The sequence below is a fragment of the Protopterus annectens genome, chromosome 2.part1, assembly GCF_019279795.1.
Source record: "Protopterus annectens isolate FY-2018-M chromosome 2.part1, PAN1.0, whole genome shotgun sequence".
Lineage (NCBI taxonomy): Eukaryota > Metazoa > Chordata > Ceratodontiformes > Protopteridae > Protopterus > Protopterus annectens.
The window spans coordinates 1,032,692,651-1,032,764,739 of record NC_056729.1 but is presented as its reverse complement, the minus strand read 5'-3'; positions in this window follow the sequence as shown (position 1 = coordinate 1,032,764,739).

The window sequence follows — 72,089 nt, the reverse complement described above, 5'->3', positions numbered from 1 at the left end:
ACCCTACAATATATTTAAACCTAAGACTGGTCCAACTATCCCTGCTGTTTGCTATCTCCTTTTACCATTAGGTGGCAGCATCTACCAATATAAATCCTAGATATTCTTTATAATCCCAACAAGTTTTATTTTTTCACAAACAGTTGGTTATGAGTTAATATCCTTAGACTGTAAATATCTTCTCCCCCTGCTAAACCACCCTCTGTAAAGGCAGCCTTCTTTTTCTGGGTGGAAATATTTAGCTCATACCTTCCAACTACAGCCTTTAAACTGCTCTTTGCTGATACTTTTTCTGCCATACTCACCTCTAGTGTTCTTTCCCGCTCAGTTCGCCCTATGGGCTCACTCCGCTTCCCTACCCTGCCCCCATTTCCCACACACCCCCAGTACTCCTAGCTTTATTCCTATCTTACCCGACCCTCTCAGCCTAATTACCCAATACTAGCTCCCCCTCATTACTCCTCCCACCTATAGCCATCCTTCTTAAACTCTGTAATCTGTACTCCACCCAGTAATTATAGTCCCCTCCTCTTTCCTTAAATCTCTAGAATACCTCCATCACTTTCTAAACCCTTTCTTCTTCATAGCCTTATCTATTTTCCTAACCACTCATACCACTCTCTCTCTGCTCCAACATGCTCTCCTCAAGTTATCACACCCTCCAGTCCCCCAGCCTCCTCTTTCTGTTCCTACTTCCCTTATACTATGCTACCTCATATTTCACCTATGCTTGTCCAATACCACCTACAAAGACAACTACCATACAGACCCACATTACCCCTCACTCTTACTCCCATTTCCACTCTAACTCCTCTTCTCTCATTCAGCCCAACATATTCCACCCTAAACTCTTCTCCTCTAAAGTCAAGACACTGTCACCTGCTGCAATCTACACTCTACCAAAATTAATGCCTGGCAGACCAATATGGCTAAAGGATATCTCCTACAGCAACCTAGTCCAAGCTGGTGATATCCATCCTAACCCTGGTCCTACATCCTTTATTAACAACACTTAGCCCTTACCCTCTTCCTCCTATCTCAACACCCTAAAGATTTTTACGATTAATGCACAAAGTCTAAACAACAAAGTACAGTAATTTCAAGCTTGGTTAAGCCATAACCAACCAGATATCTTAGCCATCTCTGAAACCTGGCTCAAGCCCTTTATTTCCGACTCTGAGATTCTGCCCCCATGGATTTCATTGTCTCAGAAGTGACTGACTAAATAAAAAAGGTGGAGGCACTGCCCTAGTCTACTCCAACCTTCTTACCTTAATTCTCCTCCAAATTCCAGTTCCTCAATTCCAGAATACTGAACTAACTGCTGGAATTCTAAAACTAAATAAACATAAAAATATCTGCATCATTGCCCTATATATCTCACCTGGTAACAATATCACTATACTCGAAAATATTCTCCTATGGACATCTACTGAAATTAACTATGACACTTATATCCTTGGTGATGTGAATATTGACTGGAATAAAATCAATTGCCCCTCTCCCTCCCTATCCATTAACCTCTATAACTTCACTCAAATAATCCTTTCCATCACTCGACCTAACAAAATAAACCCTCCCAGATCCACTATAGATTGGATCCTAGTCTCAGATCCAAATAAAATAACCAATTCTGGCACAATTCCTGATACCTTTAGCAACCACCTCCCAGCCTTCATGCATCTCTCAACTAGTTCCTCCCCACACCAGCATCAGTACATTCAAACTCGTAACCTCAGTAGCTTCAACCCAACTACTTTCTCAAATACTTTCAAACAAATGAACTGGCAAATTCTAAACATCCTTCCTCTTGACAAGGCTATAGAATACTTCAGCTCTGTCTTCCTTGATACTTTAAACTCACTAGCCCCACTAAGAAACAAAAGGATAAAAGCTATAACTGCTCCTTGGCTATCCAAAGAGACAAAACAGATTATGCACCACAGAGACAAACTATGGAAGCTTTACCAAAACAATAAACTGGACAATACCTTGCTCCAATATAAATAGCTCTGCAACCATTCAAAACGACTAATCACCAAAGACATAAAATCCTACTGTATCAAACTTCAGTCCAATAACAATAAAAAAAACCCAAAAATTCTAGAACTCAGTAAACTCACTCCTCAATCCAGGCTCCAAGAATAATCCCTGTCCTGACCCAAGTAAATATGATCTCGAACTAGGCTCTGAATTTAACTCATTTTTCATAGACACTATTACTACCCTCACCAAGACATTTCCCAATAATAACCCAACTGCTCTACACTCTCCCCCTTCTAACTCACCTCATCTGTTTGAACTAAAACCCATCTCCACTAACGTTATAAAAAAACTTTTGTCCAAACTTAAACCTTGCTCTAACACTCCAGACAATATTCCCTCTTCCTTCCTAAAATATGCTGCTGATGGCATTGCACTCCCAATCAGCATCATTATCAACCAATCCATAAAAGAATCATACGTCCCCAAACTCTGGTGCTCAGCTTATATTCTTCCTCTTTATAAAGGAGCCAAAAATACCAGCATCTCAATCTTTCACCCCATTGCTTTGCTCTCACCAATCTCCAAAATCCTAGAAAAATACATCCACCTTCAACTTATGCCTTTCCTGACTCAAAACAATCTTCTCACTCCTACCCAGCATTGCTTCCATCCAGGCCATAGCACAATAACTGCACTACTCTCTTTCCTAGAAACTGTCAATCAAGCCCGAGATTCATGCCACTTAGTTTCTACTGTTTTACTCGATCTGTCTAAAGCCTTTGATACTGTTTCCCACAAGCACCTTCTCTGTCATCTCTCAAACCTTAATCGCTCACATAATGCTTTGTCCTTGTTCTCCAGCTGTCTATCAGACAGATCACAGGCAGTCAAATGGAAGAACTCCATCTCTTCCTTCCTACGTACCCCAACTGGTGTACCACAGGGATCCATCCTTGGGCCAATGCTTTTTAACATCTTCATCAATAACTTTCACATTGCTATTCCTGATGCTAAAATCATTAACTACGCAGATGATTCAACCTTAGTCTGCTCTGCCTCAAACCTCTCTGAATTGCTGACTAAAACCCAAACTGCCTTCTCAACAACTGAAAAGTGGATGCACCAAAACCACCTCTCTCTCAGTGCAAATAAATCAAAGATTCTACTATTCCCTCCCACAAAGACCCTCTCCTATGATAAAAACAACTTCAAAGTCTATAGTCAAACCAACTCACCTATAGAAGTAGTCCCCACTGCCAAACTACTTGGCATTACTGTAGATGAACACCTCAAGTTTGATATTCATATTCAACAAAATATTAAGAAAACCCACCAAAAGCTAGGTATGCTGTATAGGAATAATCGCTTTCTCTCCAACTCTACCAGGCAAACTCTGGCCTCGACTTATCTTCTTCCTTCTTTATTATATGGAGCCCCTCTCCTAACCAACCTGTCCTCTTCTATCACCTCTAAACTAGAAAACTGCTACAACAAAATCTCTAAATTTGCATACCACCCATCTCTGCCTAACCCTACAATCCCTGAATTGGCTAGAACTCCCAAACTACCTAGACAATCTCCAACTCACTACTGCACATAGACTCATATTTCACCCAACAAAATGTCACGCTCTAACTAACATCCTTCCCCCTTATGTACCCAAAAGAGCTCTCAGATCTGAAAATCAGAACTTAATTACTATCCATTAACCTAAACGTCCTGCTGGCCAACTTCTTCTATCTTTCTCACTAGGCAAAAAAATGGAATTCCCTTCCCTCCACACTAAGAACCATACCAAACTCAGAAAACTTCAAAGCTCAACTATTCAAACACTTGTCCACTAAATGGAAATGTACCTGCCTTCACCCACCTAATCCAAGGGGATTCTTGCTCTGGTTCCCAAGCTCTACAACTCTCATAGTTATCTTCCTATGAGCCTATCTAAGCTCTCAACAATTAATAGCTTCTCTCTAAGCTCTCACCTCCTACAGCTACCCTCACACAGCCCAACCTTGTAAATATTGTAAATAGCATTCTACTGTTGATGTGTGTATGTAAAGCGTATTTACATTTTCTTAAAAGGTTTGTATGTAAACTGTTTCCACACCTAACCCATATTTGTTTTCCTCCAATGAAACTGTGTGATCCCTACCTTCAAGCTTAATGAATTTGTTAACTATGCATGATATTGAATGCATTTATGAGTAACTATTCTACATAAGATCTTTAATATTAACTATCATTTGTATCTAAATTGTATAATGCATCATGGATCTTTTCTCCCCGGGCCTCCACTGAAAATGGGTCAATTCGGCCCAGTGGACTTCCCCAATAATTAAATTGCAAATAAATAAATAAATGACCTGAGGTCACCATACCTCTCAACTGTCCAGATTTTCGCAGAATGTCCAGATGTTTGCTTCATATTTTTGGTCTGTTCCTCATACAATTTGTGGTTTTCTGGCAAATCACTGGAATAATCTAGGACTGAAGACACCAATTAATGACATACATTTGAGTTTCAGACTTCATATTCTTCAAAAAATGTGTGTTAACACAAACCTTGTTACTTTAGCAACTTTCTAAGTTTATAAATGCAATATTTAAAATCTGTCCATATTTTGGCCCTTTGTCCGCCCATTTTGTCAAGCTTTGTCCAAATTTCTTGCACAAAGCAGTTGAGAGATATGGTCATCACTACTTAAACAGATGAAGAATTCCATTCTGTAGCTAATTTAAATATTTGAAAAAGCTTCTATTACCCTTATACTAAGGGAAGTAATACCATCAACACTCTGGAATGACTACTTAGTTCCCAAAGCCCAGATTTTCACCTGTTGGCTAAGGCAACTTTGTACAGTATACAGTATCAATGCTATCCACTATTGGGAAGACTGCAGATATGAAGATCTCATGCTTTTCGAAGACAAACTTCATCTTAGCCAATATGGGACATCTTTTGTAATAGAAAAGTTCATAAATATCTAAATACTTTTTTTAGATAATCTAATACATCAACCTCTAGCAGCCCAACGTACAGAAGATCTGGTACAACTTTGAAATTTGTTTTATTGCAATGCACACATTTTAGGCAACAAGTTTGAAGAATTGGTCAGTATAGTTATTAAATATAAATAATTGCAATTGTAGAATCTTGGAACACATCAGCACTGCAGATTCCAAATTACATACAATATGAATGCCTTGAAGAGAACACCAGGAGTGGGGGAGTAACATCATGGATTCATAACAAAATTCCATATTCAGAAGGGAATTCAGTTAATGAGATAGAATATAACAATAACCCACAGCTGGGTGTGGGTAATGCTGGATTTACCCACAGTTGGTGTGGCAAAGCCAACCGTGGGTAAATCCAGCATTACCCACACCCAGCCGTGGGTTATTGCTATTATATAATGGTGTTAGTTTTGTGTTGTGTTATGTTCATGTTGTTGTTATTAAGTTTTTGTTTGCTTTGCTTTGTATTATTCCACTTTTTGTGAGATAAAATAGTGTAAACTTTCACTTTGTGTTTATTGTTTATTTGTCTTTTAATTTAAATACGTTATTAATTTTTCAAGAGATGTTAGGAAATAATTATATAAGTGAAATATAGTTTTAAGGCTTTTGATATGTCTTTGTGTTGTAGTTTCTTTTATAGTTAATGGCTGTTTACTATATGCATGCTGACTGGTATTTGTTTTATTTTTAAAAGACAGTAAGACAGTAAAATATAGTTTTCAGTTGTAGAATGCTTTTGTATGTTTTTTACTTGCTACTAAGGTGTTTTGTTTATGGTTTAGTTCATTTGAAGTTGGTGCATGATATGTTAGGGGCTGTGCTTAGGTTACTTTGCATGCTGATATTGAGGAAGACATCAGTATCATTCCAAGTGTGATTTAAGCTAAGAGGTTACAACCTGTTCAATAATTTTGAAAGACGAGGCAAACTTGTTATGATGCTTGTAGAATTAGTTGATCTTATGTCTGATACATTTTTGGGGAGAGAAATTACTATCCTAATTTAGCACAGGTCAGGAAGTAAACATATATAATGACAGCACTGAATATGTGAGCATTGGCAATGCTAATAAAGGTACGATGTGTTCTTAAAACGTTGGGTACAGGCTATTTGCTGCAGATTGTCCATATTTAGGAATGGCCCTAAGCCATTGATTTATTTACTTCAAAGTATTGTATGAAAGCAAAAACTGAGATCATAGGAACTTTCCTCAGGTGACATCCACAGTATATCCTGACTGGACTTTACAACTTTAGGGACCATGAAGCTTCAGACACAGATTTTCCGTTATAGGGCCAACACTTAAAATGTGGTAGCTGGCGTTTGGAATCATCACACAGCTGTTAGCCCAGAAGCATGTTTTTAAGTGCTATAATCCACAAATTCAGTAGGTGTGCGATGATTTGAGCACCAGCTACCTCATTTAAAGTTTTGTCCCGAGAATGGAAAAATACAGTATAGTTTATTTGAAGTTGCAGCTACACGATTCTTTAGCGGCCAGACTTCTTACTTAGGTTTACTTTGGATTTACAAGGTGCACATTGGTTGGATTGGCCAATCAGTGTGCATGTTTCTCATCTTTTTGGAGACGGCATTGTATAATATATAATTGTTCAGGTTTTTGATCCTTTATCATATACATTCTTTAGAATCAGTCTTTGCTACAGCATTCCAACGTGGATGCACTTAAATACTGGATTTACCTCACCTGTTTAAATCACAACTTTCCAATGAAAGACATTCTTCTAATGGGCAACTTTAATTACTTAATTATATTTAAGTAATTGTATGTATTTCATCTTTATCTCTGTCCTGACAAGCTTTATCACATTTGTATTCTGCACATGTAATTGTAACCTTTCATTTGCCCTTCTTACACTTGTTGATTGTATGTGTAGCTTTTCACCCCAGGCCTCCGCTGAAAATGAGTTTTACCCATTTGGACTTTCCCAGTAAACAAATGTAAAATAAAATAAATAAATACATTAATTAAAAATTGCCCTGGTGTTTTTTGGGCTAAACTTTCTACAAAACCTACGTATAAAAGAGAATTTGTTGACATCATATTGTAATGAGGAATGACCTAACTTGTCATTGGAGGTACCAGAAAGGCTAACATTCTTGATCTGGTTCTGACCGATAATCCTAGTATTATTGACAACTTAATAATTCAGCACCCCATGGGCTTTCAGATCACAATTCAATGAAATTTAATTTAAAAATACAGACGACTGAACTGGGAGTTCATAAAAAATATAATTATGAAAAAATCAATTATAAGCCTTTAACAGAAATGATACACTTAACAGATTAACACTTATGTTAATTGAATCAGGATGTACATTTTATATACATCAATTTACATGATTTACTTCTTATTGGCCTTGAATCCACAGTTACTTATAAGCACAATTCACATAAAAATATATTTCCTGCATGATGGAGTTTAGATGTTCATCAAATATATAAGAATAAATTTAAAGAAATGCAAGGCTGACAAGAAAATCCCAATAATAGCAAACAATAGTTTTTAATAACATCAGTAGATCACTTAAAAGGAAAATTAGAAAGCAGAAAATTAGTTTTGAAAACAAACATGCCACAGATACTAATAATAAGAAAATGTTATAAGTATATTAATAGTATCAACAATTCTAATCAGCCAGTAAACTTTATAAATCTGAAGGCAGGATAATAAATGATTCTTTGAAGATAGCACATCTATTCAACCAACACTACAAAACAATGTTCATTGTTAGATCTAGTTTTGACAGATTACCAACTAAAAGTGTAATTCCTGACAGTTCAACTTGTCCTATTATATCTCAGGGGATGATAAAAAGCTCTTTCAGTAAAATACAGAATTCATCTTCTATGGGCCTGATTCAGTCCTCTCCATACAGTTGCTAATGATTAAAATCACTAACTACCAATATTGTACCTAATATTTAATAAGCTATTACAAACATGTACTGCTTCCTGTTTGTTTAAAACATCTGCTGTAATGACAATATATAAACAAGGTCACAATTGCAATGTTAACAGCTACACACCAGACCTATTACTTAAAAAAATTGCATTGTTTATGCTCACATTTGTTTTCTTTTTTAAAAATGTGCATGTCTGGCTTGTTGATATAGTTACTAAGAGTGATAAAGTACATCTATATCTATGGAGTAAGGTTTTAAAAATAGCATTGTATTTGTCTTAACTGCTGAAATATAAGCATGACTGCTTCAATGCACAATATTGTTAATACTATACCTTACTAACACCTTCCCTCCATTCCTTCCCTTCTGCTAGCTCTCCTGACTAAGCCCCCACCCCCCCATACCTTTTTCCTTTCCATTCCAGTCTTCTGGCTTAATAAGAAATCTACAGAATACTTCCTTTCCCAATAAACATACACATATCTCAACCCTAGCTCTTATCCCTCCTCTGCATGCACAGACATGCACATTTTTAAAAAAGAAAATAAATGTGAGCATAAACAAACAAACAAACAATAGTTTACAAGAAAAATCTAGCCAAGCTAGAATTTCTGCTGTGTGATTCCTTAAACCTCTTGTGTTAGAAGCACATGGGATATATGCAAATGACCTTTAAGAACATCAGGTGTTTCGTTTATATGGCAATTCTGAATGCCCATGACTTTTTTTTATTTTTAAGTCATTTAATGGGCAAAATCTAGCTATCTGGTCCATCCTGCTCCGTTTGCCCTCCCTATGCTTGGGCTCACTCTGGTCCCCTACCTTTCTCCTAATTTCCACCCACCCCCAGTGCACCTACACTTATTCCAAACAATTTCCCTCTCATCAATTAACCATAACCAATTAAATACCTCCTCATCTACCCCTACTATATACACCCTACCTAACTAAATCAGCTAACCTCACTTCACCCTCCCATTTTTCCCTCCTCTTCTGATCTACCATCACTACTATTCTCAGTAAATACTACAAAATAATCTACCTCAAAAGATCTCAAACAGCTTCTCTCTCTAAACCTATTCTTCAAACTTACCTTACACTTCATATTAAACTTATCCTGTTCAAGCCTCTTCATTATTCCATTCTACCAACTTGCCATTATACCTATTCTGCTTGTAGTTCCATCTTCCTATTACATTGCTATTATACCTATTAGCCTGCAACTAAACCTTTCTTCACTCTACCAACACCTATTCCATCTATCATGTTTTCTTTTCTACCTCTACTATTACTCCCGCTCCACCATGTACTCATGTGGCATCCTCACATCTCCGTTCTCATTCCTCTTTACACTCATCCTCTAATTACAATACCTAGGAACTCTCAGTCACATCGCACTACCCTCCAAGCCCTCAAAAATCACATCCCCATCAACTAACCTAACTAATCTGTCTCAAGTTACTCAGAGATATCTCCTAGCCTCTAGCAAATAAAACACTCACTACTGCACAAAATAAAAATGCTCCCACTACACCATAGCCAAATCTTTATTCCACATGTCTCTACCACAAAATTTCAAACCTACTTTACAGAACCATTTAGAAAACGTCACTTTCAGCAGTACAACGTCAGACTAACAGCATTACCTTTATTTGGATATGTCCACCCCAATCCTGGGCCCCCTCGGTCTTCACCCCTACTCATCCTAGCACAAGTCCTTATATATATATATATATATATATATATATATATATATATATATATATATATATATTTGGTCACACTAAAGTTACAAAGCATCCGTAATAAAATCCCACACCGTCATGGATGCTTTACCAGTACTCAACCTGACATCATTGCAGCTACTGAAACCTTGCTAAAACCATATATTAAAGACTCTGAGTTTCTCCAACCCAGTTTTGCTAACATAAGATTTGACAGACCCCACTATAAAGGGAAGGGGTGTTGCACTACTATTTCCCTCCTTCTATATTGTAGTTCCATACACTAAGCCCATACCACAATTTGACACTGCTGAAATTCTTATTGCCTTCCTCAACATGAAAAACTGTAAAAAAATATGTATCATAGTCCAGATGGAAGGGGAGCAAGGTTAGGTGTATCGGAGGTGGTTTCAAATTGTTTTATCATGGTGTGGATGGGAGGAGAAATGGCGTAGGCATTATCCTGAAGGAACAGTATGCTAAGAGTGTTTTTGGAGGTGAAAAGAGTGTCAGACAGAGTGATGTTTATGAAGCTGGAAATTGATGGTGTAATTATGAATGTTGTTAGTGCATATGCTCCACAAGTTGGGTGTGTGATGGATGAGAAAGAAAAATTTTGGAGTGAGTTGGATGAAGTGGAGATGAGCAGATTTCAATGGGCATGTTGGTGAAGGGAACAGAGGGGATGAGGAAGTAATGGGTAGGTATGGTGTTAAGCAAAGGAGTGCAGAAGGTCAGATGGTTATGGATTTTGCAAAAAGGATGGACATGGCTGTGATGAATACGTATTTTAACAAGAGGGAGGAGCATAGGGTGACATACAAGAGTGGTGGAAGATGCACACAGGTGGATTATATCTTATATAGTCTGAAGGAGATTTGAGACTTAAAGTGGTGGTAGGGGAAAATGTAGTTAGGCAGAATAGGATGGTGGTTTGTAGGATGACATTGGGGATCAAGAAGAGGAGGATGAGTGTGATGGCAGCACCAAGGATCAAATGGTGGAAATTGAAAAAGGGTAATTGTGAGGTGATGTTCAGGGAAGAGTTAAGACAGGCACTGGGTGGCAGTGAAGAGTTACCGAATAGCTGGGTAACTACAGCAGAGCTAGTAAGAGAGATGGCTAGAAAGGTGCTTGGTATGACATCTGGAAAGAGGAAGGAGGACAAGGAGACCTGGTGGTGGAATGAAGAAGTACAGGAGAGTATACAGAGAAAAAGGTTGACGAAGAAAAAGTGGGATTATCAAATAGATGAAGAAAGTAGACAAGAGTATAAGGAGATGAGGTACATGGCAAAGAGAGAGATGGCGAAGCCTAAGGATAAGGTGTATGAAGAGTTGTATAAAAGGTTGGACACTAAGGAGGGAGAAAAGGACCTATACCGATTGGCTAGACAGAGGGACCGAGCTAGGAAAGATGTGCAGCAGGTAAGGGTGATAAAGGATAATTAGGGAAACATACTCACAAGCAAGGAGAGTGTGTTGAGCAGATGGAAAGAGTACTTTGATGAATGAAGAGAATGAGAGGGAGAGAAGGTTGGATGATGTGCGGATAGTGAATCATGAAGTGCAGTGGATTAGCAAGGAGGAAATAAGGATAGCTATGAAGAGGATGAAAAACGGAAAGGCTGTTGGTCCAGATGACATACCTGTGGAAGCATGGAGGTGTTTAGGTGAAATGGCAGTGGAGTTTTTAACTAGATTGTTTAATGAAATCTTGGAAAGTGAGAGGATGCCTGAGGAATGGTGAAAAAAGTGTTCTGGTACCGATTTTTAAGAATAAAAGTGATGTGCAGAGCTGTAATAACTACAGAGGGATTAAACTGATCAGTCACAGCATGAAGTTATGGGAAAGAGTAGTGGAAGCTAGATTAAGAAGGGACATGATTATTAGTGATCAGCAGTATGGTTTCATGCCAGGAAAGAGCACTACAGATGCGATGTTTGCTCTGAGAGTGTTGACGGAGAAGTATAGAGAAGGTCAGAAGGAAGTGCATTGTGTTTTTGTGGATTTAGAGAAAGCATAAGACAGGGTGCCTAGAGAGGAGTTGTGGTATTGTGTGAGGAAGTCGGGAGTGTCAGAGAAGTATGTAAGAGTGGTACAGGATATGTACGAGGGTAGTGTGACAGCGGTGAGGTCTCTGGTGGGAGTGATGGATACATTTAAGGTGGAGGTGGGATTACATCAAGGATCAGCTCTGAGACCTTTCTTATTTGCAATGGTGATGGACAGGTAGACAGACGAGATCAGACAGGAGTCCCTGTAGACTATGATGTTTGCAGATGACATTGTGATCTGTAGTGAGAGTAGGGAACAGGTGGAGGAGACCCTGGAGAGGTGGAGATATGCTTGAGAGAGATGAGGAATGAAGTTCAGCAGGACTAAGATAGAATATATATGTGTGTGAATGAGAGGGAGGATAGAGGAATGGTGAGGATGCAGGGAGTAGAGGTGGCGAAGATGGATGAGTTTAAGTACTTGGGATCAACAGTTCAGAGTAATGGTGAGTGTGGAAGAGAGGTGAAGAAGAGAGTACAGGCAGGATGGAGTGGGTGGAGAAGAGTGTCAGATGTGATTTGTGACAGACGTGTACTAGTAAGAGTGAAATAGAAGGTCTACAAGAGGGTAGTGAGACCAGCTATGTTATTTGGGTTGGAGACAGTGGCATTGACAAAAAGGCAGGAATCAGAGCTTGCTGTGGCAGAGGTGAAGATGTTAAGATTTGCACTGGGTGTGACGAGGATGGACAGGATTAGGAAAAAGTATATTAGAGGGTCAGTCCAGGTTGGAAGGTTTGGAGACAAAGCCAGAGAGGCAAGATTACGTTGGTTTGGACATGTGCTGAGGAGAGATACAGAGTATATTGGGAAAAATTATTTATTTTATTTATTTAACATTTGTTAACTGGGCTAGTCCAGCTGGATATATTTCCATTTTCAGCAGAGGCCCGAGGAGAAAAGCTCCAATTGTAAAACATACCACCACCAACCAAAAGGTTTAAAATAGATAAAAAGGAATTAGCTATAAATTCTAATAAGACAAAAAGACATAATATACTAGATACATCCTACATTTACAGAACATTTTACAGCATGTACGTCTAGGGCAATCCCAAGACATTATTAGGAAATACCTTTAAATCTTTGGTAAATCTAGTTTATGCAGACAGTTACTTTTCCTAAGGATTATTTGCTAGACATATTATTAGAAAAAAAAGAAGGGAGAGAAAAAAAAGGAGGGTATATTAATCAAGAGGCAGGGAATACTACCAACAGGGTACATTGATAGCTCAGCAGACAAGATATCTAATTGTTGTCAAGTAGTAGAGATTACTTAAATACCTTCTAATTTAGGGGAGAATATAGAAAAGAGAATAGGGGAGTGGTAGGCCAAGAGATGACAATGAGAAGTCCAGAGGATCAGTCTGGGTAACAGCAAGGGCATAGCCAGTGATTTTTAAGGTATGTCTTAAGAATTTGCTTGAAGAGAGAGAGGGATGGAAGTGTGGTAAGGTCGGGGGCAAGAGGTTCCATTGTTTTCCTACGGTATTTGAGAATATTGAGTCACCAGCTAAGTTGTTTGACTTGGTGGTCCTAGTAAGTAGTTTATTGGAGGAGCGTAATGACTCAAGATTCCTATAGGGTGATATAAGGTTGTTTAGTACTGGTGTATTATTAGGTTGATAAAACAAATTATGAGTGATGGTAAGTTGGGAAAGTATTAGAAGGTTTTTTAGTTCCAGCCAGTCTAGTTGATGAAGGTTATGACAATGGTGAGGTCTATATGGGTTTCCAGTGGCAAATCTAGCAATACTATTATAGGAGTTGGATAGTTTGGTAAGATTACTTTTTTTAGATTAGTATATATGGGAGCTGCATACAGTAGAGTTGAAATTAGGTGGGAGTGGGCAATAGTCTTTCTGGCAGTTGGAGTCAAGAAAGGTTTTATCCTATATAGGGAGCCCAGTTTTTTATTAACAGATTTAATAGTGTTATTAATGTGAATGTCAAAGGTGAGATTATTATCAATTGTAATTCCTAATAGTTGATGCTAAGGATGAAGCTGCCAGGTAACAGGAAAAGAGGAAGGCCTAAGATGAGGTTTATGGATGTGGTGGGAGAGGACATGCAGGTGGTTGGTGTGACAGAGGAAGATGCAGAGGACAGGAAAAAATGGAAACAGTTGATCTGTTGTGGTGACCCAAAATGGGAGCAGCCGAAAGAAGAAGAAGATCATGGTCTTGTATATACTCTCAGGTAACAACATTGTCTTATTGGAGGAAATTCTCGCATGGATTTCCAACAATACTCATAATGAAGCCATTATCCTTGGTGATGTAAATATTAACTGGCTTTATCTTTGCCCTAACATCCCCTCTTTAAATATCAATCTATTCAACTTCACTCAGCTCATCACTTCCTCACCCAGACACAATAAGAACAATAGCTTAGACTGGATTTTGTCAGTGGCCCCAATAAAATCTCTGCTGAAGGTACTATCCCAAACATCCTTGGTAACCACCTCCCTGCCTTTGCTCACCACACTGTCCCCTCATTACAAAAGCCGCATCAGTACAAATTAATAAAGAACCTATCTAAATTCAACCCAGTGAACTTCATAGATAGTCTAAAAAAGATTAACTGGTGCAGGCTAAAAACACTCCCTCTAGATGAGGCAGTCTAGTACATCAACTCTACATTTCTTAATATACTAAACAGACTAAAATGAATCAAAGTGAATCATGCCCCATGGCTGACTAAAGCTACTAAAGGATAAACTCCAGAGTCAAGAGCTGGAAACAGTGGTTAGGTAACAAAAACCATCCCAACCTGCAGAAATTCAAACAACTTTGAAACCATGTGAAAAAAAATATTCCGCAAAGATAAAAAAAAATCACTATCTGAAATTTCAGAGAGAAAATAAGCCAAACCCAAAGAAATTCTGGAATTCTGTAAGATCATTATTAGATCCAGGTACAATGAGTAACCCATGTCTTCATCCTGACAAAACTCCACTAGAAGTAGCCACCATCTTTAATACTCACTTTATTAATGATACAGCACACATCACTACATCATTTTTCCAATCTCATAACCCCACTAACCACACTAACCCCACTACTCCTCCTATAGTACCCAATCATACTACTTCCACTGTACCCTCCAACTCAGCCAAATCAACACCTACATTCACTTTTAAACCCATCTCAACTGCCACAGTAAAAAGACTATTGCTTAAACTCAAACCATGTACTAATGCTCCAGACAACCTGGCTACACAATAAGTTCGCTGCAGAATCCATTGCCAACCCTATAATCATCCTTCTAAAGAGATCTGTCCAGGAATATGTCCTTTAAATCTGGAAAAGGCCTACATTTTTCCTCTTCATTAAGGAGGCAATAATTCTGATACCTCAAACTTCTGACCTATTGCCATGCTGTCCGATCTCTAAGATCTTAGAAAAATGCATTCACATTCAATTCCTACACTTTCTTCTTCACAACCAAATTCTATCTCCCACTCAGCATGGCTTTAGACCAGGAAAAATTACCACAATTGCCATCATATCCTTCAAGGAGACAATCAACAAAGCCCGTGTCTCAGGAAAAATTGTCTCCTCTCTATTGCTAGATCTTTCAAAAGCTTTCAACACTGTCTCTCACCCCGTGCTTCTAAACCAACTCTCTAAAACTGGCCTTTCTCTCTTCTCTCTTAACTGCTTCTCTAGTTATTTAACTGACAGACAACAGACTGTCAAATGGCAAGATTCCTTCTCCTCATATCTCAATATTCCTACTAAAGTTCCCCAAGTGTTTATACTAGGACTCCTGCTATTCAGAATTTTTATTAATAGTTTCCACTCCTCTCTAGGTCAGGGTACACTTATTCAATATGCTGATGACTCAACAATTATATGTACCTCTAATTCCTTAACTGAGCTACAATAGCTAACTCAGTCAGCATTCACCACTACTGAGACATGGATGTATAACAATCACCTTTCCCTCAACCCTGCCAAAACCAAATGTGCTATTCACACCCAAGAACCCTGTGACCCTTAACAAAGCCCAGTACTCTATACTCTCACAAAGTAACCCAGTCATTGAGGTCATTTCTCAGACAAAACTGCTAGGAGTATTTATAGATGAACACCTGAAATCTGACATACACATACACCATAGTATCAGCAAGACCCACCAACAGCTTGGGATCCTCTATAGGCACAAACACTTCCTTAGCCCTTCCATATAACAAATTTTGCTACCACGTACCTAATACCTTCCCTACTGTATGGTGCAACCCTACTTACTTATCTTTCATCCTCCCTAAAAGCTAAACTAGAAACTTATTACAAAGTTGCAAAATTTGCCTCTAACTCCAAATGTATTACCCACCACTGTACTGCACTTCACTCCCTCAGCTGGCTTGAACTGCCTCAGTACCTGTCCTACCTAGAATTGACTACAGCCCACAAACCAGTCTTTAAACCTATAGACTGCCCTGCCTTTAGCCAGCTTTTCAGTGTCTACCAACCAAACAGGGCTCTCAGATCTGAGAATCAGTATCTTTTGCTGGTTCAAAAAACAATCCTGCCTGATGGACAGCTTCTATACTTTTGCTTTGTACCCAAGGCCTGGAATGCCTTACCCTTTCCTATTAGAACTACAAAACATCCTGCCACTTTCAAAACCTCCCTAAAATACTTTTTAACTTCCAACTGGTAAGGTACCTGCACTTGGTCCCCCTCCCTCAAATCACAATCAGCCTCTACGTAATGTGGACTTTCGTACTGGACATGTAAAATATTTAATTCAAGGTATATAATGCCTTGCTACTTTATGCTGTCTATGTTATCTATACTAATGCCAGGTGCAAGCCTTACTATTAAAATTTCTTTTTTATGCATTGTGGAATCATGTGTCACTTTGTAATTTCAATTCAACTGTTAGAAATTTTATGCAATGTGCTGAATCTTGTCATTTTGTTATCAACTCAATTTAAAATGCTTCACTTGACTGTATATAACCCTGTAAAGAACTTACTCCAATTCTACTTAATTCACAACATACTATTTTTGTACATACTCCAGTAATATACTCATGCCAAATGTATTTGCTGTATGTTATGCACTTCTTATGTTTCTACTGTATGTCTTTTTTTGTTTCTTGTTACCTGTGGAGCTTTTCTCCCCGGGCCTCCACTGAAAATGGGCCCTTTGGCCCAGTGAAATATCATTGTAAACAAATGCAAATACATAAATGAATAAATAAATAAAATTAGCCTCACTTCCATTCTGGGCAAATGCTTCAAAAGATGTATTACTGAAATACTGGAGAATAATAACACATAACAATATCATCATTTTTGACTTTGATCAATATAGTTTTGTAAAGGGTAGATCTACATTGACAAGTTTAAGTTTTTATAATCAAATTACTAAGGCTGTGGATCTAAGTCTCCCAGATGGAGTAATTTTCTTAGACTCAGTCAAGCCTTTTGAATCCCTTTCTTACTATGTAATCTAGCAAAGCCTTAACAAAGCTTAGGTCAATATATTCCTGGTAAAGTGGATCATGTCATGGTTAACTGATAGATCCCAATGTTTAACCATACAAACATAGGTTTAAGTATGAGTGATTCTAGTTCTGTAGATACACATTGTGGCTTTCTTATGTCATAGAGGGAGTTCTATAGCTAGTAAATATATGGTACGGGATCTTTCTGATGGTTACTTGGAAATGAAGAAGCTCTAGTGCATCATGCTGATTTACCAGCCTTGATGTGAGTATCTTCTGTATGGAGATTGAGACACCTTCACTTTTTTCCCCTCTGCACAGTAGCTGGTTTAAACATGTAGAAGTCATTATAGCTCTGCAATGAGCTGGTCAGCTGCACTTCCTGAAATTAATAGCCCAGCACAACCTTAACTCCACTCCCCCACAGCCATATCCTTGGGCTGTCCACGTTCTCTGCTCAGCATCATAACCAGCCATGTGTTTGGGTGCCTACAGTCCCATGTCAAAAACTTGTCTATTGCCTTCAGTTTGCGAAATTGATGTTTATACCAAAGCCATCCATCCTCCCCCCATATGAGTGCTGGGCCTGTAGAATAGTCAAGAATTAGTCAAAAACAGCAATACCTGCTGAATCTCCTTTTCCAAAATGACAGTCATTAAATAAAAATAAAAAAAAAAACAAGACCCAGTCATCTCAGGTCTTGGCTCTAAATTCATGGACAACCCTCTTTGCCAGGACCACAATCAGATCCTTGACCTCAGCACATTAGCTTCCACAATCCTTTGTACCTCATCTGCATTAGTGAGGTCAAATGCCTCCATTAACTCAACCCACCAAATGTTTGTCTTTAAGAACCATGGGAATATGAGGTGTACTGGATACTCCTATGTCCAGGACAAAAACACTGAACCCCTTGGGGGTTTGTGCCTGCTATTGTCTAATCCCATCCCTCAGTACCCCTGGGTCCAAAGTCTTCTGAAAAGAGCAGAAAATCCCTGTCCCCCAAGAATCTGGATACATTCTTCACGTGTCTGAGACTACAATGACCTGCCTCATCTTGGTGTGCCTTGAACACCTGAACTGCCCAGCATCTTTCAAAAATTGACTGTACTCCTGTAGTACTGTCCTGAATAATAAGATCCCAAACACAAAACTAAGTTAAACTTCATCTGACAACTGAGTATGCTCTACTTCCTCCTCGAACTGGGAAATAAAATCATTTGATACTGGTAATACTCCAGTACCCCGCTCAGCTTCAGCCCAAAACACCCCTGAGTACATTGCCAATCCCTTTAACTCCTTCTTCACTGAAACCATCCAGGCCCTTGCTAGCAAACTTAGTCTCACATGCCCTATAGCAGTAATCCCTGCATCCAGGGATACAGTATCCTTTGCCTTCCAAAAAGTTCCTACCTCCCTCATTAGAACCTTACTTAAAAAACTCAAACCTACCACTCTTTCAGCTGATCTTCTCCCCTCAGAATATCTACAAAAATCCACTGATATCATAGCATACCCTGTTTCAATTCTGATCAATCAAACCATATATGAGGCCACTATCCCCAGTCTCTGGAAAATATCACACATTATCCCACTCCACAAAGGTGGTAGCTCAACAGAACTCTCTAACTACAGGCCAATAGCCATACTTTCCCCCTAGCAAACATAATGGAAAAGTGTATACACAAACAACTGTTACACTACCTCTTGCAAAATAAACTACTAGCAAGTTCCCAACATGGCTTTAGACCACGCCACAGTACCTCCTCAGCCTTCCTTTCCATCACCAACACTATCTATTCTAACCGTAACAACAACAGTCAATCCTCACCCATGTTCCTAGACTTTTCCAAGGCCTTTGCCATGGTTAATCACCAAATACTCTTACAAACTCTTAATAAACTGTCCCTAACAGTCACTCCATACAGTGGTTCCTTTCTTATCTAAGTGGAAGACAACAGGCAGTCATATGGCAAGATAAACTCTCCTCCCTTCTTCCTGTCACTCTAGGAGTCCCTCAAGGCTCCATATTAGGGCATCTTCTTTTTACACTCTTAATCAATGACCTATAGACTGCTATCACAGATGCTACCTGTATACAATATGCTGACGACTCCACTCTGATTTGCACAAACTCTACCCCTGCAGATCTGCTATCCTTAACCCAGAAAACCTTTAACATAGTGGAAAATTGGCTCTCATATCTTCAACTATTCCTAAATCCTAATAAAACAAAGCTATTGATATTTTCCCCTACTCAGAAATCCCACCAACTCTCATTTTCTATAACATCCAACAATGGGACTATAATCTCTCCAGATAAATACACCAAACTTCTGGGTGTCATAATTGACAACAACCTCAAGTTTGACATGAACATCAACCAAACTATCAAAACCGTTAATAAAAAGCTAGGCTCCCTATATAGGAATAAAGCTTTCCTTACCCGTCAGCTAAGTCTGCAATTGCCCGTACCCATCTCCTTTCCACTTTATTCTATGCCTCAACAATATTCACAAACCTGAACAAAACGGAACTCAACAAACTATCTAGCTGCTATAACCAAATTGCCAGGTTTGCCACAAGTAACCCTTACAGGACACACCACTGTCACAACCTAAACCTCTTAGGTTGACAAGAACTTCCCAGTTTAATAAAATACAAACAACTTATTGTAGCTTTCAAAGTCATCAACCACCCAGAAAAAAAACTCCCTCCCTCAGTAACATTATCTATCCCAACAAAAATGCCAGGCTATTTAGATCCTCTACTAAACTTCTGATTCAGACAGCCAAAGCCAACAACCAGTCTGGAGAATCCTTGCTTGCTAATTCAGTTGGTAGAATCTGAAACATTCTTCCTTCTGACCTAACCCTGAACCCCTCACTTAAGTCAATTAAAAAAACATCTAACCAATTATTTTAAATCTCACTGGCTATGGCCCTGTACCAAACCTGACTAATATCTACCCACTTTCTGCCTTCCCTAACTGTTATTTACAAGTCCCATCCTGCTACAAGTAATAGGAATTATAATAATATCTGAGAGATATGAACTTTTGTCCTGACTGTCAGATGTATATATTGTGTGTTATGCAAAACTGTATAAGTTTAAGTATAGATCTCTGAATTGTGTATCAGTTTTTTTCTCTGCTAAACTTTTTATACTTTACTTTCTTGTGTATAACTTTTTATGTTTTACTTGACTGTAAATTACTATTTCATAAATTTTTGGAGCTTTTCTCCCTGGGCCTCCACTGAAAATGGACATGAATTCAGTCGGACTATCCCAGTCAACAAATGTAAAATAAATAAATAAATAAATGGTAGTGTCGACACTGGTGAAACAGCAGCTACATTCCTGATGGTCATCCTGGTCCTCTTCTCCTTTCCTCAAGAGGCCTCCATGGGAAGGAACTCCTGTAAGCCCTTCCTATTATACATTCTTCTCCGTGGTGCATCAATGATGACCTTTTTGGTTAGCTGAGAATATACACACCATCTGAAACAACTCTTCTTTCTGTGCCATTATCTTTTGCCATCAGTGGGTGAATTCCAATATCTGTACCATCCTGGAAGTCAAGAAGAAAGCAGAAAAAACAATCAAAATTCTGAAGTACCCAAACCCAAACCCTCACCCCTAAACCCACTCTCCTTTTTTTTTCTTAATTCCAGCCCAAGCCCTATGTATTGAGCTAATGTGGTGCCAAGCATATCCTTTTGAGGTACCCAGAGTGACCTGTCAGACAACCTATCTCGCTCCAAACCCCTATGTAACCTCCAACTCCATCCATGAACCACACAATTTTGCAAAACATACACAGACAATACCTCTGTTTTAGACCATTTTGAAACTGCAAACGAGTCATGTATATCACTCCCCCAACCATTTCTCCATTTCTCTTTCTTTTTTTTCTCTATCTCCTCAAACAACTTTATGTAAAGCACTGAACCTTATCCTCAGTGGTCCAAACAAATTCAGCAGTATTCAAGGATACCCCCACCATACTCCAGTGTTGGAGATGCCAGCATATGGAACATTCCCCATTGTGACAAAACAAGACCTCTAGCGTAGAAGAAGCCTCATTCTGAAACCATGCCACATTATTGAAGTACAATCCTCCAGCTCATTGACATCCAACATCATAACCCTAACAGTGAGATTTGGAGAGAAGAGCAATTAAACTGCCATCAGGGATGACCCTGAGTTGTAAGAAGAGCAGGTATGCTTCGTGCATAACCAATGCACAAACACTGGCTTGATGCCCCACCCATTGTGCTTCCTGAGCAACCCTCCAAATGGCACACTAAGTCTCATTGCTATGCTTCTATGCATCCATTATTTCTTTTAAATAAACATGGGCTTCTTTAAAACTGGGAGTTAGTCTTCCAGCACTGCCTCTTCCTCCCTACCCATGCAGCAACATCGCACAAGCACACCATGCCTGTTAATTCCTCCCCACAACTTTCACAAGGTCACTGAGGAAACCCTAGATAATCATCATTATCATTATCATCAAACCCACTTCTCCCATTTTCTATAAGGGGTTGGGGTGTCATGTCAACTGTAGCCATCTTTCTCGATTCCATGCCACACAAGTGTCTTGTTTGGCACTCATGCCCAAATATTGCAGATTTCCTCTCACGCAGTCAATCCACATCTTTGCTGGACACCCTTGTTTCCTCTTACCTGTTGCCTGTCTGTCCTAAATCTTCTTCACCAGATTACTTTCTGCTTTTTCTGCACATGTGCCCGAGCCACCATAATCTGCTGTCTTTGATCTTTTCTGCAATTGATGCTACTTTGGCTTCTGCTCTTATTTCCTCATTTCTTCATCTGTCCCAGAGTGTGCATCCTACGACCCATCTCAGGCACTTCCTTTCCATCACCTCCAGCTTTCTCATCTGCTCTGCCTTTACTGCTAAGTGTCTTACCATACAGCATTACTGGTTGCACCACTGTTTTGTGCACCTTACTTTTCAGCTTCTTTGGCATTCTTCTGTCATAACCTACACCTGATACTCTATGCTAGTTAGCTGCAGCCCCTTTGATTCTAGCTTTGAACTCTTCATTCAAGAACCACACCTCCCAGATACTTGAAGCTATTATCTTGTGCCACTATCTTCCCTTCTATCTCAGTTGTCAGCTTCTGATTTCTTCCATTTGCTGGTATTACAGCTGTCGTATTTGTACTTAGCTTCATCTCATGTGCCTTCAGATTTGCATTTCATTCTCCGATCCTTTGCTGAAGTTCTTGCACACTGCCTGTAATGCATAAAAATCTACATAAAGCAACTTTGTTGATCTGTCCTCTCTGACCTGTTTTCTAATGTAGCCCATCACCAGTATGAAAAGAAGTGGGCTTAGAGCTGAATCTTGGAGCACACCCACTCCCACTGGGAACTTCTCTTTTGAGATGTAACACTGTTTGCACTTGAGTCATTTGGTCCTTGTAAACAGCCTTCATAATTCAATGTTTCTGGGACTTCGAACTACCACAGTACTGCCCAAATCAGCTTTCCTGAGACCTTGCCATATGCTTTGTCCAAGTCTAGGAATGCTTATTTGGAGTCAACTCTAGCTTCTTCTCAACTGTCTGTCTCACTGCAAACATCTGGTAAATTGTGATACATCTTGATCTGAATCTGAACTGCTCATCTTCCATCTTACTTTCTACTACTCTGCATATCTGTTTATTTATCACCCTCTCCAGAATGTTCATACAGTGTGACAGGAGTTTGATAAAACTGTACTGCACAGAGTTGTGAATGTCCTCTTTGCAGTTGTACACTAGCATGATTATGCTTATTCTCAAGAAATCTGGGATACACCTTTCTCTCCACTGCTATGTGTACCCTCAGGAGCCATTTCTCCCCTTATTCACCCCTTATCTTTATCATATCTGCTGTGACCTCATCTGATCCTGCTGCTTTTCCTGACCATTTTCCGTAGTGCTATTCTTACTTCTTCTAGGGTGAGTTCCTCTTCTTCTCTCATTGTAGGCTATTTCTGGGGCAGTACAGCTTCTGTGGGGTTTTCTTCATTCAAAAGCTGCTGGACATACTCCTTCCATCTGCCTTTGATGTCATTTGGATTGATGAGCACTTTGTTGCTGACATCCCTTATGAAGGGTGTCTGACTGCCTTCTTTAACTTTCTGTTTTTGCCATGCAACCTGATATAGTTTCTTTGTGCCAACTACTGAGTTACTTTCCAGAAGCTGGTAGAGTGCCTCTGATGCCCTGTTCTTTGCTATTGCATTTCCTTTCTTAGCTTCTTTGTTAGCCAACAAGTTTTCCTTCTTAGCCTGGTCTGTCTTTTCTATCTCCCATTTTGGCCTGCACTCCTTCTTTCTTTTAATGACTTCCTGGACATCTGCATTTCACTGCTAGCTTTCCTTATGTACCTTACTTCCATACCTAGCTTGGCCACATGTCTGTTCAGTAATCCTCATACATGTTATTTTGAGGAGCTGCCATTCTTCTTCACTTCCACCTATTGTCTCATCATCTTGGGGTGCTAGAACCCTGAGTAATTCTATGAACTGTTGTACTTTCTCACCAGTCAACGTCCAGGTCTTCAACCTGGTCTCTGTTGACCTTAGAGCCTTGTCTGTTGCTTGCAGCTAATTGTGGCAACCATTGATTTATGCTATGTGCTGACTGTTTCACTGGGGATGATTTTGCAATCACTGATTCTCTCCCACTGCCCTTCCTTACTGGGAGAATGTCTACCTGAGTTGCATGTTTGCCACTCTTGTATGTGATATTGTGACTGTCTCTCTTTCTGAACCATGTGTTGGTTACCATCAAGCAATTTGCCAAGCAGAATCCTCTCTTTCTTTACTCCTGTTGACTCACACAGTCATTATATCCTGTTCTGTCTGCCCCGATATGTGCATTCAAGTCACCCATTATCAACACCTATTCATGTTGTCCTGCTTTCCCTAGCATGTCCTGCAACTGCTGTATGAATACAATCTTTTCCTCATTATCACAACCCTGCTGTGGAGCACAGGCTGAGATTATGAATACTGCCCTATCATTACACTGGACTCTGATTGCCATGAGTCTGTCACTAATTCTGATGACATCCTGCATAGCCTTCTGAAGCTTCTCAACACAATTCCCACACCATTTCTAGCCTGTCCTCCTCCTAAGTAGTAGACTCTGGATCCCAAACCAAGTGTCTTTGTTGCATTGCCCTTCCATCTTATCTCTCGGATACATAGGATGTCCAGCATACTCTGTACCATTATGGCATCCACCTCCAAGCTGCGTCAGTGAACCTACTTTGAGTTTAACAATTCTTTGTTCGTGTTTGACAGGTTGATTGGTTTTACATCCAGCTTTTGATTAATAGAGCTATCTCAGGCAACTGGACATGACCAGCTAGTAGCTTATTAATCCAGTGCTACTGGGCTTTATGGTAGTCACACACTGGCCAATAGAAGGAAATACACCCCTTCCACCATTAGCATGGGTCCCAGGTCCTAGCTCAGTGTAGGCCAGGTCCTCAACCAACCTATCACTGGCAAATGCCCATTTGGAAGCATCAGTTGTCATGACCAAATAACTTAAAGCCACATTTTAGACCACTGAGTGGTTAACCTGACCACAATGTGAAGTCTGTGACCTGTGTTCTCCTATCTTGATGATATTGCGCACCACAGTAGATAACCAAAGTGGTTGGTCTATGCAACACTTCTCCCTATAGAGCACCATGTAGAGTCTGTGCTACTGCTCACAGCTCCATTCATTACCCCATATTTTCAACCCCCAGTCCATAAACCTCTATCATCATATATTTTTGTAGTGTCCATAACTTTTTTACATAAAGTCTTTAAATATCTTTTAGTAGTTTTTTTCAACTTCCATTTGAAATTGCACAAAAATCTTTTTTTTTTAGTCTGTGAAATGCTTGTACCACATAGGAGTTTAATTAATTATTAATTTATATTTGTTTGTCTTTGTTTACCAGGAAAGTCCAACTGCATAATACTTACTTTCAAGGGAGACCCAGGGAGGAAAGCTCCATTTGCTTACATTGCATTATACTAAGTTCCGGTTAAAGAGTAGTTACATTTCTATTTACATTTCTATTTACATTTATACACAAACAGTAGTTACATTTTTACATATACATTCTAAGATTTTACAGAGGTGGACATTAGTAAAGAGAATGCACATGTGCAACTTAATGGATTGTACAGGCAGTACTTATGTATAAAAATTGTTTAGCCATCTCAGTAAGAGGTTAAGAATATTATGTTTAAGGACAGTATTTGGATAGTATTGTACAGTGAAAAAGTGTTAACCCTGTGGTGAGCATGTACAGGACCAAAATTGGTTAAGATGTTGTTTAAGCAGTGGTTTAAAACTACTGAGTTTGTTTGGGAGCTTAATTTGTGTGGGGATGCTCAGAGTTTAGCAATTCATTGGGAGTAGAGTGAGTTTCCTGCAACATTATTTGACTTATTTGTAAGCAATAAGAATCTGTTACTAGAACAGAGATCCCTTGCTGGACAGTAGGGTAGTAATAAGTTTGGATGATGAATGAGTTTTTATGTTGTAGTCAGTTGTGAATATGTTAGACAGTTGTGCAGTTCAAGTCAGTTTAATTGATTTAAGCTAAGACAATGGTGGGTCCTATGAAGGAGACTGGTGACACATTTAGCTATTTTATTGTAGCAAGAAGCAAATTTCTTTCTTTCAGTATTGTTTATGTTTGTTAGGATAGGCGCGGTGTATAAGAGAGTCAGCAGTAAAAGACCTTGGCTACATTTTTTCTTACAGCAGCTCTAAGGAATCCATTGATCCTATAAAGGCAGCCTAGGTTCTGTTGTGTAGATTTAATGGTGTGCAATATATGGTGGTCATATTTGAGACTGTCATCTATTATAACACATAGAAGCTTTCTGTAAGTTACAGTTTTTCAATGTTATTATTATTTGCTGACTTTATGGTAAAAAAATCTATTGATTTTGGCAACTTTTTGAGGTGAAAAGCATTAACTTAGTTTTCTTAGGGGTGAGTAGGAGTAGGAGGTTTAATTCTGTGAGCCATAGGAGAAAGATTTTTAGGTAATATCTTGGAGCTTATTTACTGTTGAGGCTGCACATACTAATGATGAGTCATCTGCATACTGAACTAAACTAGCATGGTGGAGGTCATTAATAAATATATTAAATAGTAGAGGATCCAGGATAGAGCACTGAGAAACACATGTAATAAGTGGTTGAAAGAATGAGTAGGTTTACTGCCATTTATTTATTTATTTTTATTTTATATTTGTTGACCGGGTTTGTCCAACTGGGCTACAAATGCCCATTTTCAGCAGAGGCCCGAGGAGAAAAGCTCCAACAGAAAATAGAAATTTTACATATTGAATACATATAGAAATACATTCATCAGTACCACAGATTACTGCATTACAGTGCCACACATTACATTTATCAGTACCACACATTATTGCATTACAGTGTCATACATTAAACTGTGACAAGTGAAATACATAGAAATACATTCATCAGAGGGATACATTCATAATTACATATTATATATGTAATAGTGCAATAGTTACATAGCTGAAATATTTTACTAGTTATGTTTGTACAGTGATGTACCAAGAGGAGAAGATAAAGTAACAAGTTTGTTTATTGAAGGGAATGAAGAGAGAAGAGAAGTAGAAGGTTATAGGGGAGAGACATTTAAAGGCTTGTTGCCTTCCAGATAGGTAACTAAGTAACCACAACAAGGAGTATTGTGAAAATCCTATTGAAGAGAGTCAAACAAGCAGTTGCTGGTGCAAGATGGTATCAAATGCCTTTGACAAGTCTAAAAACATAAAAAAAATGAATAGCTTGCACTTCTTGCTATGTAGTCTTGGGAACTGGTGCACTCTTCAAATATACAGCAGAAAAATCCAAAAAAGAACACTTGTATGATAAAAACACGAGTTTATTAAACGAACCAAAACACAGTCAGTTTAGCGCTTTCACCTGTAAGTATCAGGCTTCCTCGGTTTATTATATTGGCAAAATGTAGTATAGCAGTAATGGTACTATGCTCGGGCTTAAAACCATGTTGTGATTCTGAGAGCAGGTTATTTGAGGTTAGGTATTGCTTCAGCTGCATATGTCGGATGTATTTCCTCTAATATTTTGGAGGGGGTAAAAATCACTATTAGTCTGTAGTTATTAAATTTTGTAGATATGCAGGCTTTGTGCAGTGGTATGATGTAAGTTATTTTCCACAGTGATGGGATGTATCTTTCTACTATGGAATTATTAATTAGTATGGACACAGGGAAGGCTAGGACTTCTGCAGACATGTTTAGCTAGTCCGATGGTAGTTAGTCTATAGCTACAGAAGTAGTTTTTAGCTTAAAGAGAAACTTCTTTATGAGTGAGGTGGGTACTGGACTAAGACTGAAAAACTGTAGGTAGTTTTGATTGAGCAGGGTAGAGTAAGGGGGGGACAGATGTGTTAGCGTGTAAGAGAGATAATATGGATTATATAAAGTAGGAATTAAGCTGTGTGGGGATACAGTTTGTCATATTGTCTGTTTTTGGAGAGGGACTAGTGGTCATGCCAGGGTGGAGTAGTTTATTTAGTGATGACCAAAAAGTTTTACTTTGTTTATATGTTTGTCTTGTAGGTCGGTATAGTATGTTTATTTATCCTGACTGACATGGATTTTTGCAAGGTTTCTAAGATGTCTAAATTGCTGTTTTTATACCAGTTTTTATAAGCTTTATTCCTTTTTATCATGATTTTTTGTTTTGTTTGTTAGCCATGGTACATACCAGTGCTAGATCATTTAAGGTTTGCAAAAATACATTATTAAAGTATTCTTCAGCAGTATCTAGCTGCATTGTTCTAAGTACATTCCAGTTATATTTTTTAGTGCTTCTTTGAAACTGTCTTTGCTGAAATTGGTTGTATTTCATATTTGATTATAGATATTATTTTTATCTTGGTTATGGTGAGTTCTAATAGCATATTTTGGTACTTGGTCACTTATGCTCTCTGAGAGGCAGCCTGCTTTTGTCAGTTTGTCTGGTTTGTTTGTAAGAACCAATGTAATGCTGAGTGGCTCCCTGAAGTTTTTTTTGATTCTAGTAGGTAAGGTTATTAATTGTCTGAAGTGGTACAAGTTTATGGAGTCAGTGGGGTAGGGGAATTTATGAGTTACCAGTCTATATTTCAATCTCCAAGTATTACAGTTTCATGGCTTATTTGTTGGGATATCCAATACAGGATACTTGCAGCAGTATCAACATTATCCTCTGGTGGTATATTAATTGCTGTTAAACATATAGTTTTCCTATTGTTGATTTTAGGAGTATTATTAGTGGTTCAGTATTGTTAAACTTGGGTATTTCCTGCTGAAGTAAAGTAACGGTTAGGGAATTTTTATGGATCATTGCTACACCACCTGCATGCTTGTTTTGTCTGTTATGTCTGACAATATTGTATCCGGGGGGTAATCTCATCCTTTATTTCATTTTTTAACCATGAGTGTAAGTGCCAAGATAAGAATATATGTCATGGATTCTATTATACATACTTCTTAGGTTAATATTTTGCAAGGTAAGTCTGGTTTCTGTTTTTTTTCTGTGATGAACTTTAACATGATTGAATATATTGATATTTTCATTTTAAATACCCCCATGCTTTCACCCACAACCAAAACCATATTTTTTCCAGTATTTTTGTCAATATGTATTTTACTTTCTATTTGATTCCATTAAGTCTTTCATTCTATAGAGTCCATGCTACATAGAATATGATCTATTTTCTTAGCTTCATTCTGGGATCTTATCCCATAAAACCTATGGTCTATCATGCCCATGGTTAGCATTTCAAAATTTAAATAACTTTTAATCAAATCATGTTTCCAGACTTCTTTTCAAAGTTTTTGAATTCTTTCACATTAAAAAATGTTTTGTAGTTTCTAATTCTTTGCATTTATTACATATTCTATCTTGTTTTCTCTTGTATGGCACATTTGCCGCAACTGGTAATTTTGCTATGGACACCCTCCACAAAAATCATTGCATTCTTTAATTCTCTTATCCTTTCTGTGTCTTGTCATGATTGCTTTCTTCATATCTATCTCTAACTTTTTCCATGGATCCACCAAATAAAATATCAGAATGTTAACACACCATTCTTATCTGTTCTTTTCTATCACATTCTTTTTTAATTTCCACAATACAATTTTACTGTATAATTCTTTAATTTCTTCATTAATAACACTTTTACTTCTTTTATCATTCCCATTTCTTCCTAAATTTCTCCATATTTACAATACATTATTGTTTCTGTCAAATCTTTATTATTTTCATTATTTTTTTTAGTACTTTATAATACTTAAAGGGGTTGCATGCACAATTGGATATATCAGCCCCAATCCTTCTTGTTCATCTTTCATATACAAAATTCCCCTCTTAACCAGGTTCAGTCTTAACCCACAAATAAATGAAAAAATTGTCTTCATAATTTCTTTTTCATATTCCATTGGTGTCATAAACGTTCGCAATATAAACACTTTTACCTATTATTATGGTGTTTATTAAATTTGCTTTCATTTTGTATGAAAGCCTATATGTCTTCTAGAATGTGATCACATATTTTATTCCTTTAATAACTTTAACCCATTGTTCATGACTGTATTCTGTCCTTTCAAATACTATTCCTAAAATATATATAATCTTTTCATTATATTCTACACATCCTATAATACCTTCATACCCACATCCTTTGATTTTCTTTTTATTTGTACTTAAACCAATTTTCTTCAACTGTGTACTCATTTTTTCATTATTTTTTCAATCCAGACTTTATTTTTTGCTTTTACTGCAATGTCATCAGTGTAAGTATACATTATCATTAACTGTATCTCCTCCATCATTCTATATCCTCCCTTATTTGACATTTTGTTAATTTCCATTACTAATGTGTTCATGATTATAGCAAAGATCATACTAATTGCAGGTCATCCTTGTTTTATACTACACTCTATTTTCAAATCTTCAGCAATCCAACCATTTACATTCAATTTCAAATAATTATTTTCATATGTTGATTTAATTACATGTGATATTTTCACTTATTTTGCATACTTGTAAAATTCCCTATAATGCTTTATACTGCATATTATCATATGCCTTACTGGCATCACCTATCTTGATTTTTGTTTCTATTTTTTATTAATAATATAAATTATTTCCTTTATTACCCACAATAGATCTTGACTCTCCTTTTCTTTTCTCCCAAATTCTGAACAAATAATCTTTTTATTTTGCATTGTAGTCTTTTAGTTACTATTCTGATGAAAATGTTATAATCTGTGTTATTCAGTATAATTGGCCTCCAAATTTTATTTCATCTTTGTCTCATTTCTTTAACACAAATTTTATCACACTTCTGCAAATTTCTTTATACTTAATTCCTCTTTCTAGCCACTCATCCAAAACTTCTATACTCACCATTTTTGCCAGCCATACTATGTTTAATTCAATCCAAACCTGTAACTGAATTAACACTAATATATTTAATATCTCATTCAACTCATTTATATTTTTTTCTCTAAATATTCATTATCTTCCTTATTTAATTTTTCACCATTATAAATTTGTTCTGTTAAATAATTTTTACTATATAAATTTAATACATATTCTTTAATTATTTCATATATTTCTCCTTGTTTATAACTTGTTTCCCTTCTTCATATTTTTAATTCTCTTATTATCGTTCCTTCTTTTACTACCTTACATAAGTATGGTGCTACTTATTTTTCTTTGTAGGCAACAGTTTTGCTTATATGACAATTTATTAACCTTATCCTGATTTCTTCTATATAATTATTTTTCTTTTTCATAAGATGATCTTTTTTCTCTATGAAGTCTTTAAATATTTTTGACTTAATATTTTGTATTCCATGTTTTTCTTTTTTCCTTTTCTTTTCCGCACATTCTAAAATACCTTTTTACATTTAATTTTGAATTAAATCAACCATATTGCTCAGTTTTTGTACAAATCTCTCATACTGAAATATGTTGTTGCCATAATTCTGTAATTTCTTTACTTTCTCTTGAATCTCTTTTGTATATACACATTTTATGTATTTTCCTATTTTAATATATTCCTTATTTTCATGAATTTTTATCCAAATTGCTTCATGATCAGAGAACCCATTATATTTAATTCATTTTTGTTTAATATTAAGGCCTTTTGATATAAAAAAAATAATCAATTTCTGACTTAATTTAATTTCTTTTTGAAGTGCTGTATTTATTTTCCCACATTTTTAATTTTCTACTTTTCATAATTTCAGTAAGCATTTTAACATCGCAACTATTCCTTTTATTTTTTAAATTACAATTAAAGTCACCTGTCATTATTATGTACATGTTAATACATACATAATTAGGTATACTTTCAAACATTGTTTCTCTTTCTTTTTTTGTCACATATGCATATAAAGTTATGAGAATTTTTTCCCATCATATATTTACTACTGTTATTCAGCCCACTTCTACTATTATAATGTCTGTTTTCATATTTTCTTGGCTTATTATACATATATCTTTGCCTATGTTACAAATAACAGTACCATTCTAAAGTCTTTTTTGTTTGCACCCTTTCTTCTTCTGTTAGCATTCTAATGTATTTTAACACTATTACTAGAACATCTGCAGCACACCATTGTAAAATACTAAGTCTTCTCTTAATATTCTTTATACTGTTCACATTCAAAGCTAATATTTTTAGTTTTATAGAACTTATTAGAATAATCTTCTTATCCATTACTTTTCTTATTCTCTCTCTCTTGGCATCATTTTTTTTAATTTTTATTCCTTTTTCATTCCGTAACTCTCTTTTCTATTGAATTTTCTTGCCTTTTATTATATGCCACACTGACTCTTCTTCATTTGTTTTATCTGTCTCTCTTTTTTTCTTTCTCTTTCCCTTTATATTTAAATACCATGTTGATGTTTTTCTAGTTGTGTTGTGTGTTCTTGTCTAGCATTCTTTTCTAACTTTTTTCTTGTATAATTTCATTTTCATTTTCATTTTCTTGTATTTCTACTTCACATTCTAAGTATAAATGTCCTCTATCACCACATTTCTGACATTTCACTTCACATTTCTTTGCATTATGACCTGTCTGACCACATAAATAACATATTTTATGTCATATTCATTAACGATCACTTTTTCCACAAAATAACAAGTCTTTGGTTGTCCTTTGTACCTCACAAAACCTCTGTTGCCATACACATTAATAATACTCGGTATGCGTATTGCATTGTCATTTTCCATTTTTAAAATCATTCCACATTCACAACTCCAGTCCATAATCATCTTTTTTTTCCATTTTTAAAATTATTCCCATTCCCAACCCCAGTCTGTAATCATCTTTTATCATACATTTTAGTAGTGTCCACCACTGTTTTACATATTATCAGCAAATATTCTCTCAGTTATTTTGCTCCCATTTTAGTTCTAAATTGAATCAAGATTATTTTTTGTTTGTCTGAAAACCGAAGGTTTACATAACATATTCAGACCATGGAAAGTCTGCTTTCTATTTTTTCATAGGCCCCCAGAAAGTTTTCCATAGCCTGGCCAGTTTCAAAAAAACAAATCACAAAATATTTATTTGTTAATTAAAATGAAAGCTCTTACCTCTTCAGCGTTTATACCTAGAGGAGGAATAACATTGCCCCATACCTCATATCTGTAAAGACCTTTTTCTTTTTTACTGCTCATCTGAACAACATATTTTTTTTTTACTCCCTTCACCTCTGTCTTCTCTTTATCTCCTTCTTCCACCATTTGCACATAGGATCTTTTTTTCTGGAACCTTCTCCAGTGTTTTTCCTTCTCTTTTTCTCCCTATTCCATTATGTCACTCCAGTATATAAGAGTTCCACTTTCTGGCTCACTCTAGTTAACTAGCTCCTCCAGATACCCCACAACCCTCCCAGCTGAAAGGTTGAAATAACAGATTTTTCTGCCATTTCTGCTGTTTCAAACAGGGTTTTCAGGAAATTTTCTTCTGAATCCATCTCCACCTTAGTGGGAGGAGGTCCTACTGCTTACCAGTGAGAGTGGGAGCATTGTACTGCCTACCTAACACTAGAGGAGTGGTTTCCAGCTCTGAAATTGCAATTTGATTGGCCATTTTTTTCTGATTTCTATCCCTTTTAACTTTCTGGCATAAATATGCCCATTTGCATGCATTTGTTCACCACACAGCACAGCGAGGCTAAGGTTAAACTATTCCTGGTGCCAGAAAGTCTGCTCTTTGAATTTTCCATTAGAACTAGCTAGTTTATCAGCAGTAGCACTAAAATCTGTATACCTGTGACTAGCATTTGCTCTAAACTCACTTAAAAGCACTAGGAAGCCTTCATTTGTTACAAGCACTCACCTCTCCTTGGTAATAAGGAGAAAATAGTCATATGCACTAGACAGCCTACAATTGCAAATACCTTGCCAAAAAAGCAAGGGGAAAACAGCTCTTGTACTACACAAAGAAATCACCTAACCAGGCATGTCCAAGGGTCCGATTCTGGTGATTTCTCCTGTCCACCTGGTGAATCTGGGCATACTGAGGCAATGCAGCAATTGCCACATGTACACAGACAACCCTTTCCTCCTACCACCAAACACTACAACCTGCGAGAGATGTACTTACATAGCCAAACTGGAAGCAAAGCTCTCTCCACCCAAGATTGTGCTAGACAGTCAAGAGGAGAAGGTTAACACCCACACAACACCTCAAACAACACATAGTCCTTCAAAACCCACACCACCAAAACTCACACATAGCAACACAAAACCCACATAAACGGAGGCTCTTAACATTAACCCGCCCAAGCAACAAGGACCTCCGAAGCTGAAATGCAAAGAAACACCACCCCCAAACACAACCAAAGCATCACATAGCTCACAACACCAGTGTGCCACCCAACAGCAGCCCTGAAGGCAAGACAACGTACCCAACACTTTAGTCATAAGTGACTCTATAGTCAGACACACTGATGTCCCACTCATCAGGCTGAACAAGGAGAAAAATTACAGTTAGTTGCCTGTTGGGTGCCAGGATCCACCACATAATGCATGCAGTCTGCAACAGGTACAAATATGACTCTATCATTGTCCATGTTGGAGTGAATGACTTGAGACGTACCTCTCTGGACTACATGAAAAGAGACATGGAAGAGCTCGTGGATCAAGTAGTCCTGGCAGGTATGACCCTAGCCCTGAGTAGCATCCTGCCATCAACCAGAATGATACCACAGTATAAGGGCAACATGATTGACTTCAATAACTGGCTAAGCTTCTGGTGTCATTCAAAGGGGATCCAGTATCTGTCCGCCTGGGATGACATGATCGACAAACCATGATGCTTTGCAAGAGATGGTTTGCACCTGTCACCTCTAGGATTCAGGTTACTGGCTAAGGCTCTTACCACCCCATAGTGCCTTTTTTAAGCAAGGTTCAAAGGACAAAGCTACCACTGTAATGGGTACAAGCAAGCAAAATCTGATGGTAATGCTACTCAATGCTAGAAGTCTAAACCTCAAGATGCACTCTCTCAAGGCTCTCCTAAAAATGGAGAACATTGATATCTGTGCCGTAACTAAGATCTGGTTCAAAGCTCCAGAGAGCAACCCTGCAGTACCAGTCTACAACTCATACCATACCTTTTGACAAGCAAACCAGGACTGAAACACTAAAGGTGGAGGAGTGTCCATATTCACCAAGTATATTCACACCTCTAGGCTGGTTACCCAACACAATGCATCTGAAATTCTCCAGGTGCAACTAACACTAGGTAAGACTGCAATACAAATTGTAGCTTGCTACAGATCCCCCACCATGCCCCAAGATTCTCACTACACCTTTCTAAACATACTGGAAAATATTAAGATACAACCAAACACCCTTGCTCAAAGATTCTTGGACTTCATAAATTCCAATGCCCTAGAGCAACTAATTGATAGTCCCACCAGGGGTACCAATATTCTAGACCTGGTCATTACCAACATGGGAGATCAATGCTCCACACCAGTGGACACCCCCTCGTTGGTCAGATCAGACCATAAGCTAACCACCCTTGACATCTACATCCCACCCCCACCCCCCTTAAGGAAACCTCTGTAAATAACTTCTCTAAAGCCACCTTTATGCTTCTCAAGTCAGAAGTAACAAACTTCATGACATCCATGCAGATGGGAACTGGACGTTCAACTGCTGAATCCTACACTAAGGTGCTGTACAAACACATTCACTCATGCATGGACCACGCCATCCCAAATAGAACTAAGATGCTGTCTTCTAAAAAAAGGAAGCCAATCTGGTGGTCCCCTGTCATAAACAAGCTGTACAACAGAAGGAAGAAACTGTTGCAGAAAAGAGGAAGAACCCAGAATTTAAAAGACTCCCTCACTTGCCTCAATAGAAAGCTAAAATCCCTCATAAAAGTTTCCAAAGCTAGTTATGAAAACTAAATTGCCAAAGATTCCAAAGACAATCACAAGGCATTCTATAGCTATGTCAAGAATCTAAATGGCAATACTCAGATCTGCTCTAAGCTACAGCATAATGGCACTAGATATACTGATCCCAAGGATATTGCCAATATCCTGGCAGATAGATTCAGTTCCAACTTCACCCCCCTCTCACACCCTAAAGGGGCCATCTTAATGCCAAAAAAATGCCAAATTCTGGTAATCACGGCCACTCAGGTAAAAAATGCACTCTCCAAAGCCAAGAATACAGCATCCATGGGACCGGATGACATCGCAGCTTTGTACTGCATGAACTACAAAATGAACAGGCACCTCACCTGTGTGTCATGTTTAATTCATAGTCTCACCTTAGGCTTCATCCCCACAGAGTGGTGCACAGCCACATTCATCCCACTTCACAAGGGGGAATCCACTTTGGATCCCGAGAACTACCACCCCATCAATTTGATGAACTTGATCTGCAAGGTCATGGAATGTATTATCATGGATTATCAAAGACATTTGTAACCTTCAAACACTGGAGCCCACCCAGTTTGGGCTTGTGAATGGCCGATCTTGCCTACTGAACCTGATCGACTTCTTTGAATCAGTCTCCCGAGCCATGGATGAGGGTAAGGTGGTTCACACAGCATACTTGGACCTTGCCAAGGCTTACAGCACTATTCCCCACTCTGGAATCATAGATATACTTACCAAGCTGGGCATTAATCCCTACATCACTCGATGGGTTGCAAACTGGCTTACTGACAGAACACACACTTTAAACATAGCTGACTGCAAATCCAGCTCCAGACAAGTGACAAGTGGTGTACAGCAGGGTTCTTTCCTGGGACCACTCTTGTTTGGCATCTACTTCTCTGAAGTACAGGCCAACACTAAGGGACTGTGGCTTACAAAGTTCACAGATGACTACAAGCTGGGAGCCATTACTGAATCTCCAAATGATGTGGATATTCTACAAAAGGGCCTTACCGAAACAGATGCCTTGTTCCAGGGCCATGGGCTCAAGCTAAATGGCAAAAAATATATAGTTGTCCCCTTTGGGAAAAAACACATACCTGTGAACTGCCACATAGGTGACAGTAAACACTGAAAGTGTGATAAGAGACCTAGGGATACAGGTGGACAGTGGTCTCACCTTTGACAGCCACATAACCACAACAGTTAGAAAATACTTGTATGTGGTACACCTCATCACTAAGGGCTTTTCATCCAGAAAAAAGGAGGTCATTGTCCCACTGTACTCATCCCTCATTAGACCCATTATATAATACAATGCCCCATTTGGTATGTACCTCACAAGACATTTGCAACAACTAGAAAGGCTGCAGAAATACCTCACAAAAAGAATCACAGGCCTAAAGCAGATGCCTTATGCTGACCGTCTAAAGAAACTCCAGCTATACTCTGTCACATATCACCTACTCAGAGGCGATCTCTGCCTAACATACAAGGCCATGACAAACCCAGAGTTGTTGGACATGCTACACTTAAAGAAATCCCAGTCCCTCCGAGCCACATATTCCAGGGATCTTAACCTTGTCATCATGATGAATGGAATATGCCTAAGTGATAGTTTCCTGACCCAGAAACTCCCCATACTCTGGAATAGACTGCCCATACATGTCAAGCAGAGTGCCTCAATGGCCCTCTTCAAGACGAACCTTGACAACTGGATGGGAGGTAGGAAATTCACCGAAGGGATCACATCAGTAGCCCTTCTAGACAGGGGTCCAGGAAAGTAAATATTTGTGGGAAGAATAGCCAGGGGAATCATTATGGCTTGGCTTCTATAGGCCCTAGGGCCAATAGCCTAGTACCTACCTATGAACCTATGAACCTATTTAGTTGCATCTCCTTCCTGATCTCCTCATCATCAGCAGACAGCAATTTTTCTGCTCCCACATCACCTAAAATCATTTCTGGCAGTAATTCTATCATTCCATTTTTTTCTTCGTTTTCAACACATTTTGACTTCTACATTACCTTGACTCTCAGTAGCCATGTTTTTCCCTGTTCCTCCTGGCTACTACCACTCTTTAACTGGAAACAGTAAATCAGGATGTCTAACATCCAATCTCTTCCCCTACTGTAAAGAGTATTTTTTTATTTTGTTGATACACACACACACACACACACACACACACACACACACACACACACACACACACACACACACACACACACATATTATAGATTATTTATATAGTTACATATTAACACTATTTATAAATATTTACGTCTCCATACATTTCCTTTACATTTTCAAGTATTACCCCCACTCTTTACCCACAAACAAAATCATATATTTTCCAATATCTTTACCAAAGTCTATTTCCCATTATATTTAATTTCATTTAATCTCTTATTCCATATTGTCCATGCAACATAAAAAAAAATTCTGTCCATCTTCTTTACTTCTTTGAACTCTATAATAACCATATTCTATCATGTCCATGTTTAACTGTTCATATTTTAAATACTTTTTAACCATATTATGTTTACATATTTCTATCCATAAATCCTTAATTCTGTCACATTAAAAAAATGTTCTGCAGTTTCCAATTCCCCACACTTATTACAAATTCTGTCTTGTTTTTTCTCTTATACTGCTATTAGCTTTTACAGGCTGTTTGCATATGGATAATCTCCACAAAACGTCATTACATTCCTATATTTTTGTAATTTTTATATCTCCTTAATATAGCTTTTTTCTTATTCATTTCAAGATTTTTCCATGGGTCAACAAAATATATATGTTTTTCAGTATATTAACATACCATTCCTTTATGCTCTTCTCTGTTACATTCTTTCATATTTTCCATAATACAGTTTTATTCTGCTATTCTTTTATTTCATCATTAATACTATTGCCTCTCTTCTTTACTTCCATTCTTTCCCAGACATATTTATAATACATTATCATTTTTATCAATTTTTTCTTCCTTCATAATACGTTTTCATACTTTCATAAACTTAAAGATGCTGCATGCACAATAGGATTAATTAAACCTAAACCACCTTGATCTTCTTTCATATACATTATTTCTCTTTTAACCAGGTTCAGTCTAGAACTCCAAATAAATGAAAATATTAACATCATTAGTTATTTTCCATATGTTATAGGTATCATGTAAATATTTGCTACACATGCTGTTCTACCTAATATCATACTATTGATTAAATATACCTTCTTTCTGTATGAAAACCAGTATGTTTTCCTAATCTATGAACCTATGAGCCTAAAATTGTCTTAACATTGCTCCTATTTTGTACTTCGGTGATGGTTTGGTGGATAACTACTCGGACTATGGTGTATAGGGTCCTGGGTTCAAGACCTGCATGGCTGTTTATTTCCAGTATTCTCTGTAACTGCATATTGCTGTAGTTTGATAAACTAGTTTGGTAGGGGTTTTATTCTGAGAGAGTCCAGCCGTGTGTGTCTCTGTCTGCCTGAGACAAAAACAATGCTTTTGGTTGGAAAGGTGGCCTAATTGTTAAGGTGCTTGCCTTACAAACACAAGGTGCAGGGTTTGAGTCTCACAAGGGATAATTGGCTAGGCTTAAAATGGCTCACAAGGGCAGTTACCTTAGTACTAATCTATGAACCTATGCACCTATAACATAAACATGCCCTTTATTTCTTTCATCACTTTGTCTCATTGTTCCTGTTTGTATTCAGTTTTCCCAAATTTTACTCCTAACACATCTGTACTTTTCATTAAATTAAACACCTACTATTTCACCGTTAAAACCAAATTCTTTATATTTTTCTTTATTTATATTTAGTCCAATTCTTCCAAAAATTACAACTAACTTTAAGTTTACTCTTTCCATCCATAGTGTTTTATTTGTAATTATTACAATATCATCTGCATAGATGAATATTATTAGCAGTTGTGCTTTTTTCACCATTTTATAACCTCCATTTCTTGACATTTTGTTAATTTCAATCACTATTATATTCATAAAAAATGGTGAGGATGCAGGGAGTAGAGGTGGCGAAGGTGAATGAGTTTAAAGTACTTGGGATCAACAGTTCAGAGTAATGGTGAGTGTGGAAGAGAGGTGAAGAAGAGAGTACAGGCAGGATGGAGTGGGTGGAGAAGAGTGTCAAGAGTAATTTGTGACAGACGAGTGCCAGTAAGAGTGAAAGGGAAGGTCTACAAGAGGGTAGTGAGACCAGCTATGTTATACGGGTTGGAGACAGTGGCATTGACAAAAAGGCAGGAGTCAGAGCTTGATGTGGCAGAGTTGAAAATGTTAAGATTTGCACTGGGTGTGACGAGGATGGACAGGATTAGGAATAAGTATATTAGAGGGTCAGCCCAGGTTGGAAGGTTTGGAGACAAAGCCAGAGAGGCAAGATTACGTTGATTTGGACATGTGCTGAGGAGGGATGCAGAGCATATTGGGAAAAAGATGCTAAGGATGAAGCTGCCAGGTAACAAGAAAATAGGAAGGCCTAAGATAAGGTTTATGGATTTGGTGAGAGAGGATATGCAGGTGGTTGGTGTGACAGAGCAAGATGCAGAGGACAGGAGGCAATGGAAACAGTTGATCTGCTGTGGGCGACCTCTAACGGGAGCAGCCGAAAGAAGAAGAAGATTATATTCATAAAAAAAAAGAGGAAAAAATTAAAATACTAGCTGGACACGCTCTCTTACTGCACATTCTAGTTTTTATTTCTTCCCTAACCATCTGTTCACATTTAGTTTCACTTATATTGTATACTTGTAAAATACCCCATAATGATTCGTGGTGTATGTTATCGTAAGCTTTACTTATTATATTTTTAGGTATTATTATTTTTGTCTCTAATTTTTTATTGATAATGTTGTCACTTACCTCTCTTATTATCCATAAGAATTTTTGTTTTCTCTTTCCTTTTCTCCCAAATATATTTTTGTTATATATTTTCTCAATTTTACATTATAATCTTTTTGCAATTATTCTCATAAATATTTTGTAATCTGTGTTATTCAATGTTATCAGTCTCTATTTTTTTATCTCATCTCTATTCTCTTTTTTAATATAAATGTCATTAATCCAGCGCAGATTTCTTTATATTTAATCCCTGTTTCTAGCCATTCATTAATCACCTCAATAAACATAACTTATTGCCAATCCTCCATTTCTTTATACATGTTATATTCAATGTCATTTATACCAGTTGCAGGACTCATATTTATAGCTTTCATAATTTCATTCAGTTCATTTATATTTATTCTTTTTTCAAAATATTCATTAGCTTCTTTGTTTAATTTCTCTCCATCATAATTTTTTCCTATATTCGCTACTTTCTTAATAAATGAATTTAACACATGTTCTTGAACTACTTCATATATTCCTTCTTGTTTTTAATTAGTTTACTTTCCTTATCTTTTAATTATTGTATTATCTTTCCTTCTTTCTTTAGCTTACACAAATAAGATGCTACCTCTTCTATTTTTTTTACTTGTAACAGATATTTTTTGGTTCTATAATAGAGTATGAATCTTAATCTGAATCATTTTATATATTTCTTTTTTCCTTTTCATAAAATGCTTTCTCTTTTTCTAAAATATCTTTGAATATTTCTTGACTTACCATTTCATATTTTTCTTTTACTTTCCTTCTTTTCTTTTCTATGCATTCTAAAAATACTTTTTTATATTTTTCTTTAAAATGCATACACTATGCTGTCCAGTATTCATATAACTCTTTCATACTTATATGATGTTTCCGGAGTACAAGTTATTTTCTTTCTACTAAATCCAAATTGTTTTTTATTAATTCTTTTAATATATTTCCTGTCTTAATATATTCTTTGTTTTCTTGTATTTTAATCTAAAAGGGTCTATGATCAGAAAACCCATTATACTTAACTCCTTTTTGTTTAACTTTTAAACTTTCTGAAATTAAAAAAAAATCTATTTTAGTTTTAATCTAATTTCTCTTATAAGTCCATTGTTTATTTTCCCATAACTTTAACCTACCACTCCTCATAATTTCAGTAACTATTTTAATATCACAATTATTTTTTCCTCTTAGGTTACAATTAAAATCCCCTGCTATCATTATATTCATATTTACACATACATAATTAAAAATATTTTTAAACATAGTCTCTCTTTTTTGTAATATATGCATGTACAGATACAAGTTTATATGCATATTTTTCCATCTTATGTCTAAGAGTGTTATTCTACTTAGTTCAACTATTGTAACATTTAATATCTTAATGTCTTCTTGAGATAATACACATATTCCTTAACATGTTTCTTTATCTATATTCCAAATAACAGTACCATTACAAAGTTTTTCTATCTGTGTTCTTTCTTTTTCTGTTAACAGTCTTATGTCCACTAAATAAAAGTCACAAGCAAAGCATTCATGGAAACAGAAATAAAACAAAATAAAGCAAAAAAAAAAAAAAACTCCAGCAAAGCAGCTATCAAAATCACTGAGCCTTTAATAATCCACAAATACGTTTAAGCATTTTTGTCTACACCTGTAGACATCATCAGAACCATTGTTAAAATAAAAATCATATTAAAATGCATTCAGGAAGTGACATACCTCCCAAATGCTCCAACTGGCATGTCATGCGTAAAAAAGCCAAGAAGCCTTATAAGATAACTTTAAAGGGCCTTAAAGGGCACTCAGTATTGCCAAGTAAAACTGAAAACCAATTGAAGCATAAAATAAAATAAAATACAAATGCAATGTGATCCACTAATTTGTAAGGATATAAACATAAACAACTTTAGTTTGCATCCTATAACTTCCAGAAAGTACTAAAAATCATAATTTATTTGAAATTTTTTAGGTCGCTGGTAACAGATATGTTTTCATTGACACTGGGTGCATTAGTGGCATCTGATTTAGGTTGCCAAAATAATTTCCAGTTCAAAAGTTTGTTTTTCCAGTCACTGGACAGGGGAGAAGCACATAGCTGATCAATTAATAACATGATTTTTTCTTTCAACAGAGGTTCTGATCGTGTCTATAGGTGTAGACAAAAGTGCTTACCCATATTTGTGGATTATAAAAGGTTCAGTGATTCTGACAGCTTCTTTATTGGAGTTTTTCTTATGTCCTCTAATATTATTACTTCAGTGTCTAGTCCAGTGCAACATTGTAATATCATAATTCTTCTCTTAGTGTTTTTCAAACTTGTAACAATTACATTTAATATTCTCAGCTTTTACAGAACAGTTATTATAATAGAATTATGATCCTTTACCTTTCTTATTTCTTCTAAACATTCTTTTTACCTTTTACTTTATGCCACTCAGACTCTTCTTCACTTGTCTCATTTGTTTATTTTTCCTTATCTCATTCTTTACCTTTATGTATAGCCTCTACATTAATTTCATTTTGCTGTACTTGTTCTTGGGTCACCATTTCTTCTATCTCTTTCTCCTGTATTACTTCATTTTCACCTCTTTGTATGTCTATTTCACATTCTAGCCATGAGTGTCCAATATTACTACATTTCTTGCATTTTAAATCACACTTTTTTGCATTATGTCTTGTAGTACCACACAAATAGCATTTCTTCTTATCACGTTCATTAATCAAACGATTATGTTTTCCACAAGAATAACATGTCTTTGGTTGTCCTCTGTATCTCACATAACTCTTATTACCATGGACATTGATAATACTTGGTATATGCATCATAGGTTCATAGGTGTGAACTAGGCTAATGGCCCTGGAGCCTTTACAAGCATAGCCCATAGGATTACCCTGGCAGTGTGCCACCCAACCTTATTTCCCAGTGCTTCTGCCAAGTAGAGCCACTGGAGTGATCCTGGGGTGAATTTTCTATTTCCCATCCACTCATCAAGATTTCTCTTGAAGAGGGCCAGTGAGGTGCTCTGCTTGACATGTATGGGAAGTCTTTCCATAGCATGGGCAGTCTCTGGGTTATGTACCTATCCCTCCAGCATGTTCTGTTGATTGTGGTAATGGGGTTGATGTCTATGGAGTGTGTGGTGAGGAGGAATTGGGATTTCTGTAGATGTAGCATTTCTAACAGAGCTGGGTCAGACATGGCTCTGTAAGTCAAGCAGAGATCACATCTAAGTAGGCGATATGAGACAGAGAATAGTCAGAGTTTTTTGAGTCTGTCCATATAGGACAAGTGTTTAAGGCCTAGGATCCTCTTTGTGAGGTACTTTTGTAGCCTCTCCAGTTGGTGCAGGTGTCTAGTGAGGTACATACCAAATGGGGCATTGTACTCAATGACTGGCATAATGAGGGAAGAGTAAAGGGAGACAATGGCCCCTTTCTTCCTGGATGCAAAACCCTTAGTAATGAGATGTGCCACATAGAAGGACTTTTTGTGTTCTAAGATCTCTTATAACACTTTTTGTGTTCAGTGGATTACCATTGATGTGGTAATTCAAGGGAACTGGGTTTTTCCCAAGGGGGATGATGACACATTTTTTGGCATTGAGCTTAAAGCCATGGTTCTGACACCAGTCATTGGTCTCAGTGAGGCCTTTCTGTAGGATGTCAATATCACATGGGGAGTTAATAATAGCTCTCAACTTGAAAACGTCTGTGAACTTTGTCAGCCAGAGTCCCTTTGTGTTGGCCTCGACTTCAGAGAAGTAGATACCAAACAGGAGAGGACCCAGGACCAAACCCTGTGGGACTCCACTCGTGACTGGTCTGCAGTCTGACTTGGAGTCAGCTACTTTCAAACTGTGGGTTCTATCTGTGAACCAGTTTGCAACCCATCTAGTGATACAGGGGTTGATGCCTAACTTAGTGAGTTTTTCTATGTTTCCTGAGTGGAGAATGGTAACAAAGGCCTTGGCCAGATCAAGGTAGGCTGTATGAACCAGTTTGCCTTCATTTACAGCTCTGGTGACTGACTCAAAGAAGTCGACCAAGTTGAGCAGGCATGATATGCCCTTCACAAAACTAAACTGTGTCGGATCCAGAGTTTGGAGATTCCCTATATCCTTGTTTATTAGGTCCATGATGATGTGTTCCATAGCTTTGCATATCAGACTCATCAGGCTAATGGGGCAATAGAGCCCAGGGCCTGTAGTCGCTCCTCCTTTGTGGAGAGGGATGACTGTAGCAGTGCACCATTTGGTAGGGACAAAGCCTGAGGTGAGGCTGTGATTGAACATGGCACATAGGTGACATGCCAGTTCACTCTGTAGTTCATGTAGAACACAACCAGATATATTGTCAGGTCCCATAGAAGCTGTATTCTTGGCCTTGGACAGTGCTGTTTTAACCTGTGCAGCAGTAATACTGGTTGCATAGCAATATGCTGGTATTGTGATTGATCCTTTGGGGGGGGAGTAAAGTTGGCACTGAATCTGTTGGCCAGCATATTGGCAATATCTGTTGGCTCAGTATAGGAGGTACCATTCTGCAGTAGCTCAGAACAAATCTGGGTATTGCTGTGGAGATACCTTACATAACTGTAGAAGGCCTTGTGGCTGTCCTTACTATCTGCTGCAATTCTGTTTTCATAGCTAGCTTTAGAGGATTTGATGTGGGATCTCAACTTTTTTTGAGGCTGATAAGGGACTTTTTCAAGTCTTCAGACTTTACCTTATCCCGCATCAGTTTCCTCCTTCTGTTGTGGAGTTTGTTTATGGCAAGGGACCACCAGATTGGCTTCCTTTTTTTTTGGAGGAGAGTGTCTTGGTTCTATTGGGTATGGCGAGATCCATGCATTTGTGTATGTGTTCATACAGTGCATTGGTGTTTGATTCGGTGGTCATGCAACTATTCTCCATTTACATGGGTGCCATGAAGTTAGCCACCTCTGTTTTTAGAAGCCCAAAGTTAGCTTTGGAGACATTTTTCATGGTGGTTACCTTTGCGGGGGGGAGGGTATGTGGATTTCCAAGGTGATTAGTTTGTGGTTGGATCTAACCAGGGAGGAGTTGACTATTGGTGTAGAGCAATGGTAGCTCATTTTAGTAATGGCCAGGTCACGGATGTTGCTACCTCTAGTGGGGGTACAAATGAGATGGTTCAGGGCATTGAAATTAATGAATTCCAGGAAATGTTGGACAAGAGTATTGGTACATGAATAATTTTCTCAGTTAATGGAGGGGTAGTTGAAGTTGTCCAGTATGAGAGTGTTAGGTTGGACCCTAATATTCTCCAGGGTGCTTAGGAACATGGAGTGTGAGTCATGGGACATGGGTAAGGACCTATCGTACGCTACAACCTGAATCGCTGTCTTACCCAATGTTAGCTGCACCTGAAGCATCTCAGATGCATTATGTCGGGCTACCAGTCTAGTGGTGTGTGCATCCTTTATGAATATGGAAACACCACCACCTTTGGAGCTTTGGTCCAAGTTCTGTGGCCAAAAGGTGTGGAATGAGCTATAGCCTGGTAGTTCTGGGGTGCTTTCTGCTACCTTGAACCAGGTCTCAGTTACAGCACAAATGTCGATGTTCTCCATTTTAAGGAGTGCTTCGAGAGTGCATTTTGAGATTTAGACATCTAACATTCTAGCAGACAATGTGATGCTCATTCAAGACATCACATTGTCTTTTTCCATTTTTAATATTACTCCACATTCCCACCCCCAGTCCAAAGTCCTCTTTCATCATAAACTATTCTAGTATCCAATAACTCCTTACAAGTAGTCAATAAATTCATTTTTAACTATAGGTTCAACCTCAGTTCTAAATTGAACCAATATTCTCTTTTTTGTCTGTCTAAAAAAAGTTGAATAGCATATTCATACCAAGGCTATACATTCTTTTTTATGTTCATATTTTCCTATGATATTCTCCATAAATTGTCCTTTCTCAAACAATAAGTCACAAAAAGTCTCATTATTAATAAGAATAAATGATCTTATCTCTTTTGCAGTCACATGTAAACATGCAATCAAGGAATCCCACCCTTCATACCTGTCTAATCATTTGCCCTTTTTACTGTTTATTTGCACAGTATGCCTTCTCTTCATATTCTTCTTTTCTTCCTTTCTTCCTTCCCCTACTTTTATGATTTGCAGATATGTCTTCTCACTGGACCCACCCCCACCCTTCTTCTATTGTCTGTATTATGTCACTCCACAATGCTGCTGCATTATTTTCTGGCTCACTTTGGTTAACCATCTGCTCCAAATAATCATCACACAACCCACTGAACTGAAGGGTTGTAATAATCCATCCATCCTGTTCCTCCATTTCTCCCTTGAATAACCTTTTTTGAAATAATTCTTCTGAATCAGGCTCCACCTCCTCTTGTACATCAACCTGAACCCCTCTCCTCTTCTCCCCTGATATGGACTCGCTGTCCACCATCACAACATTTACTTTTCCATTTCACAGCAATTTTGCCAACTCCATACTTTCTTCAGCAACAATGACAACATTAGCACTATCAGCGCACTGGGTTACATCCTCCATGGCTCTGCTTCTCTCCTGGCTGTCTTTGCTCCTGGAACAAGAGACAGAAACTGGATGTACCACCTTCACTTTCATCCCCCTATGATGAAAAGTAGGGGAGGTTGCCTGATGCCCTGCTCAAATTTTCCAGTGACATAAAATACCACCTCTGGTCTCCTTTAAAAAGAGGTCACTAGCATAGTGGGACTGACATTGTGAACAAAGAAAAAAAAATAAAACAGTGTGCTAGAACCCTGCAGTTTCCTTATCAAAAATTACAATGAGCAAGAAAATACTCAGTTATGTCAGAGGGAAGGGAGAAAGTGATTGCTTTTTATACTACCTACTTAATATACCTATGTGCCTGTGCCTAGCTCTACCAAAATCCCTATCTAACAATCTTAAATATCCCTGGTTGTCTGAAATCCAAAGCAGCCACTTGACATATTATCCCAATCTGAAGAAATGAAAAGAAAACCCCCTAACCACCCTGTAAATCTACCATAAATTATATTATACCTACCCAGCCTAAAAACTAATCACCAACTTACCTATTCCCTTAACTCTAGAACCTGACCACCTGCAAAAGTAGTGATTGTTATGGGCACTGAACTATTGAATACCTACAACCAGTGCTAAAGAGACTGCTATAAGTCCATAAATATGTGCATATTATCCAAAATTCCCACCCCTTCTTGTAACTTAATCTATTGGATTCTGGAATCACCAAGTATAATCATAATAATCATCACCTACTCAGTCCCACATGAAGGCATGGGTTACATGATAAATAAGTCTTCAAGCAAACTAAATTTACTAGTTTTCATTTATTGCATTGGTATAATACAGAAACATAGTACTCTATACATGCATACATACACACAAATATTTGAAACACAGGCATTAATGCACTTCTAGCTTGCCACTGTGCCAAATCACTTGTTCCCATAATAGGTGTCCAGGCTGTTCTTAAATATATCTGAACTAGTATTTGCTGTAATGTAATTTGGTAGTCTGTTCCATGCATCAGCTACTCAGAGAACCAATTAGCACAATTCTCATTCCTATAGAATCTTCTATATAGGTTATCTGATGTTTCTCTAGTACTTTTTGATAACCCCAAACATTCCCAGAAGTAGTTGTCTCTAAATGCCCTATATACCTATATACCTGAATAAGATCTCCTCTTAGATATCTGTCAGAGACACTGTACAGGTTCAGATATTTTAGTCTTCCGACCTCACAATACTAAACTTTAACCTCAGAAGTCTACTAAATAAAACAACTGAATTCCATGCTACAGTCACCCACTGGTCACCACATGTAACTATCCTAACCGAAACCTGGCTCAAGCCACACATCCAAGATCAGGAAATATTGCCTCCAGGTTTCAATATATTCAGGCAGGATAGGACTATTAAATATGGTGGTGGTGTAGCTATACTTTGCAAAACTTATCTCAAACTTGAGCACCTCAACTTACACCCTCCAGTAACAGCAAATATGGAACCCCTAATTACCTGCCTACAACTTAACCCTCATAAATTTATCAACATAATGGCTATCTACCAACCCCTCTACAACAGAAGAGTTTTTAAGCTGGACCACCTCTACTCTTAGGTAAGAAACTATTATAATGGGTGACTTCAATTTAGACTGGAATACTATCAGTTGCAAAACTTTCTCAAATCATATTAACCTGTGTGGTTTCTCACAGTTAATCATCAACACAACCAGGGTTGACAAACACTCCAATAAAGAGTCAATTCTTGACTGGGTGCTCATCAACTCGAACCCTGACTCATATCTAGCTGGCTGTCTACCCAACACCCTAAGCAACCACACAACTACCTTCTTCATTAAAAAACACCCCCCCCCCCCAGAGTAGCAAAGTTTGCTCTTGTCCAAAGCAAATCAATTTCACCATAGATACGTTCACCACTCTCCTACAAGAAGTTGACTGGACCCCCCCCCCCTTAAATAACTTCAACTTGGCCTAGCAGTTCAATACTTTAATGATCAATTCCACTCTTGTTTAAACACACTAACCCCACTAAGAAAAATACATACAAAAGTACAACATGCATATTGGCTCTCATCAGAGTCCAGAAAGATACTCAAAGGCAGTGGCAAAGAATGGCATAAATTCCAACTTTCCAATACTTCTGATTCCCTTCTAAAGTGCAAGCAACTTTGCAACTTAGCAAAAAAAAAAAAAAAAACAAATCAAGCATGATAATTTCAACAATCACTTTGTAAGGTCGAAACTATCACTAGTCAAAGACAACAATAACAGCAACCAATTATCACTACCCTCAGTTTTGAAAATAACCCAGACTCCTTCAAACTCCAGTCCATACCTACCCACTACATCAGACAACTCCTAACCAAACTTAAAATCTCTAGTCCTTGTCCTGACCTACTGCCCAATGAATACCTCAAACTTGCTGCAGATCCCATTGCTTCCTTATCTCTGTACTGTTGAATCAATCTGTCATGGAGCAATACGTACCATCACTATGGAAAATATGCCACATCATCCCTCTCCATAAAGGAGGTGCCTCAATAGACTTTACAAACTATAGGCTGGTTCTCTTACTTTCCCCATTAGCTAAAATACTTGAAAATGCATCCATTCCCAGCTACATAACCATCTCCTAAAAAATAACCGACTTTCCCCCACACAACATGGATTCCACCCTAAACATAGTACAATGACCACTCTGATTAGCTTACAAAGCACAAAAACAAACACAAACTGAACTGGAAATCCCCAAATGAAGAAAACAAACGACTCCAAGCCACAAATGAGGTAAAGTTAGTGCTTTTGTTTACTTAATTTAGCAAACTTCGTCAGTTGTGTGGGGGAAAATAGGTCATTTGCCCAACTGGTGAATTTAGTCAAGTTATTTTGCAGACATGCCTTATCTGTAACATATCTAATTAGTTTACCCAATTTCAGGTTGTCTGCATATAGACTGTAGAACACCTCAGTTGAAAAAGTTAGGTCTGAAAGATACAATCTAAACAAGTAAGGGCCTAGGACAGAGCCCTGTACAACAGCCTGACTGTAACCAAGGATTTCACCTGTCCAGTTGCTATATGATACTTGCTGTGTCCAAGACTACATCAATATCTAGTTGTACTCATTTATAGATCAGTGTTTTGTGTATGACCCTGTCAAATGCTGAATTTAAATCTGTATAAATTACATCACAGCACAACATTTCATTCATAGCTGTTAGTATATTGTTATAGAACATCATGTGACAGGTGGTAATAGAACTGTTTTCAGCATATGCATGCTGATATATTGTTTCAGGTCACAACCTATCCAGTTCTGGCAATAACGTATCCAATATTACCTTCTCCATTATTTTTCCACAACATGAAAGTAGACTTAAGGATCTTTATGACTCTGGGTTTGACCTGCTCCCCTTTCCCTTAAAGATAGGTTTAATAAGCACGTCTCCAATCTTGAGGAATCTCCCCATATTTATATGACCTACTGAATAATAGAAATAATGGTACTGTAAGTTCTTGCTGAAGTGTTCTCAGGTCATTGTTACTAATTCTGTCTCCTCTCTGTGCTTTGTTTGGATCCAGTTTGCCCAGTTCTTTTTCAATATAATCTAATTTAATTCCAGTATCTGGGATTACCTGGATGTCACTAGGACAATTTATCATCCCTTTTGTCGAGCCAAACTGTTTTGCATAATATTTTGTAAATACATCTATAATCTATTGTGTCTGTGAATAAATTTTAGAATCTGCTCACAGTTTATCAATGTGTGTGTCTTTCCTCCTTCCACATCTTATGTATCTATAAAAAGGTTCCCTATTATGCTCAATATCTTTATATAAATTTTCTTCAAATTTTTCTTGATCTTGTCTCACACTATGCTTAATCTGTTTGTCCAGCTTGTTTATTTCAGCTTTCAAAATTGTAGTTCAACCTCTCTTCCATTTTGTATATTTTTTGTCTCTCACCTTAATCAGGTATCAAATATCTTGTTCTTATGGAAATAATAGATCCTGATGTTAAACATTTGTTTGATTTTTTTGCACTCAAACAATTTCTCTTTCAAAACTTTCCACATTCCATCTGCAGTTTTTCCACTGAATACCCCACTCCAGTTAGTTTTACATAGTGACTATTTTGCTTCCATATAATCTGTAATTAACCTTCTTTGCATTGGTTCAGATTTCAGTTTGGCAGAGTTATATAGCAACAAATTAACATTTTTAACCCCATGATTACTGCACATCAATGGTGGTAAAACTTGACTTGAAGTTACAGTAATTTCTTTGGGAACACAAACAATGTCTAGAATGTTCCGTCCCCTGGTAGTGTTTTTTTTTTTTTTTACAATCCGAAGCAATTGATGTTCCTGAATATACACTGTGAATAATGTCATTACTAACATTGTTGAATCAATATTTTCCAGTCTGTTTCTGGTAAATAGGCTTATAAGGGCCTTTGGGCCAATAGCCTAGTATCATCCTATGAACCTATGAACCCAGCTATTAGTATTCTTTCCTCCTGTTTCATGCAAGAAATGTATAAATTCCTGTAGGTTATCTGCAGTCGACTTTGGTGGTCTATACACTCCAACAATTGTTATATGTTCCAGGGTTGTCTTTATTCTCACAGTTACATAGTCTAATAGTATCGGTGTTATCACTGAACATGTAATGATCACAGGTCTCATAACTATCTTTAATCCCTATCATAACACCTCCACCTAAATTTTTGTTAGAATGTCTATTATACTAAAAACAGTTATACCCTGACAGAACTAGTTTCCAGTTATTGTCCTTTAACCATGTTTCACAAACAATAACAATATCAATCTTGTGTGAACATAGCAAATTTTCTAGTAAATAAAAATTTATTATTAATGCTCCTAGCATTAACAACCATCAGAGGTGCATCAAATATTGTTATCTGTGAACTATTACATTTTCAACCTGGCAAAAATCATGCCTAGTATTTGTCAAATATTTAAAAATATCTGCTGCTAAAATTCTCTTCCCTGATCTTGCCAAATGCACTCCATCCTGTCTGAAATCATGTGTGCCCAAAACTAGGTTTGGATTTTTTAAATATTTTCATTTTATTTATTTATTTATTTTTTTTTGCAAAACAGACCATTTTTTTTATGTAGGTATTTATTGAAACATCTTTCCATTCACAGTAACCTGGCCATCCTTTCTATAGGTGCCAACATGAATAAAAACAGATCCATACTTCCTTACATTAAGGTGTTCCAAGGCTTGTCTCACATCTTCGATTTTTTTCTCCTGGCAAGCATAGCACTATTCAACGATCATTATCTTCTCTGCAAATATAAGTATCAGTTCCAAAAATAATTGAATCTCTAGTTACAAGAATATCTTTGCTGGCTAGCACTAAAGAATCTTCAGCTTCTAATACAGTAATATCTGTTCTATCAATTGTTATGAAGGATAGATCTTCATCACCATTAGTCTTATTAATCCCACTGTTTTCATTGTGTATTAAATTCCCATCCAGTTGCTATTGTAAATCCACAGCTTGAGCCATGTAGTCAACATCTGTCTTTCTCCTCTTTTTTTTTTTTTTTTTACACTAATGTTCTTCAATCCTTCCACATTCAATTTTGATTTCTTCCTTTTCACCTGCCCCTTGCCTCTTTTTTCTACTTTATCCATTGGAAAAATGATGCCTTGTTCTATAGACTGAAGGCTTTCTGATAGAAAATCATCATCATTCCCACTATCACACTAGCAATATGCAACTAAATAATAAAGCAAGTACAGTTGTTCTGACCATGCAAGCTCTGCAAGTCAGGCAAAAGTTTAATCCATTTACTATCATTCAGAGTCACATTACTTTTTAACAGTAAAGATCAATAAATCACAAACAGTATATGTAAATGTATAGCTGTTTAGCCCCCCTGGGGTGGCTAGACCTTGCCTATCTAAAACATATTCCTTTCTAACAACCAACAGTGAAATTAAGAGTAAAACAACAAAATATGAATCAAAATAAATCTTGTAACAATCTGTCCCTTCCTACCTACAAACAGTGAAAAACAGTGATAACAAATACAATATAACTTCAAATAAAACGTCTCTTACCAGTCAACTCCACAATAGATTATAGCAAAGAAATACTGCTGAATATCCTCAGAAATAGAAAACAACAGTCGAGCAGTTGAGCAGAAAATCACCTTTATCAGGCAACAAAGCTTTCAGGTTTTATACATCTTTCAACTGCTCGACTGTTGTTTTCTAACTCCACAATAGACCCATCTGATGAAGCTTTTCAGTGAAAGCTCTTACCACTAGTGATGTTTCTACTTGAATAAATATACATTTATATGATCAAAGAAGAGAACGGAGTGCCTGGCTGTCTCGTTGTTGCATTTTACTGATTTTCAGCAACGGGACATTTACCCTGTGGAGTACTATCTATTTTATTGTTTTATTTCCTTTTGGATCAATGTTTATGTATGTATATGTATATATGTGTGTGTGTGTGTGTGTGTGTGTGTGTGTGTGTGTGTGTGTGTGTGTGTGTGTGTGTGTGTGTGTGTGTGTTTAGTAAATCTGATATATATTTAGCAAATATACTTGATAATGATTTTATGGAAAATACTGCTAGAATGCTTTTTATTTACTAGAATGGAATGCTTGAAGTGACATTTGTTGAATATAAACTAAACATCACTCTGGCTAATACTGATTGGATATCAACTTGGACTAAGATATGCCATAAACATTTAGATAATGTATTAAAATTGAAATTCTGAGTGTGGATGTTAATTCTGTTTTAAATGGGAGGTTGGCATAATGGTTAAGGTGTTTACCTTACAGACACAAGGTACAGGGTTTAATTCTCACATGGGGTAATTGGCTAGGCTTAAAATGGCCCAGAAGGGCAGTTAGCCTAGTACTAATCTATGAACCTATGAAATAAAAGAACACTTTTTTTATCTAAGGAACAGAGGATAAAAGTAACGACAAAAGAATTAAAACAGAAAAATACAATGTTTAAAAAAGATTTAAATAATTTGACAGTTTAGCTTTTTATATATACATACATTATGTTTATTTGATATACTTTTGTTTCCAATGTTCTATTTATGAAATCAGGTCCTCTAATAGAATTTTCAGTACCATATCTCACTGCAATGCCCTTTCTTTCACATTAGAATTAATCTATAAAAATTATCCAGTGTTAGTAGGATTTCATTAACTGTGTTATTAGATAAAAGAAGATAAAGAAAGGCCAATTAAAGAAATATGTTATCTTATATCAACAAATGAACATGGAGATGTGACACTGTCAAGTCATACATATAAGATTATATTTTACTTTGGTGTAGAAATATGTTAAAATAATGGAATACAGATTTGAAAATATCCAGAATAAGGTAAATATTGCAAATATTATAAATAAATGTACTTCAGAATATGAAAATGTATTTATGTAAGTGCAATAAAAGTCTTAAATCTGACAGTTTATTCTAAATCAAAAAGTTGCTATTACTTTAGTGAAAGTAAAATTACAGGCTGACTCATTTACACCTAAAGGATTAAATAATGTAAAAAATATTAAACAGAAAATATAAAACATACAACAATCACAATCCTGGAGATTACAAATATTCTACTGATGGTAAAGAGTTTCAAGATGCATTTGTAAAATATTATCACTCTGTTAACAGTAAAATGAATATAACACCAGACATAGATTGCATTAAAAGATTCTTTAACAAAAGCATTAAATATTAGTTGGAGAATCTTATTTTAAAACCTATATATCAAATAGAAATAACAAACAAAATAATTAATCTCAAGGAAAATGAAAATATGGGATTAGATATAATAATTCCAGGAATGTATAAATTATTTCCACATAATGTTATAGCCCCAGTCTAAAAATTAATTAATAATTTTATATCAAAGAACATATTTTACCTTCCTGGAGACATAACATAATATCTATAATAATGAAACAAGATAAGGAGCCCAGTTCCCAGGCTCATAGATTTATGCTGGCTAATAACCACCAGTGTAATTATTAGCCTAGCCATGCACCCCAGACCAGTTTTGTCCTTAAATACCTTGCATGCCTATATGGTGGAGAGATATTAGTAAGGAATTAGCTAAGGGTTATGTGGGGAGAGGTTCTTTAGTTGGAGATTAATTTACTTATTGTTGACCTCTATCCATAAGAGATATTGGAACCAGACCAGGGGTTAATTTGCTATTCAATGACCACGACCATGGTTTTATTTGAATAGGGTAAGGAAGGACCTCTGCTTCATGTCAGTGGAGTTCTTCTTTCATAGCACAGGGATCCTTTGATGCATACAAGTCTCTCTAACATGTTTTATGTCACAAGCAAAGGTCAGGTCCTTGGAGCTAGGGTTTCTGATGCTGTTTGTTTTGAGATTTGCAAGAGATCCATTAGAACTAGTTTTGAGGATGCCTTATATGCCAGGCATAGATTGCCTGTCATTAACATGTAGGACACTGACTACAGAGGTAGGGCTCAAGGTTGATCTGTGTAGGACAGGATATTCATTGTCTGGATTCTCCTGGTGAGGAACCTTTGAGGATGTTCCAAATGTTGCAAGTGTCTGATTAGGTACATGCCAAAGGCAAAGTTATATTCAATGATACATCTGATCAGGGCTGACTAGCATGGTATTATAACTTCTTTTAACCTGAATGTCATACCCTTGTTTATGATTTGGGTGATGTAGAATGATTTTCTTAATATTTTGGCTACACATTGGTTGAAGGCCAGATTACTATCTAAATATATTCTGAGATTCCTAACTAATGGGTTACCTCTTAAGGGTGTTTTATCAATTGAGTAAATAGCTTAGGTGGATGATTTTCTAAGGTCACTGTAATGCATTTCTTTGCAATGAGTTTTAATCTGTGGCTTTGGCACCAATCATTTATTTGTGTTAAAACCCATTTGTAGGATGTTGTGCTTTGGGGGAATCTATGATACCTCCCAATTTACAGTCATCTGCATACTTGGTGAGCCAGAGGCCTTTGACATTAGCCTACATTGCTGGTGACCATTCACCTCATAAAGGAGGACTCACCAATCTTGACTTCTTAGGTCTTATCTGTGAGGTAACCAATCCAGCATGTTATGCAGTGATTTATACATAGTTCTAAGAGTTTGTCAATAATACCAAATTGGGGTATTGTATCTTATACTTTGGGCAGATCAAGGTAAGTGGGATACACAATTTTCCTTTTTTCCATAGCCATGGTGACCCACTTGAAGAATTCTACCAGGCTGAATAGGCAACATCTTCCCTTAATTAAGTCAAACTAGGATGGCTGTAGTTTGCCAATGTCCTTGTTGATCATTTTCATGATAATTTCTTCCATGGCTTTACATATTACATTTGTTAGACAGATGGTTATGTAGTTTCTTAGGCTAGTTGATGGTCCAGACTAATGAAGATGGATGACCATTGCAGCCCTTCTTCCACTTGGCATGTAACCTGTTCTGTGGTTCTAAAAGTGTTGAAGAGTGCCTCAGCTAGTCCTACTAGGTCATGTTTTAGGCTATTTCGGAGGTAAGATAGAGTGACAGAGTGGAATATGGAGGATAAGAAACAAATTATGTATCATTACTAGTATGCAAAAAGCTCAGAATTTCCAGACACAAGATATACAAATAGATTATGAGAAAAATTAGAGGAAAGAAAAATACTTCCACAATAAAAACTGTCAGAACCTTAAAATAAAAATGTGTGTTCATTAATACAACAGATTTGTGGAAAGTGTTATATAGACCAAGAAACTGATCTGTTTGGAAGAAGAAGCATCTGAGGAAGTGCAAAAATATAAACAACAAAACCTAGAGATTTTTGAAAAGTATAAAAAAGAAATATGGACAAGGGAATGAAAGAGAGATTTGATATGGTGCAATATTTATGTAAAGTCAAAAGCCAAATTAATCAGTACAAAAAAGGCAGCCCCAAAGATATTCACAGAGAAATATAGGCAAAGGCATCCAGATATGGAAAATTTCACAATAAAAAAAATCACAAAGAGGGGATGTAGAAAAGAAGATTAGTAAAGTCAAAGTTAAAAAAAAAATAGAAGTTGAAATTATGGAATGCCTGCGAAGTGAAGTATTTGGTGTAGAAGGTCTAACACAAGTTACATTGCAGCACGAGAGAATTAATCCCCAAAGTAAGGAGAAACAGGAAGATCAGGAGACGTCTAAAGAAGAAATATGGACATGGGAAAGAAAATAGCTTTAATATGGTGTAATATTTATGCAAAGGAGAAAGCAAAACTAATCTTGTGAGTATGGCAGAAATTAGTACAGGTCAATAGAACAGGTCAGTTAAGGTTAATCATCTGTGAACTGAGCAGGTGGAGCTAGAAATTGACCTTCTATTTAAGGGGTAAAATAAAAAAATTTAGAGCTTTGCTCTTCGACACTTTGCTGTGAGGGAAAGGTTAGTTTGCTTTTTATTTGTCATATTACTTTATTGCATTTTTCTATTTTGAATACTGTGATTTATTTACCATGTGTTTTACTTGTATTCTGCTTTTAACTGCATATTAAAACTTGAAAAGAGAGCACAGCTCTGTCTCTTGTGAGTCAGGCTGAATTGTTTTCCCTACCCTCCCGCCTGGTTACTGTAGCGTTCTTAAACACCACTGTCTTTCTAGTTGCCTTCCCCTTATGTTCATTTGACCATATATCTCATTTCCTTTCTGTTTTTACTGACTTGTGGGAGTAAGCACAAAAATTTCATTTGTGAAATCACTCCCCTTCAACTCTTTAAATGTATTGGCTATCCTACTGTATTCCATACTACCAGAATACAAAAGTGACCACCCCCTTTCAATCTATCTTGCTGTTTTAAAAATAGTGACTCTCCATTAAAACTTAACTTTTTAGACAGGTAAAACTTAAGTTACCTACTTTCACATCTAACTCCTCTAGTGCACACTGTGGTGTTTAGGATAAACCATTTTTTTCATCTTACCTTTAAGCATCTCTATGACTAGCACCTGCTTTAAAACCTGCTGGAATGCACTAGGAAGTCTTAAACAGATATAAGCACTCAGCTTTCCTTGTTAATAAGGAGAAATTAATCATAGGCACTAAACAGCCTATAATTGCAAAGTACCTTGCTAAGGTAGGGGACAACAGCTATTGTACTTTAACAAAAAAAAAAAGGACCAAACCAGGCATGTCTAAGGGTCACCTTCCCATGATTTCTCCTGCCCACCTGGTGAATCTGGGCATACTGGGGCAATGCAGCAAATGCCTCATGTACACAGACAACCCTCTCCTCCTACAACCCAACACTATAATCTGCGAGAGATGCACTTACATAGCCAAACTGGAAGCAAAGCTCTCTCCACCCAAGATTGTGCTAGACAGTCAAGAGGAGAAGGTTAACACCTGCACTACACCTCAAGCAACATATAGCCCTTCTAAACCCACACCACCAACACCCACACATAGCAACACTAATCTCACATATGTGGAGGCCCTTAACAGTAACCTGCCCAAGCAACAAGGACCTCCGAAGCTGAAATGCCAACAAACACCAATCACAATCAAAGTGTCATGTAGCTCACAACACCAGTGTGCCACCCAACAACAGCCCCTAATGCAAGACAATGTACCCAACACTTTAGTCATAGGTGACTCTATAGTCAGGCACACTGACATCCCATTAACCAGGATGAACAAGGAGAAAATTACAGTCTGCTGCCTGTCTGGTGCCAGGATCTGTCACATAATGCATGCTCTCAAGTCACTCCACAACAAGTACAAATATGACTCTGTCATTGTCCATGTTGGAGTGAATGACTTCAGACGTACCTCTCTGGACTACATGAAAAGAGACATGGAAGAGCTCTTGGATCATGTGGCCCAGGCATGTATGACCCTAGCCCTGAGTAGCATCCTGCCTTCACCCAGAATGATACCACAGTATAAGGACAAAATGACTGACTTCATCAATTGGCTAAGCCTCTGGTGTTATTCAAAGGGGATACAATATCTGTCTGCCTGGGATGACAGGAGCGACATACCACGATGCTTTGCCAGAAATGGTCTGCACCTGTTGTCCCTGGAATTCAGGTTACTGGCTAAGGCTCTTGCCATCCCTATAGTGCCTTTTTTATGCAAAGTTCAAAAGACAAAACCACCACCGTAACAGGTACAAGCATGCAAAATCTGAAGGTAATGCTACTCAATGCTAGAAGTCTAAACCTCAAAATGCACTCTCTCGAGGCACTCCTAAAAATGGAGAACATCGATATCTGTGCAGTAACTGAGATCTGGTTCAAAGCTCCAGAGAGCACACCTGCAATACTAGGCTACAACTCTTACCACACTTTTCGGCCAGCAAACCAGTCCAAAACACTAAAGGTGGAGGAGTGTCCATATTCACCAAGGATATTCACAACACCAGGCTAGTTGCCCAACACAATGTGTCTGAAATTCTCCAGGTGCAACTAACACTAGGTAAGACTGCATTCCAAATTGTAGCTTGCTACAGATCCCCCACCATGCCCCAAGATTCTCACTACACCTTTCTAAACATACTGAAAAATATTAAGATACAATCAAACACCCTAATACTGAGTGATTTCAACTACCCTGCCATTAACTGGGAAAGCTACTCATGTACCAACACCTTTGCCCAACTGTTCTTGGAATTCATAAATTCCAATGCCCTGGATCATCTAATCCTTAGTGCCACTAGGGGCTCCAATATGCTAGACCTGGTCATTACCAAAACAGGAAACCAATGCTCCACACCTATGGTCACACCCTCGTTGGTCAGGTCTGACCATAAGCCAATCACCTTTGACATCCACATCCCACCCCCACCCCCAGTAAGGAAACCACCATAAAAATCTTCTCCAAAGCCAACTTCATGCTACTCAAGTCAGAAGTGACAAACTTCATGACACCCATGCAGACGGGAACTGAAAGTTCAACTACTAAAACCTACACTAAGGCACTGTACGAGCACATCCACTCATGCATAAATTGAGCATCCCCAATAGAACCAAGATGCTCTCCTCCAAAAAAAAGGAAGCTAATCTGATAATCCCTTGCCATAAACAAACTTTACAACAAAAGGAAGAAACTGTTGTAGAAAAGAGGAAAATTCCAGGATGCAAAAAACTCCCTTACCAGCCTCCATAAGAAGCTGCGATCCCTCATAAAACCTCCAAAGCTAGTTACAAAAATAAAATTGCCAAAGATTCCAAAGACTACCCCAAGACATTTTAAAACTATGTCAAGAATCTAAATGGCAATGCTCAGATCTGCTCTGAGCTACAACAGAATGGCATTAAATATATTGATCCTATGGATATTGCCAATATCCTGGCAGATCATTTCAGTGCAAACTTCACCCCCCCTCTCACCCCCTAAAGGGCCCATCTCAGTATCAAAAGATTGCCAAATTCTGGTAATAATGGCCACATAGGTAAAAAACGCACTCTCCAAAGCTAAGAATACAGCATCCATGGGACCAGACAACATCCCAGGCTGTGCTCTACATGAACTACAAAATTAACTGGCACCTCACCTAAGTCTCATGTTTAAACATAGCCACACCTCAAGCTTTGTGCCCACTGAGTGAAGCACAGCTACAGATATCCCACTCCACAAGGGAGGATTCACCTTGGATCCCGGGACCTACCACCCCATCAGTCTGATGAGCCTAATCTGCAAGGCCATGGAACTTATTATCATGGAACTTAGAAACAAAGACATTGACAACCTTCAAACATTGGACCCCACACAGTTTGGGTTTGTGAAGGGCCAATCTTGTCTCCTGAACCTGACTGACTTCTTTGAATTAGTCTCCAGAGTCATGGACAAGGGTAAGGTGGTCCACACAGCCTATCTGGACCTTGCCAAGGCTTTCAACATTGTCCCCCACTCTGGAATCATAGATAATCTTACTAAGCTGGGCATTAATCCCTACATCACTCAATGGGTTGCCAACTGGCTTACTGACAGAACCCACACTGTAAAAGTAGCAGACTACAAATCCAGCTCCAGACAAGTGACAAGTGAAGTAAGAGGGTTCAGTCCTGGGACTGCTCTTGTTTGGCCTCTACTTCTCTGAAGTACAGGCCAACACTAAGGGACTCTGGCTAACAAAGTTTGCAGATGACTGCAAACTGGGAGCTATTATTGAATCCCCAAATGATGTGGATATTCTACAAAAGGGCCTTACAGAAACAGATGTTTGGTGCCAGAGTCATGGGCTCAAGCTAAATGCCAAGAAATGTATAATTATCCCCTTTGGAAAAAAACATGTACCCGTGAATTACCACATAGGTAGCAGTACACTAAACACTGAAAGTCTGATAAGAGACTTAGGAACACAGGTGGACAGTGGTCTCACCTTCGATAACAACATCACCACAACAGTCAGGAAATCTTTCTATGTGGCACACCTCATCACTAAGGGCTTTTCATCCAGAAAAAAGGAGGTCATTTCCCCACTGTACTCATCCCTCATTAGACCCATTATAGAATACAATGCCCCATTTGGTATGTACATCTCAAGACATCTGCAGCAACTGGAAAGGCCGCAGAAGTCCTTCACTAAAAGAATCACAGGCTTAAAGCAGACGCCCTATGCTGACCATCTAAAAAAACTACACTTATACTCTGTCAAATATTGTCTACTCAGAGGTGATCTCTGCTTAACATAAAAGGCCATGTCAAGCCCAGAGCTGTTGAACATGCTGCACATAAAGAAATCCCAATCCCTCAGAGACACACACTCCAGGGATCTAAACCTTGTCATCACAATGAACAAAACATGCTGGAGGGATAGGTACCTGACCCAGAGACTCCCCAGACTCTGGAATAGACTGCCCATACATGTCAAGCAGAGCGCCTCTTTGGCCCTCTTCAAAAAGAACCTCAATGATTGGATGAGAGGTACGAAATTCACCCTGGGGATCACATCAGTCACTGTGCTAGACAGGGGTCCAGGGAAGTAAATATAAATACTGTGGGAAGAAATAGCCAGGAAAATTGTTATGGCTAGGCTTGTATAGGCCCTAGGGCCGATAGCCTAGTACCAACCTATGAACCTATGAAAAAGAGCAATGCCAAAGATATTTGAAGAGAAATACAGCCAAAGGAATCCGGACATGGAAAAAGTTGCAATACAAAAAATAAGAAGACAAAGAGGAAAGGTAGAAAAGAAGAGTAATAATGGAGAAGTTAAAGAAATAGAAACTGAGTTTATGGAGTACTTGCAAAGTGAAGGATTCAGTGTAGAAAATTTAATTCAGGAAGCACCACAGCAGGATTAAACAATAGACATCCAAATTAAGGAGAAACCAGTGGAACAGGAAGCAACTGATCAGATGCCATATGAAGATATTTTGGAGCCTTCCAGAGGAAACCAGTATAAACATTCACCTGATGCTGCACAGCAAAAGAAGGAACAGGAAACTGTGGAAACTCTGATGCAGTCAATGTTGAGGAGTGATAGGCCAGTGAGTTCCCATATGACAGAGCAACAGATGTCACAGGATGAAATTGAAGAAAATATGTTACAGCAAAATGGTATAGAACTTTCTATAGAATACCCCATTGGAAATGGAGAACAAAAAATGTGCCATGAGTTTAGAAGAAAATGAGCTAAGACAAGAGTTGCTTGATTTAATAGAGATAGATATATTGAGACCAATGAAAGAAATAGACTGCAGAAGGTCAATAAAAAAACAAAAAGTCAGAAGTTTGATAAAACAAATGAAGACAGTAATTAGGATTGTTCATAGAGATCCATGTGACATAACAGAAGTAAAGAGATATATTACTGTGCAGCTAAACTAATATCAGATACAATTATACCACAAGAACACAGGGTGGTAAGGGAAATGAAGGGGACAAATCGAATACCATCATGGAAGTATCGGATAGAGAAAACCATAAAGCAATTAAGACAAGAAGTATCATTGTTAAATGATTATAGAAGAGGGAACAGAACAACAAAAATACTGAGAAAGATAGATGTGATAAAAGCAATGCACAGTATTAAACTAAAAATATCAGCACAGGCAGAACAACTTACAGGATGCACAGATAAATATAAAGGAAAAGTACAAAATAAGCAATTTATTTATGGTCTGAAAAAGTTTTGTAGAGATTTGGGAAACAAGGTAAAATGAATTGAAAGACCACCAAAAAAAGAAGAAATACATTTTGCAGAAGTATCTGTGAAGATCCTGTGGAACATAACAAAGATGCTAAATGGATAGAAGAAGTAAAAAAAGAATAAGAAGTTCAAAGTTACAGGATATGAAATGGGGTGAAGTAACAGCCAGAGAGAGTGAAATAAATTTAAGAAAACACTCTAATTCGAAAACCCCAGGCCCAGATGTAGTCCCTAACTTCTGGATAAAAGCATTAACATCTATACATGAAGATTTAACCACAAGTAAGAACTATTTATATGCACACCCTGAACAGACACCAATACTCATAATTAAGATGAACCTGCAAGCTACGTTAAAAATTACAGACCAGTAACTTGCCTTCTGATGACATATAAACTATACATTTGACAACAGAATTTATAGTCATTTAGAAGAATGGCAATAGAACAAATGGGCAATAAATGAAAGTCATATGGAACAAAGGATAATTTGTTCTTAAATAAAGTCAGTGGAGAACTGTAAAAAGGAGAAGAATCTAAGTATAGCATGGATTGACTACAAAAAAGCATTTGACAGTATCCCACATTCATGGATAAAAGAGTGCTTAAAATATATATAAGATAACCCTACACTGATAAACTACATCACAGTTACCATGAACAGTGTCAAACTACTTTCCAATTAAGCCATAATAAAGGGATAAAAATCCAAAGTGGGATATTCCAAGGTGAGTCTCTGTCACCACTGCTCTTTTGTCTTGTTGTTAACCCATTAAGCTGTCTGCTGACAATGTTAAAATTTGGCTCACAAAAAGCAAAAACCTGTAAAGTCTTCTCATCTTCTCTTTGTTGATGATTTAAAATTGTATAGCTCATCAGATGAGGAACTGAAAGCGCAACTACAAGCAGTCAAAGCTTTTTCAGATGTTCTAAGAATGGCATTTGGTCTTGGTAAATGTGCAAAAGCAACCTTTAAAGCAGGAAAGCTGCAGCCCCAAGAAAACACCAGTCTGGGACAAGATTGTGATGTAAAAGAATTTGAGCAAGAGGGAGTGTATAAATATTTGGGAATTGATGAAGGAAGAACAATAAAACATGAATAAATGTGAATAAAACTTAGTAAAGAATATTTTAGAAAACTTAAATTAATCCTGAAAAGAGCATTGACATTTAGGAATAAAATTCAAGCTATAAATCAATTAGCTCTTCCTGTCCTAACTTTCCAGTTTTGCAGTGACTGACTGGCCCTAAATGGTGTTGGATAGATTAGATAGTAAAAAAAGAAGGACGTTTCATGCTTATCAAATGATTTATAAAAATCACTGCATACCAAGATTATATATTACCCATACCAAAGGAGGCATGGGGCTCCTTGAAATTCATTACATGTATAGAGCTGTAATCATGGGACTGCATACATATCTGCTAACCTCAGAAGACCCAAATATGGTGAAAGTTTTGAAACATGAATAGAATAATCTAAGATGACGTCTGTGCTTAGACTAGCAGAAACATACCGGCATCAAGTAGGAATGGAAATCAAACGAGAAGTTGATAAAAATCAGGCAGCAACTGAATGTGTCAAAAAACAATAGAAAGAAAATAAAGTGAAGGATCAGAAGAGAAGGCAAGAAATGTGGAGAATGTATAAATATAGTTGCAACTATAGAAAACTCCTGGAAGAACCTCATGTTTATCAAGACTGAATGCAGGAATGATTAAGGAGATGTGATTTCAAACCAAAAAATGAAAGGTTAATATTGGCGGCCCAAGACAGTGGGCTATGTACACATTGGTTTACAAAGTCCATTGAACATGTGGGAGAAACAGACAAATGTAGGTTTTGTAAAACAGAATTGGAAACAGTTGCACACCTTGTTGCTCGTTGTGATATACTAATGGCAGAAGGACTGTATACTGAAAAGCATAATAATGTGGCAAGACTGTTGCACTGGGGATTGTGCAAACATTATAACACTGAAGTAGCTGAAAAACACTGAAAATATGAACCACAAAGCATCATAGAAAATGATGGTCTACATCACATGGGATCACCCATCACCAACAGTTCAAAATACAGATGTGAAAAACAGATAAGGTCCATGAAAAGAAGACAAAAGTCGCATTCATCACTGAAATCTCTACATGCAGTGACTACAGTTTCTTGAGTACAGAGAGACACAAAGTCAGAAAATATCAGGATTTGCAGGCAGAAATTAGAGCAGTTTGGAAGAAAGATACCCAGATAGTTCCAATAATAGTAGGAGCAAAGAGTCATATTAAAAAAAATCCTACAATCATATTATATATACTACCAATACATGCAACTCCATTCGAATTCCAGAAGGGGTCATTACTGGGTACATTGTACGTGCTCCGAAGATCACTTCTGGCTGACATCAAAGACTGAAACAATAGTAATTTTAGTAATTTCATGAAATTTAATCATACTTTGACTTTCATGTTATTAGAAATCCAAAAGATTAGGAGAAATTAAAAAAAAATAACCTGGACCCATTATGGCAGTGATTTTGGCCTTAGGGAACATGACCAGGACCTGCTCCCTGTTGATAGTTGGGGGGAAATGTTAGAAAGGATTTCACAGGGTGTAGTGGAAGGTAAAGTTAGAGCTAAATTCATCAACTATTTCACCCTGATCACTGAAGGTTGTGCCATTTACAACCAGTTCTGCACATTGCTGATTGTTACCTTTAAGGTTCCTGATATTGTTGAAGAAGGTTTTGTGATTGTTCTTTGCCTGGGCAGCTATTTGTACCTGATAACTAGCCTTGGTGGGCTTCATTAGACCTCTTAAGTTCTGGTTTAGTTGAACCAGAGTGTTATTGTCTCTATGAGAGCTGCTCTTTCTGATTTTGGCCATAACTTTTTTTGTTATATATCCTGTTAAGGAAAATAATTCCACCAATAGGGTTTTGATTTTGGTGTTAGATCTGGGCTTACTTCTATAAGGTACAGTAGCCTCCATGAAGCCATTTGCATGTTGGTACAGGATTTCTGCAAATACTCCTGCGTAAGTAGCTGTGTTCTTGGGGGGTGGGGGAGCTGTAAATTTTGACAAACTATCTCCTAATAGAATGTAGTTTGCATTAAAATAGTTCCAAACTCTTACAGCTTTAACTTGGATTTCTTGGTTTATTTTTATTTCACAGGAAACAGCTTCATGGTCCGACCCTACCAATGAGGATGTGATACACAAGAGAGTAAACTGCTTTCCCATCTCTGTGAGTACTAGGTCCAGTATGTTTCATCCTATATTTGGAGTGCACACTGTCTCATCCAGGGTGCTCATGCTTATAAAGTCCAGGAAGTGTTCTGTCTGTGCCTATGCTTAAGAGGCAGTATATATTTCTCAGTCTATGGAAGGGTAGTTAAAGTATCCAATAAGCGGGATGTTTGGTTGCATGGCAAATGCCACTAGTAGGTCTAAGTAAGAATTGTAAGGTTCATTGGTCAAAGAGGGTCAACTGTAGCTGGAAGGGCAAGGTAAGAAGCCTTTTATATGGAGATTTGGACATAGGTGGGATCCAGGGCATCATCCTGTTTAACTAACCTGGAGTTGTATTTGTTGCTAACATAGATCAAGGCACCTCCACCTTTAACCCTTGTCTTTGCTGCTTTTGACTTAAATGTGTAGAAGACACTGCAGATCTGCACTACTGGAGCACTTTCTGAGGTTTTAAACCAAGTCCCTGTAACAGCACAGGTGTTCACATTCTCCAGATGGAGGAGAGCTTGTAGAGTGTGGAGTTTCTTGTTATGGCTCCTAGTATTGGGCAGTAACACCTTATGGTTGCTATGAGTTGCTTTTTCTTTTCTGTGTTGGTAGTTTCTACATTTTGACATTATCTTAAAAGGCTTTAAATGGTTGGATACAGTGTTTTTTAAGCACCTTCACTGAATTATCACTTGTGACACAGGCAAATTTACATTTATACAAAAGTAATCAAACTGTATTAACAAACATTGTACTGTTTTAGCCAATATCTGAAAGCCCAAAGCAAATAGGTGCATACCATCCTTAGCAGCTAGCCAGGTCTTCCAATGCTGATAGATAATGGATCTCTCTGGAGTGACACCAGAAACTAAGCTAGTTATTAAAAATCAATAATTTTCTGTTCATACTGTGGCATCATCCTTGGGTACAGTACAATACTGCTCAATTCAAGGCACACCTGTCTGTGACACATTTGTGCCTTATTTGTAGCAACAGAAATAATCAGAAATCTAACTCCTATGCCCTCTGGGCCATAAACAACTACACTTAACAGTCCCTTGTGGTGTTTCCCAACTTGGAATGACCAGGTCAAAACCTTCTGCCACAAGATGGATAACCTTGATAACTGAAAGACTAGGTAATATCAGTAATAAAACAGAGCAAGAAGAGATAAAATGGATCATTAAGCTCAGAGCTGATAAAGGACATGGGCTTAATGATAAATTGTCTCTGAGACCCTTCTTAGTAGATAGGTCTCATAGACGTTAGTATATATATGTTGATATATACTTCAAAATTATCTCTCTATATATATATATATATATATATATATATATATATATATATATATATATATACATATATATATATATATATATATATATATATATATATATATATATATATATATATATATATATACACTTTTTTCCTTTATATTTTAGTTAGAATTTATAACACACACCCCCACCTCGTTTCTCTCCCTTCTTTTTTCTTTCAATGTATATATATTCATATATATATATAATTTTTAAAACTTTTTTGTATGTTCTTCAATATTAACTTTTATGTGTATATATATATTGGGTCTTTTATTGATTTTAAATTCATAGTAATCACATATTTAGTACTTTTTACTGGGTCTTTGTAAGCAATTTTTGTATTTTTGTATATTTATTTTATAAGCTATGGGATATATGAATTAATTAACAAATGCTCTACATGTGACTACTTCTGTTGTTTTTATTGAGTCTTTTGAATGCATATGTTTGATTGGCTACCCATATGTATTTAAACAGTGATAGTATTGTTTTTATTGAAGTCTGAAGAAGCGTTCTGAGCAACGCAAAAGCGCTTACTGTTTTTCAGCAATAAAGGATTCATTGATTTACTTCTTGCTTTGAGTTCCTGGTTGACTTCGATTGTCTTGGAGTATCTACCTCTATTTACTGGACTTCACTTAATGTAAACCCAACAATAAAAGTAACTATCAGGTAGAGTTTATCAACAAAGAACTAATATCCCTGACTAAGTTTCTGTTCTAATTGTCAAGTATTTGTTCATCATATAGAACTATTTCAATATTACATATTGCATATAAAATAGTTGTGATTATTCTATCCTACAGGAAGAAGGTTATTTTACTGAAAATAGTATTTGATCAGAAAGGCTTCATAACCAGTTGACAGACACAAGACAATGCTTAGATGATTAGATATTCATCGATTTTGTGGATTACAGCAAACAATAACTAACCATCATAAGTTTTGCATTCATTTTTTTAAATTAGCAGAATGCAATAAATATGTGAGATTTGTGATAAATGTATTGTGATGTACATTATTACAGACCCTGAATCCTCAGTAGTATATAGGGATATCTCACCAGAAATTTAAAAAAATATCTAATTAACTTTAAGGAAAATAAAACAAAATCTAGTTCTTCAATCAAACTTTGTCTCAAAAGGAGACAATATGTATAAATATAATTGAAAATTTGAAAAAAAATAAAACACCTGGTGATTTCTTTATCTACTAATCTAGATGGCATTGCTTAAAAAAATATAATAATATTACTTTGTGAATTATGGCAATAATATTTAAAGGGTCTAGATTATATTTTAAATTTGAAGAGAATATATTTAATCAAAATTATATTGTTGCTCATAGTACTATATATGTAATTAATGTAACCTCTATAAAATAGGAGAATTGTATTACAGAGACAGAATGCTAACTTCATTCTTATAGTATCCAAAGAAACCTAGAATATTATTTAAATATTATATTAAAATATTGGATTAGACAGGCAAAAGCTTCTGGATTTTTAATTATACATTACAGCATCCTTAATTAAAGTGACATTTCTTTGGATTGGCAACAGCTATACGGCAATATACAAAACTGCACACAAGATTTATGTGAAATAAAAAATGCATAATTCAAGATTTGTCAAAAAATACAATTAATAAAAGAATCCGTTGATATATTAATAACTATATATGGAATCAACTACAGTACTAAATCCAAACATGTTGTCTATACTATTTTTAAGAATTACATATGTAATATTCTTATTCTTAAAATTTGTTTTATACTGATGGCTGTTTTGCACATTCTGAATTGTAAAACACAACAATTGCAAGAAAATAGTTTCAGAAAATGAATTATTTTTTCTACTGGCTTAATTGCTTAAATTGTACTGTAATATTACCAAATGGTAACATAATATATGAGTACAAATTGGCTAATAGAGAGTGGTTAATTAAAATATCAGATAATGCAGGAATATTAACCTATTCATTGTGGCAAAGCATAATCTAAAATACCCTGTTTTACTAAATTATTTAATTTAAAGTTAACAGATAAAAACACACCCGAGTCTATATTACCATAACTGTATACAATTGTTTTAAACCATATATTATTATTAACTAAGACAACTGCACAATAAATAAACTGATTAGTGATTGCTGATATTGATTTTGTTGGTTGTTATTGACTTATATTTTTTACATCAAAATTGTGTATTTTCCCCTGTACTGTGCCTGGCGGATTTTTCATTCAAGTAAGACTAAGAGGTTTGTTAGGGTGAGCCCTTTTATTTGATTTGTTCTTTGCGTAGTTGTCATGGTCACTGTTGTTTTTTACTCCACATACTTCCCTCTTCCATTTGATATATTATTATTTCCTGAAACATATTGGATGTATATGGCCCAAAGTAATTATCTGAACCTGTCAGACATTAACAACAATTTCTTTTTGTTTTATGTAGAAAAAAAAAAAACAACTTCAACATTTAGGAATGTATTCACATGGATATTTCTTTAGTATGAGAAGTATACTCCAGACAAAATTAGGACAATGTTTAAGAAAAAAAATATTTTGGTTAATGGTGATGTACTGAAGAAGCAAAAGAAAATTGGAGATGTATATTGTAAGCTTGAGGAAATGGTCAAATATCTGCTCAAACTTTTTTGACAGGCAAATTTTAACAAACTAAAAATCTGATATTGTACAATTCCTCAATAGCTAGCTATTTAAAAAAGACCATTTATCATTACTTTAAAGTCTGTTAGGTGTAACTAAGAAAATCATTATTACCGGTCATTGAAAAAAATATGATTGTTCCTCCTTTCAGTTAACTTTTAAGTGTGGACATGTCTATATATCAAACTGAACTTGATACAATTAGACTGAGAATAACAAATTTAGTAATACATTATACATTTTTGCCTAAATTGACAATGCTAGTAGGCAAATATGACAAAATTATATTAACAATGTAAGCATTATTACAAAAGGGCTCCAATTTGTGATTAGAAACTATTTATAAAAATATGAAAAGCTAACATCTAGAGCCTGTTTACTGCATTTCCTGTGTTGCACTTAATTTAAAATCATTTTTCTCTCTTAAAACTGCATTTTACCTGACTTTGGCTTAGCACTCAAGTGTGGGGTCATTTATTGCACTGTTGTGATTATTTTGCTACTTGTGTATCATTGCTACTTTTAAACTAAAACAAAAAAAAAAGAAAAAAATCTTGCTTTTTTCCCACTTTCTGAAATTTAAGAAAGTTCAGTTACAGATTTGCTGTTCTGAACTGTTTGTAAGTTTCTTGGAGGCCAGTGCTTGCTTGGACTAAAGGGAAGTCTCTGTGTTCACCAGTGGCAGTGGTTAACACTGAACAGCCTGCCTGTCCCTGTAGGAGTGGTTACTGCCTAGAAGCTGTAGTTTTAATTGGCCATTTTGGGTCAATTCTAAACTCCTTGATCACTGTCTCTTAAAACCCTGCTGCCTCGTGGTTTTGGCATCTTTCCAGGCTTGTTAGTTGTTGCTGAAGCACCTACCAAGGGAGAAAATGCTGAGAGGAGAAAGGTGCCACTTTTGAGATTTTAAGTATTTTCTTCTGCTTTTTTGTTAAGAATTACTGCTTTGCTGCCTACTTTTCAGCATTTTCCAGCTTGCTAAAGTTTATATCTGTATTAGAAACAGTATTTAGAACACATCTAGAGCCTGTTTACTGCATTTCCTGTGTTGCACTTAAATTAAAATCATTTTTTCTCTTAAAACTGCATTTTACCTGACTTTGGCCTAGCACTCAAGTGTGGGGTCATTTATTGCACTGTTGTGATTATTTTGCTACTTGTGTATTTCTGCTACCTTTAAACTAAAACAAACAAAAAAAAAAATCTTGCTTTTTCCCACTTTCTGAAATTTAAGAAAGTTCAGTTACAGATTTGCTGTTCTGAACTGTTTGTAAGTTTCTTGGAGGCCAGTGCTTGCTTGGACTAAAGGGAAGTCTCTGTGTTCACCAGTGGCAGTGGTTAACACTGAACAGCCTGCCTGTCCCTGTAGGAGTGGTTACTGCCTAGAAGCTGTAGTTTTATTGGCCATTTTGGGTCAATTCTAAACTCCTTGATCTCTATCTCTTAAAACCCTGCTGCCTCGTGGTTTTGGCATCTTTCCAGGCTTGTTAGTTGTTGCTGAAGCACCTACCAAGGGGAGAAAATGCTGAGAGGAGAAAGGAGCCACTTTTGAGATTT